At 34.8% G+C, this 72,089-nt stretch overlaps 2 pseudogenes across 1 annotated transcript; both read left to right on the top strand.

Moving 5' to 3' along the window:
* The first annotated feature begins 19,762 nt into the window (after positions 1-19,762).
* LOC143623156 (protein HYPER-SENSITIVITY-RELATED 4 pseudogene) lies at positions 19,763-21,172 on the top strand (annotated as a pseudogene).
* A 33,512-nt stretch (positions 21,173-54,684) lies between these two features.
* On the top strand, positions 54,685-58,137 carry LOC143623194 (F-box/LRR-repeat protein 10-like; annotated as a pseudogene). Its single transcript, XR_013151848.1, has 4 exons — positions 54,685-54,915; positions 54,992-55,186; positions 56,112-56,222; positions 56,295-58,137. The product of XR_013151848.1 is annotated as an F-box/LRR-repeat protein 10-like (transcript).
* Positions 58,138-72,089: the final 13,952 nt, after the last annotated feature.

Here is a 72,089-nt window from a genome sequence, read left to right as displayed (position 1 = left end):
ACAGTCAGCCGTGCACAACTGAAGAAAGGGATTACGATTAACGGTGAACGTAACCGTGTTCAGGTGAGTTTCTAGCCCCAATTATGTGTCATGTTTTCGGGGCTGTGTGCATACTCAATATGTTTGTTAATACGCTTATCCTAAGAGATAAGTGTACCTTATATGAATAATGTGAAATGTATGAATGATGGCTTGACGGTACGTGAACGATCTTCGGATATTGCACGTACTGTCAGGTTGTAACGCTAAGTATAAGGTAAGTATGATATGTATGCTTATGTGTATGAATGTGATAAAGTTAATAAAAGCAGGAAAGGATGGATGTACGGTAACGAAGAGGGAATCGAACCCTACTAATATTCAAGAACTAGGGAACCGAACCATACTAATATTCGAGGAAAGAGGGAACCGAGCCCTAATAATACTCGAGGAAAGAGGGTACCGAGCCCTAATAATACTCGAAGAAGGAGGGTACCGAGCCCTAATAATACTCGAGGAAGGAGGGTACCGAGCCCTAATAATACTCGAGGAATGTAGGGCGTAATGCTCTTTATAACGTAAGATATGAAAGTAAGTTAATACAAAAGAAAGTATGAAAGTATGAAAGTATGAATGAAAGAATATAAGTTTATGTGTATTGCGTAGTGTATGATTAACTAGACTCACTCAGCGTAGCTGACTTTTAGTATGCACGCAGGTGAGTAGGATGAGGCAGCTCGCTTGAGGAGACACGTGGCACTGAATAAGAGGCTGGCATCGAAAGACTCAAGACGTTTAAGTTTAATGTTTCGTTTATTTTGAAAGACAAAATGATGTTTTAAGACAAGACGTGTTTTATTATGAAATGTTTTATGAAAGCTTTTATATTCTGCGAATGTTTTAATTAACTCTGATATTTAGAACCGTGTTTATGAGTAAATCCAACACGAAAGTAGGGCTACCGGTAACGGGGCCTTACATTGAGCCGGCCCTGAGTGTGGTAGTGCATTTATGTTGTTGATCACCTTCACTGCCCTCCTGGTCCGGTAGATTCGTTGCTCGAAAACTTAAATTCGATAAATAACTTTTGTTTATCGAATTTCCTAGGATATAACTCAATGGAATACTCGGCGAAAAGGGGATAAAGGCTATAAACTTATTACGTATTTTGAGAAAAAAATTACCCCAGTCACACGAAAACGTTAGATTGATTTTGTTTTCATCTTTATCATTAATCAAGACAACTTCAAGTTTCTTCTTTCCCGCAAGGATTTCTTTAGCAAATTATCGTTCTTGATAAGTGGTTTCAACGCGTCCTCAACACGTTTAGGCAAACCAAGTTGTCCATTTTCGCGCGTGTCATAGTTAGTGAGTGTTATGACCATCTTATTGCTTGTAGACATTTTCTATACCGAGTAAACTGTGTTTGTGTGTGAACAAATATTCAAACGAATATAAGATTATTTATACTATATTAGGAGGCATGCGATTATATATTTCGGATTTATTGTTGTAAATGACCAAATATTATTTAAATATTACATTATGTTATCGATTTGATGTTTAATGATAAGCATACTAAATATATTTTTTTACTAATGATAGTATTTAAAGCTTTTATTGAATTTCAATGCAGTTAATATGCCATATATAAGTAGAAACACACACATATATATATATATATACTTAAATTTTTTTAATGTATTACCAAAGATTAATTAGCTTGTTTTCCATCCAAAAACAACACTAATAATTATCACAACGTATCAACGTGTCTATCTATAGAAAATGTAAACACCAATTTCATCATTAAAAAAATGTCCGTTTATCAGAACCTTTACTTGAAAACTAATTATATAAATAATTAATTAGACTTTCAAAAGTTTGATTATCTCCATCTAAGATCTTAGCTTTAGATAACAATTATCAAAAGGAATAACATATACCTTACACAAAGCTTAACACTAGCAAAATGATTGGGTTATGGTTTCATATGATCGGGCACAACCTTCGTTCTAAGGAAGCGTTGGGGCTTTAGGTTTCTTGACGACGGAGCAACAACACAATGAAGATTCCAACATCTCAAACTCGTTATTTATAGGTTGAACTAAGAATGTTGATCATTAAAAGATATTTATGCATAGCGGAGCATTTGTAGCGCCACTAGATGTCCATTACGAAGATGAGTCTCCTGACACACGTTAACATCAACGCAACGTCATCTGCCACATGACTAACCCGTATTGATTCCTTCGTCGTTAAGTTAAAGACCGTTAAGCTTACATGTACGCAGCGATCCACCACCATTCCCATATTCTCATAGTCGTTAAGCTAACTAATAGTGGTCCGCTATACACTAATTTAAATTATTTTCATTTTTAACCATGAAATGAATGTATATACTTTGCTGATAATATATACCATTCGGCTTTTCGACTACTATAATTGATTATTTGGGCAAAATATGTTATAGGTGCTACATGAATTGATTGTTTAATTTCTTATTTAGTTGATGTCATTGTGGTAAGATTTTGTTGTGTGGTACGTAGAAAACACATTTGACTTTTGTGGTCAAACAAGGAATTAAAGGAAACGCATGTTCAAAGTGAAATTTGAATATATGGTGATGACAAAATGTATACGGTGGTTCATGGTTGGCGTGACAACTAACTCATAGCACGTGGTTGATGTATAAGTTGGCATAACAACTAAGTAATGGTGCTTGGTTTATTTTCGGTATATTATATATATATATATATATATATATATATATATATATATAGATTAATAATGATTTGTTGGTGCCACTGATTTTTACTCTGAATTTGACTTTGCCTTTAAGTGAATTTATTTCTAATCATTAACAAAGATTTTTTTTGTTGGTGCGATGGCTTGACGTAAGATACTAAGTCTTACGGGCTTTTTGGTTCAGATCTGAATGAGTATCTGTTCTATTCAGCAACAACAATAAGTCTGAATGATTCAGACATAATTTTAACCAATCAGATGTTTTTTCTGTTTGAAACCAAACAGTCTGAAGTCTGAATGAATCAGATATTTACATTTTAATGGTTCAATTCAAATATAAACAACAGCCCATTAGTTTACATCTATACATACATGCAACGCACGTTCGACTTTTGCTAGCTGGGGAGTGATAGATATTTTTTCTGTTTATTCTCAATATATTGGTGGACCCAAGTTTATTGGTGATTTGGTTCTAAATATTCATATGCTTTTAATTCTTTTACGTTATATTTTTTTAAGAATATTATTTAATGTCCTTATCTCTCGAATTCGTTTTGGTTCATCACTGTAACGCACGAGTTAAGTGAATTCTCTTGCTTCGCCACCGTAGCACACAAGTTTTTTCATCGTTAGTACCGACTGAACTCGTATTAGTTCACTGTAATGCGGATTTAATTTGTGCTACTTTTTGGGGTTTTTTTTCCGTTGATTATATGTTGTTTTTGTTCACATTAGGTTTTTTTTACCTTTTGTTTTAAACTTTTAAACATGTTACTTTGTTGTATTTGTGGTGTAGATAAAATTATTTTGTTGCTATACTTTCGGTACCGTAACTCGATACCGATCAAATTCGTGTCGTGTTCGCCACCACAATATTGCGCATTTTTTTGTTATATTATTTTGTTGTATTTAACAATCAACAAAATGTCCTTTTGATTTATTTTCGGTGTCGTAACCCATCAACGATAAATTTCACTTCGACTAGCAACCACTCCACTCAGGTTGATATGCTATACGACTACCAATAACATCAGCCCGGCATATCGCGCCAAATATGACACCTAGTTTGAATTACTTTAGCCATCTTAGACGTCTCGAAACAAAACGTTTCGAGCCCCAGCCAATAAACCAAACATATACCACCCGAGTTTATGGTTGTACTTAGATTTTATATTATGGGTTTTCTCTGCCACTCACTATAGCAGTATAGCATGCACATTCTGAAATTCGGTACGGTGTTTATCGCGCCGCAATGCAGGCGGCATATTACTAGTATGTATTAATGTCGATCGGTAATGTTCCATTTTCATAAATTTAGTACCGTAATATGTATAGATATAATCTTGGTAATATGTATATATTAACGATGATGGTGTTGGGTTTCAACGGTGGTTCAGAACGAAAATGGTCAAACTTTTTAACCTGTTTTAGATAATTATTTCGTTTAAGTAATTATTAATCAATATTAATAATTTATATGTATAAACGAATTATAAAACACAGCGGATAAAAAAACGATTAACACGAACCAAAAACCGAAACCCAAAACCCGGATCCGATTACAACGTTAGACGAGTACGATTAAACAAATAATAAACAACCATAGTTAAGTTTATCGATATACCTCGGTTATCGAAACCGGGAAGACACCGAGGGCTTAACGAAACAAGCTAGAAAAAGACACAATCAATCAAGATTCAGTCCAAACGGCGGCATTATGGCAGTGGACAACAGCTGCACGGCGGGGTGCGGCGGCAGACGGCGTCGGATGGCTGCGGACGGCGTCGGACGAGGATTAATGGTGTCGGACAGCAGGATATGGTGTCGGACAACAGCTACACTCAGTGCACAGCAGCGGCAGGAATGACTGTGGCCGGAAAACAGGCTCGCCGAAAAACCGGGCTCACCGGAAAACACACCAGGTCGCCGGAAAACGACCTGGAGTTAACGGCAGAAGATTCCTATAGCACCGGGAGCTTCTATGGAGCAGCGGTGGTGGTTGCGGTGACCAAAGGGACTGCCAGTGGTGGTTAATGGCTGGCGGCGGTATTCCGGTGGCCGGAAAACGGCCGGCAACAGCTGAGATGTAGAGAGGCTAGGGTTTTAGTTTTATTTAAAGTTAGGTTTTTAATAAACAATAATATGTTTGTATATTATAAGATTAGGGTTAAACTCAATCTTAAACCCATTGAACTTTTAGCCCAATCACCAACTAAAAGCCTAGTCCACTAAAGGTACTCGACTAATCATGTCTAGCCCAGTTAACGATTAAGTGGGTTTTAAATTCGTTACCCCCGGTGTAACTCATACCGAGTCATATTCGGGTCGGTCCGCGTTGACTTGACCCGAACCGACCATAAAATCCAACAGTCTCCCACTTGGACGGATTTGGGTCAAGTATCACAACGCTAACAGTTAGAGGCGTTCTAGCTACACATAGCTGTCCCCAACCAAATATGACATTTTTAAATCCATACCCAAAGTATCTTGGAATACCTTATTGCAAGATAATGAATTTATAGTAATCGTTGTCATCTATCCTTTCTGTATAAGACATTAATTGAACAATGAGGCATGGATCAAATCAATCTCATATAGTGTTCAGTTATTGTAGTTCTCGATATAGAGTCAAAGTGGTCCAATCAAACACACAGTAGGTTTGGGTGAGACCTCACACTTTACCAGTTTGAATCAACGAGGGTGCCAATATGTCTAACTGTTACATTTTAATGTAAGAGTACAGAATTCCATCTTGACTACATACAACTCACACTGAACTTTAGAACATTCCCAATCAATGCCTTTATGGCTGGCAGTTACGCAACAGCGGTTAACATGATCAAAGAATATTCCTTGGTAAACGAAAGTTCTAATATGTATCTCAGGTTTAAGGATACTAAATGAGCATACTATTATCCAAACATCTTATGATCGAGATCCATGAAGATTATTTGATGCGAGTTACATCCAACATCATTCATAATGAGGTCTGTGAGTTTGGAAGTCAACTGCTTGAGTCCAAAGTCAGAATAGTCTTAATTCAGAATCGTTCCCACGAGTCTGATCGACTACGGATAATTTAGAATACAATATTCACGGATTAAACGTATTAAAATGAACACAGTTGTATTGTTCAACATTTGCATTTAACCATTAAATCAAAAGTTAACAGAGAAGTACAACTGATTAAACGTTCATACATCCAAATATTAAATCAAAATAAGTCACTAGCAAGTCTAAGCCCGATAGCATCTCTATGCTGATCATGCTTGTCCTATGTCATCGGCTTAGCGAACGAGTCAGCTAGTTTTTGATTTGTGTCTACTTTGCTTATTATGATGTCACCTCGTTCCAGTATTTCTCGTACATAGTGGAACTAAAAATGTGCTTGGCCATGTGATGATAACTGTGCTCTTTGGCTTGAGCAATTGCACCTGTGTTATCACATATTACGTCGATCATTTTCCTAAACTTGGAACCAGATCGAGGTTGGCTATGAATTTCTTCATCCAAACAGATTATGAGCGAGAAACATCTCGGTCATTCTGGAAGTTAGTGTCAGTGTAAAACCTTACAGTGAGCTCCTCTTCCACTCCTCCAAGCGCGCATACGAGACGTCAGGTCTAGTGCATAATACAGCCTACATGACAGAGCTAATCGTTGAAGCATATGGAATTGCTTGCATGTGCTTTGTCTCAATGTCCGTTGCCGGAGATTGCGATTTGCTAAAACGGTTCCTTTAGCAATGGAGCAGCTCCTATTGGAGTTGTCCATTGAGAAGCGTGTCATGAGTTTGCTTATGTATGTACTATGACTTAGCCCTAGAAGCCGCTTAGATCTATCTCGGTAGATCTTGATTCCCAGAATAGAAGTAGCTTCTCCAAGATCCTTCATTGCAAAACAAGATTCCAACCAGTGCTTAACTCCCTTAAGCATATGAACGTTGTTTCCAATTATCAGTATATCATCTACATACAGGATGAGAATTGATATAGTGCTCCCACTAGCCTTTATGTAAACACAAGGCTCACCTTCATTTTTGATAAAATCAAACTCTTTAATTTTCTCATCAAAATGTAGATTCCAGCTATTGCCCGACCTTAGGGGGGTAGCTCAATCAAGTTCTAGACTTGATTGTCATGAATAGATTGCATCCCGGCGTTCATGGCATCTCGCCATTTCTCAGATTTCGGATCCAAGATTGCAGATATGTAGTTAGTAGCTTCGTCGCCAGACTCGGCTACTAATAAGACTTATGGACCATCCAGATGCCATATGTATCTAGGATTGGGTGCGGGAGTCCTACTACTTCTGCGAACGCTCGTGTTCATGTCTGATGTATCAGCAACAACAACTTGTTGATCAGACACTCCAGCTTCCTCAGCGGTTGTTTGTGTTTCTTGAATTTCTTCAAGATCGACAAAAATTAATCTCCAGTTCCACGATCGAGAAATTCTTTCTCGAGGAAGTGGTCTTTCCTCTTGATGGAAATCATATTTGTATCAGATGAAAGAAGCAATAACCGCTTTGGTTGTAGTATTTTATGAATGCGGGAGGCGGTTATAAGGGCGAAACTCCAAAAGGAGTGAGGAAAGTTGGTTCTACACATCATCGATCGAACCATGTTTAGCAAAGTTCGATTCCTCATCTCACTCACGCCATTATGTTGGGGTGTGCCAGGTGGAGTGAGCTGTGAAATAATTCTACACTCTTTTAGATGATTGATGAACTCTGAGCTGAGATACTTTCCACCTCGATCTGATCGAAGTATCTTAATGGTTTTACCAAGTTGGTTTTCCGCTTCGTTTTGAAACTCTTTGAACATTTCAAAAGTTTCATGCTTGTGTTTCATAAGATACACATAAGCATATCGACTATAATCGTCGATAAACGAAACGAAGTATCTTTCATGGTTTCTAGACATGGTTCTGAAAGGTCCACATACATCAGTATGTATGAGTCGTAACAGATCTCTTGCTCGTTCACTTTTATGAGTGAAGGAGTCTTTGGTGAGTTTGCCAACTAAGCAAGATTCACAATCGTCAAAAGAGTCTGGTCCTGTGGATTCAAGAATCCCTTCGGATTGGAGTCTTTTAACTCTTGCATTGATTATGTGGCCAAGTCGGCAATGCCATAGAAAAGTATCATTGATGCCAGATTTAATACGTTTTGAAAGATTATATATGTTATTATTAGTTTGAATCAACGATTTCATATATATCATTTCCAGGTTTAGCCTCAAAATAAAAGATATCATTTAAGTAAGTAGAAATAGCCATGCCATTGAAAACGTACTTAAAATCTTGTTCAAACAACATCGAAACTGAAACGATGTTTCTGGTCAAACCAGTAGCATACAAACAATTATTCAAATGAAAAACTAGGTCAGATGGACAAGTAAAAATGAAAAACTCTAGTTGCCAGAACTGGTACTCTCTTCTCATCTCCAACGATGAGTTCCATGCTGCCTTTATTCAGTTTCCTCCACTTCTTAGGCTCCTGCAAGACATTAACGATGTGGAAACCACATCCGGTATCAAATACCCATGTGTTGCTAGAGACATTGAAAAGTTTAATAACGTATATGGAAATACCTCAAGAAGAACCTTCACCATTGGCTCTCTTCATCTTGATCTCAGCAAGGTATTCGGGACAGTTTCGCATCCAGTGTCCCATTTGGTTGCATCGGTAGCACTGGCGCTCCTCAGAGGGGCGGCGATGGTATCTTTGGAACCCCTTTGTTAGCATTGGTGGTACGAGGGGCAGCAATGGTAACATTCTTCTTGCCTTTACCCTTATAACCCCGGTTCTTGGGATTAGGCTTCTTGACACCAGCAGATCGAATGGTCAGAACTTGATTGGTCCTTGAAGGAATGTTCATCTCAGCCGTCTTGAGCATGTTATGAAGCTCCGGCATTATCTTCACCCAGCCGTTCATGTTGAAATTCATTACGAATTGGTCGTAAGAGCTGGGGAGAGAGTTGAGAATGAAATCATGTACCATCTCATCAGGCAGGGGATAATCAAGTTTCTTGAGATGATCGATGTGCCCCTTCATCTTAAGAACATGCGCACTGACGGGAGACCCTTTTGCCATCTTGCAACTAATGATTTTTTTCATGGTGTCGAAACGTTCTTGACGGGCTTGTTTCTGGAACATGCCCTTGAGTTGCTCAAGCATCTCATAGGCACCAAAGTCTTCCGAGCCTTTAGCAAGCTCAGAAGTCATGGTAGCTAGCATAATACAGGAAACCTCAGCCGAGTCATCCTTATGCTTGTCAAGAACTTTTCGAGCAGCGGCTGTGTTGTTTTCAGGCTCGGTTGGAACAGGTCCATCGAGAACATACAAGCGCTTTGCCATGGTAAGAACAAGTCTCAAGTTGCGGTGCCATTCGATGAAGTTGGTACCGTTCAGTTTATCCTTCTCAAGGATAGTCTTAAGGGCATAGGGTGAGTTTTCGTTTGACGACATCTGATTAATTAAGCAAAAGTAAATTTAATTAGTATTTTCGACGTTGTAGTCCCATTATTAATGACCCAATAACTTTATTCAAATAGGAGCATGAGAATCCGGCTTCCAGTTATTAAAGGCAGTTGTAGCACATAACATTAATAAGTGGTTAGGCAGACTGACAACGATTGCCAATTGTGAATAGAGCACAACTCTCGGTTATGAGGCATATAGAGACAACGATTGTCTGTATAGATACGTTTAGCCTCATCTTTGCCCACTTTAAGTTTCCAGACAGCTGTAGCACGTAACAGGATAGTAAAGTAATAGTGGTCCTAGTACAGTGACGTGTGAAAGGGTCGGATGTGTCAACGAAACGCTTTCACCTTGATGGGATAGGCTAGAAAACAAGTGCGGTGCTGTAGCTCCAAACACTCGAATTTTCGCAGTATGCCTCAAGTGTGACTTGTAGTAGGATTGACATAAACTATTGGTTTTAAATTGGGATTAATTTTAAAATTACCAAATAGAGTAAAAGTCAAATTTTATTGTATTTATTATCGGGACGATTTGATGAACCCTTTCATCTCTCAGGACACTTAGTTTTAAATAATCTATTAAAACTAAGTTTGTCGAGATATGACTAACCAATTTTAAGTTAATAGAAATCTATTAAGTTATTAGTTTTGCAAATCAAAACGCTTTTAATTTGCAAAACATAATTGGTTAATAAAATGTTTATTTTTTTCAAATTTATTTGGTATTAGGTCGGTGATATTATAATCCTATTATAAACAATCCAAGCAACCACAATAGCAAATAATAATATGTAAATCCTTATAGCCAAAAGGTGATCGGTCTCGCCAGAGCCAATTAGGGAGACCGATCGGGTCAAGGGGTTCACAACACAAAACAACCACAAGGATGAACTTCTTCGTGCATCCCGTCATTTTGTCCGAACTCCCACTAACTCCAAGAAATCCTTGAGCTCGTCCTCGGTTATCTTCGCGTCTTCTTTATTACAAATTTATAAACTAACAATAATTTGCCCTATTACAAATTTAAACCATCTTTATGGCCAAAAGAAAACCGAAAAATAAATAATAACCGCTTACAACTTTTGAACCATCTATGGCAAAAACCAAGCTCAACAACCAAACACAACCAAACAAACATAGGTCGGGGCCGGATTTACATATTCAAAATAAATAAATAAATAAATTTCTGGTCGTTTTGACTTGGTCAAATAAAATAAACAAAAATTTGACCAAATCTAAAATCACCCGAAAACTAATCTAGATCTACAAACTTTAAACGATTTTAAAGTTCGAGATGTAGATCCGGTTTAAACGAACCGGGATCGACTCGTACGTTGTAACTGCAGTGGGTTTCAACGGTGGTTCGGAACGAAAACGGTCAAACTTTTTAACCCGTTTTAGATAATTATTTCGTTTAAGTAATTATTAATCAATATTAATAATTTATATGTATAAACGAATTATAAAATGCAGCGGATAAATAAACGATTAACACGAACCAAAAACCGAAACCCAAAACCCGGATCCGATTACAGCGTTACACGAGTACGATTAAACAAATAATAAACAACCATAGTTAAGTTTATCAATATACCTCGGTTATCGAAACCGGAAAGACACCGAGGGCTTAACGAAACAAGCTAGAAAAAGACAAAATCAATCAGGATTCAGTCCAAACGGCGGCATTACCGCAGTGGACAACAGCTGCACGGCGGGGTGTGACGGTAGACGGCGTCGGATGGCTGCGGACGAGGGTTAATGGTGTCGGACAGTAGGATATGGTGTCGGACAACAGCTACACTCAGTGCACAGCAGTGGCAGGAATGACTGTGGCCGGAAAACAGTCTCGCCGGAAAACCGGGCTCACCGGAAAACACACCAGGTCGCCGGAAAACGACCTGGAGTTGACGGCAGAAGATTCCTACAGCACTGGGAGCTTCTATGGAGCGACGGTGGTGGTTGCGGTGACCAAAGGGACTGCCGGCGGTGGTTAATGGCTGGCAGCGGTATTCCGGTGGCCGGAAAACGGCCGGCGGCAGCTGAGATGTAGAGAGGCTAGGGTTTTAGTTATATTTAAAGTTAGGTTTTTAATAAACAATAATATGTTTATATATTATAAGATTAGGGTTAAACTCAATCTTAAACCCATTGGGGTTTTAGCCCAATCACCAACTAAAAGCCTAGTCCACTAAAGGTACTCGACTAATCATGTCTAGCCCAGTTAACGATTAAGTGGGTTTTAAATTCGTTACCCCCGGTGTAACTCATACCGAGTCATATTCGGGTCGGTCCGCGTTGACTTGACCCGAACCGACCATAAAATCCAACAAATGGGTTATTGTTATATTGAAAAAACTAGGGTATAGACCCGCGTGACACGCGGGTGAAAGAATATGTCACTACAAATAATAAATTTAAACATAAGGTCAATTTAAGATAATAGTGGTTGATGGTTTGTTACAAAACTATTATCAAAGTACAATGTCTAAACATTCAAACTTAAAATTTACAATAGCTTAAAATAAACAGTACCAACAAAAGACATTAACAAAACCGCTAAACAGGTTCTTGATATTAAAACATCAGCCAGATCTTCAAAAGTTAAACCAACACAAACTTCAAATTCCTAAACACCTGAAAATTTGTAAAAACAAACAAAAAATCATTAAAAATAATTTAACATAATAACATGTTTAATAATTAATAACATCTAAGCGTGGTTACTAAGTCTAAAAAATGTTGTCAATATAATTCTTGTATTAAATCTATGAACAATATGTAATGTAAAGTATTAATATATTACCTTCTACTTCCTAATCGGACAACAAACTTTCGGAATAACAATCATAATAACTTTGACAGTGTAAAAAGGTCTTTAACATCTACTACTTGTATTAAATATAAAAACAATACGAAAAGAGTTATATTTTACCTTAATGTTCGTCATCAGACTCAAAATTGTCAGGAAAATCTTCATAATCACTCTCATAGTTAGAACATTCTTCTAACCATTTGACCTTCGAACTAACCTCAGCTTACAACTCAAGATGCGCAAGTTCTTTTCTTGCATTTGCTAACTTTAACACGTCAAGCTCTCTCAACATCACCAAATCATCACACGACAATAGTTGTTTCGGCTTAAAATTCTTATACTCTCCATTCTCGAACCAGACAACAACCTTGTTTTGATAAGGATAAAAGAACCACCCCCTTACATGTTCATAAGGTAAACCCTCTTGATAAAGATCATGAAAGAAATTATGTAAAACATTTATCAAATTTGTTTCTTGTTGACATTGCAAATTCTTCCTAAGACCGATCTGATGTATCTGATGTTTCAACTGATTATCAAACAACATGACTGATTCAATATTATCTTTTTCTAACGTTGCTAAATTGCTAAATACAAATTGATACTTATGGAATAGTTTACAATACCTCCAGTTCATAATCGTAGCCATTAAAGGAGTTTAGTTATCTTGAGAAACTTAGTATTGTTGAAGAAGAAGAAGAAGAATAGGATTAAAATGGAAAATTAAAAAATAGCTATAAGAAGTGACGGTTTTATTGTTCCAAGAAAATTAATGATGAAATCTATCTAGTTATTATAATGTGTAGTTACCCTATAGTTAATAATATTTAATTAGATAGTATAATAAATATCTTAAATAATTTAAATTAAAAAGTATATATTGAAAAGGTATGTTATAAAACAAATTTAAACAAACATGTTTATATCCATAAAATTTATGTATAATATTAAAAATAACAAATTATTTATAATTAAATAAAAAAATTAAATATGGGATACCAAAAAAATATTAAATACAAAAAGTTAAGTACAAATGTTGTAAAGTATAGAACAAAATAAATTACATTATAACCATTACATTTATTATGAGATTCCAAATCGAATTACATAGGAAATTTAAACAATTAACATTCTATGTTTTCAAAAATCTCCTTGTAAACAACATTTGTTGTTTTATTTATAAGCTTTCATTCTTTGTCGAGTATCACTAACTTAATACCATCTCTAGTCTTCACTCGTGACAAAGCAACATAAAGCTGACCGTGAGAAAATACTGGATCTTTAAGATACAATCCAACTCTTGCCGATGATTGACCTTGACTCTTGTTGATTGTCATGGCAAAACATACGGATATAGGAAACTGTATTCTTTTTAATTTGAACGGAAGTTTCTTATCAGTTGGTGTAAGACTTACTCGACTGATTAGAGTGCGATATCCGATATTCGTACCAGAGACAACTTTTGCTTCAATTACACGCCTACCAAGACTAACAACTTGAATCCAGCATTTTCCACCTTATTCTGTAATAAAATTAGACGACAAAGAAACAAATATAATATTAATCATTGTTCAACTTACCATATCTTATATGGATGACTGTTACAATTACAAAATTATTTTAGTTGTAAACAAACCTCGTTTTGAGAATCAATCAATTCTTTAATTGTTTTCTTAGTTAACATTTTAGCATCTCTATCAAAAAGAGTCAACGACACAACTCCAGTGGAATCCTGCACCCTTATTTTGATCTTGAACTTATAAAAGTGTATAAATAGGTAAATTGAAAGAAAAAGATATAATTTTACAATGCACTATTTAGACATTTGAATTTGAATTGAATAAATACCTAGGTGTAGGGATAACACCTAAAACATTGCATCTTACTGTCTTACATTCATACTCCTTTCCACATTCACCATTATTTTCCATCAGCTTACGGCTACAAATATTACACCCAATGTAATACCATTCCGTATCTGGGCAGATTGCCTTAATTGTACCAAGGATAATGATACTTTTAGGATGCATTATAGTACATGTAGACTTAATAAATATACAATTAATTTTGAAAGATAATTAGAATAAAATAAATATTGTAATAATTAACATACAGATATAATGGTACAAATATCAGCGATGTTAAAAAAATCTGTTGCTCTCAAAAACTCATCATCAATAGACGACAACATCTTCACCGGAATCGGTTTACGAACAGAAACATCATTGGCATTTAGCAAATCCACCAAACTAAAAAATTAAATATTTAAAGATTTAGGAATAAGTAATATAATAATAAATGTACAAATTTAATACATAAATGAAAAGAATATTCGTTTAATAATATACCTGTTTTTGTATTCTTCAATCTCAAATAAATAGTTGTTTATAAAGAAATGGCTAACATTAGATCCAAAAGAATTCGACACATAAACTTTCTCTAAAAAAAGGAAAATTTAAAACCGACACATTAGTTCAAGTTAGTGACATGTTAAAACACAAGAAAGTTAAAAAATGTAGACATAGTTACCTTTACCATAAGAACCGGTGTAATACTTAACCCTACCAAACTGAAGTATAACTATCGCATGGCCTTCATCAAAATGTTCAATTACATATATGGAGAGCTCAGACACATAATGATCCCACAGTGTGAGATACACACAGTTTCCACTGAAATTACAGAAGCATTACAAACAGTCATAAGTATAAAGTTTATTAACCTAAATATGTAATGAAATGATAGGTGTAATAGTAATACCGTAAATCACATATCTCCATCGTACGCTTGTTTTTGTCATTCACGTTTGAAGCAATGCTCTTGAACACATGAACCACGTGACCAATAATATCTAACACAAAGAAAAATAAATAAATAATTTATTAATAGATTTAATGGAAATATATGACTAAAATTATAAATCTATTTATTTGAATGCCAAAAATTATTTTATACCAAATGTCGATTTCAAAGAAATATCTTTATTGATTAGTGATTCAAAAGCAATCATCTTAAAACCAAACAGACGACCATCAAACTCCTGACATGAATTCACATGTGTGTTTGGTCCCAACACCAATTTGTTGGGACAATCAATCACACGGTAGTTCGATCCATTTAAACTAACGCTCGGATTAACTATAGTTAGAGTTGAGCTTTCCTTGAGGAATCTTTTGAATCTAAAGATATCCTGTTTATAAACTGTTGCTTAGATTCGATTCTCCTGTCATTAAAGCAAAAAATATATATGAGAATTAAAATCTTTAAGTAAAAAAAATATATTAAATAAGTACATTTTCATCCATGAGCACCATCTCGATCAGAAAATCCTCATTCACATTTTTGTTGTCTTTTATGCTCCACATTCTTAAAACTCTAACCTTCAGAGTTGATGGTGATGTTTTTAGAACATCAATCTCATTAAGCATGGTAAATTTTTGATCTTCCTCTGACCTATGAATAAAATAAAAATATAAAAGATTAGAAAAAATTATTTGAAACATAAACAAAACCAATAAAAAGGGATGAACTTACATTTTTGGAGAATTTTTAGTTATGAACAATATGATAATGGCTTATGTGATTACCTAGATATTTATATGGCAGAATGTATAAACTACAAATTATGGTAAACGTATTATCTTTAGAAAGTTTCTAAATAAAAAATGAAACGAATTTTAGCGGTTTATTGTAGGTATACTTATTCCAAAAATAAATTAAAAGACATATTATATTTATAAAATTTAAGATTATTTATGGTTAACGGAAAAAGTTAATGAAATCATATATATTGTTTACTTAATTAATAATTTTGTCAATTATTAATTCAAAACTTTCTAAATTGATAATCTTAACAAAATTAAATTGAGATTTCAAAATGAAACGTGTTTTTGACAAAATTAAAAAATCACATTCAGTATTTATGGTTTATCAATAAAATCAGTTATGAAATTAGTAAATTAGCCAAATTTAAAATGATTTGTTTGTTTTACAAAATCACAATTATGATTTAGAAAACTTACTAAACTTATAATCTTAACAAAATTAAAAGTTTCTGTTATTTGATAAAACTAAAAATAAAGTTGCCGGAAAATTAAATTACACTGAAATTAGCCGGAAATCATAAATTATAAATTATAAATTTAACACAAACAAATCAGAAGATTGGTAAGATAAAAATTAATTAATTAAAATAATATTTAAATAACAATAAAAAAAACAAACAGGAAAATAAATTGAACGGAAATTAGCCGGAATTTCAAATATAAATATTTGAATAACAAAACTATAAGAACAGGTTAGCCGGAAAAATTATTTAGTGAGATAAAGAAAAAAAATATAAATTCTACAGAAATATATAAACAAATCGGAAGTTTATTATGGATTCAAGGAAAGTTTTGCAGGAAGAATCAGTGGAAATCATTAAACAAAAAAATTATTTACTAACCGGAACAATCAGTAAAAATCAGTAAACATAAAATAGGCGTATGACAGATTTGCCTTAACGATTGACAATAAAACAAATGTATTTGAAAAATTGGATTGAGAGTTACCTTCAATATAATCATCTGATAATCAAATCCAAATATTTTGATGTCTCGAATCGGTTCGAATCCAAACGTCAAAAATAGGGCTCGTATTGTTGATAAATAATGTAGAGGTTCCATGGTGGATATGAACGACGGACGTAGGATTCATGGTGGATATCAAAGGTAGAATAGATTGTAGATCTGGCCGCCGGAATTAGGGTTGGTAAAATCATCGGGAGATTAGATAGATTAGAGAGAGAATCGGTGGTGGAGATAAATTTTGTTGTGAAAATAAAACCGGGTTTTGTTTAATTGTAAATATGGAGACCCGGACACGTGGCGCAATATTAGACAACATGAAATAGGAAATTGCTAACTGGATTTCCAATGTGGACAGCCCAATTGAAGGCGATGTATCTACATTGTATTGATTTAATAGTATTTAAAGATGGTCATATGAACAAGTAAATAACACAAAGAATCTTTTATGCGACGTCTATTCCTTATTTTTGAAAATGGAAGACGTACACTATTTTAGCAAGAAACAAACAACATCGTCAGCAATTATATATGGTAATACGTGTGGGTTTTGTGGTTACTAAAAGTGACATTTAAAGTACTGTCTGAATATTAATTCGTTAAAAATTATTATTTATTTGTAATTATAGTGAACAAAGATTAAAAAAAAACTTGTCTAGCGTACATACTAGCAGTTTACAATAGGTTGAATACTTTTTTTAACGGTCGATTTTTGTTCTCCATCGTTTGCGTTTATGAGCTTGAATACTAGTATTTACTATGTAATATCAACACCTTTGTCATCACACCACAAGAAGTAAAATTATTAATAAGTTGAATACTTTATCTACCAATTAATTAATCAAAACTTGCATTGCGAGCTAATTATTTATATACTTTTCAATCAAAGGCAATTGGTCTAACCCTAGCCTTATAATTTTTCTTATGAGAGGTAATAGTAATAGTAGTAGGTTGGAGTCTCGTCAGGAGTGGGTTTCCTCCCACGTACGTTCTGTTCTTCGAGGGGGATGTTGATCCATTTGCCGGTCTATTGCCACATCCTTGCCCCAATGGCATGGGAGGCTCAATCTAGCTCTCGTTCTAAGCGAATTTATGATTTTTTTTACCCCACAAATGAAGAACTTTATAACGTAGCCCCTCAAGAATTGCTTTTTCATTTTGGTGACGACATTTCTCAAGAACGAATTGATATAATATAACTCATCAAAACGTAAACAATGAATTTGGATTAAATAACTCTCAGTTTGTTATAACTAAAAAGGTAAATATACCTCTAAATTGGTTATCATAATCACAACTTTGATTAGGTTATATAGACCATGACTCGGTATAATTAGAGATGAACTCAAACATTAAATAATAAATAATAAACCCCACATGATTATCTACTTATCTAATTAACTATCATAAATTAAACACAACTCATTGTTTTTAATGAACTCAATTAAATAACTCAAAACCGGCCTAACATGCACCGCTCCATTACTTGAGATTGACACAACCCATCTCATTGACTCGAGGATGGAAATAATTAAGTCCACCAATCCCCCCTAGCTACAGTGACGAAGGTGACAAACCCTTTGGCTACGACATGTATTCGTCGGCATAGGCATCCGGACGACATATGCGCCCTATAAGTGGGGACATGCATAGTCTTATTATTATTGTTGTTATTGTTATTATTATTATTATTAATTTGGTTTCATTTTATAGAGACGTTCCGTATGTTTATTATAAACTTCCGTTGTACATCTTTAGGAACAAAACAAAATTTATCCTTAGTTATAAGTATAAGTCATAATATGAAAGTTGGCACATTTTCACCCTATCTGTTTTTTTTTTTAATTCTAGATCAATAATGTCATATAGTTACATATTATGCATATTTTTAACTTCCATGTCATCATTATTGTAAACAACATCCTATCTAAATTTTTTATAAGGTTCTAAATATTGGTTAATTTTCATAAGGTCAATAATAATATGTATGTAAGTAATCTTAGAGATTATATCTCCAGAACCAGCAAATTTATATTAAATCTATCTGTAAAGAATTAAAATGTAAGATATTTAAGCAACAATCGATTACACGCAGTGAATCTTTGACTTGCCAACAGACTAGATTATTTAAGAAAAAAACAATAGGCAGAAGAATTTATAACAGGTACATAAATATAGTAATTATTATAAGGACATAAAGGTGGTAGTTCTATGAGTCATGAGAGGACTAGCATATATATTCCTGCAATCAGTGTTTGCCACGTGGCAGTGTGCTGGTGACTCCTTTTCATGTGTGTAATTTGGACTCACAGACAATATATAAGTGCTTATGAGTTATAACATTAAGTTGACTCTTTGGTTAAAACGTAACTCTTTGGTCTTACAATCTATCCGCAGCTTATAACTCTAAGTGATCAGGTGATATCATATGAAACTCGAACGTTTATGTACGCTTAATTATGATCATGTCGTCTCTAAAACTACTCGGTCTGTTAGTATTATTTGAATCAAATAATTTATATATACTTTAAATTTTTCATAAGATCATCCTCTATTGCATTCCAAAAGGTGAAAATGCTTTGACAGAATAATATTTGGGCATGTTGGGATCAAACTTGCTAATATGTTAATATAACTAGTTTTGTGTTAAAGATGCTGTTAGTTGTTTTATTGATACTAATTAATTAGGCTTGTTTAGTGCTAGCTAGTTAATTTTCTACTTTTCTGTTTTGTAATGATGTTATAGTGTTCATGTTACTTGTTTATTTTATATTTAGTTTTCTGTTTAGTTGTTAATTATATATAACCATATATTCATGAGTATTTCCAACAATAACTACTAGGTCGTACTTTACATTTTTCATATATATGATCATTCTCTATATATAATACATTTGGATCAGGCTTGGCTTATAAGATGAGGTGTTATGATCAATATTTGTGATGATGTTATAGTGTTCATGTGTTGTTTATTAATTATCTTTAGTCTTCTGTTTAGCTGTTAATTATGTATGTATGTGTGTGTGTGTGTGTGTGTGTGTGTGTGTGTATTCATGAGTTTATTTATTATTAATGGTTAGTTATTTACTTTTTATTGTGTGTTTGGTTTCTAACATCAGTACAATATTGTTCATTTCAGATCTCCATTAACTGCTTCTTCACACCAATGGCTTTCTCAAGTGATCAGCCTAAGAACCAACAAGGGGTCATGAAAGGCCCCATCAAATTGGCCATAGCCGCCACCGCAATGGTGGTCGGTCGCTACTGTCTACAAGAAGTACAAAATTATGTTCTACTGGCCATAAAAAATGTTGTTACCAACCTTCCCACAAAATTTACGACGAGAATTATAATCAACGAGTATGATGGGGTTCACGGGAACCTACTTTACACTGCTACGGAAGCTTACATCGCTGCCCGGGTGTCACTAAATATTCAGTGTGTTACTGCTACGCAAAACCCGAGTGACAGGAACATAAAACTTACAATGGAAACAAATGAATGTTATATGGATACTTTCAAAGGAGTTAAGTTTAGGTGGTGTTTGGCTTCCAAAAAGATGGCCCCTCGGGTGGTGTACAGCGACGATGGTGATAGATGTGCAACCAGAACTGATCAGCGATCATTCGAGTTCACATTTAATCGCAATCACTATAATCTTGCGGTGAATGAGTATCTACCGTTCATACGTGAAATGGCCAAGACAATGAGAAGAGAGGACAGAATGCTGAAACTATATGGCATGGAGTACACGTCGTGGAAGTCAGTGAATATGGATCACCCGTCGACATTTGCCATGCTGGCAATGGATGCGGGTGTAAAAGAGAGGGTGATCAAGGACCTGGATCGGTTTGTGGAGAGGCGGGAGTATTATAGGAGACTTGGAAAGGCGTGGAAGAGAGGGTACCTGTTGTACGGTCCGCCTGGGACCGGGAAGTCTAGTTTGATTGCTGCAATGCCCAACTATTTGAAGTTTGACATCTATGATTTGGAGTTGACTGCTGTTAAGTCAAACGAGATGTTGCGGAGTTTGTTGATGGCTACTGCCAACCGCTCCATACTCGTTGTGGAGGACATTGACTGTTCCATTCAGTTGCGAGATTGAGCTGATCATGACGCACATTCAGATCAAGAACAGAAGGTAGCTAGTATATCCATTTAACGCGTTTGGGATAAATAAAATATTTCACTAACAACTTTTTTTTATCAGGTTACACTTTCGGGATTCTTGAACTTTGTAGACGGTTTGTGGTCGAGTTGTGGTGACGAAAGAATCATCGTGTTCACTACAAACCACAAAGAAAGATTAGATCTTGCGCTCCTTCGGCCTGGGCGAATTGACGTCCATATTGAGATGGGGTATTGCACCCCAAGCGGGTTCCATGTGATGGCATCCACTTACTTGGGTATCACGGAACACAACTCGTTTGAGCGGATTGATTATCTATTGTCCAAGCTAGAGGTAACCCCTGCTGAGATTGGGGAGCAGCTAATGCGGGAAGGCGAACCTGACACCGCACTTGATGGCCTCGTCCAGTTTTTGGATGAGAAGAGGGAGAAGCAATTAAGTGTTTGATATAAACTTATGCTAGTAGTTATTAAATCTTTGCAACTGATTACTAATGCAGGGTTAATCTTGACAGACTTAAAGCCGGGTACAGTTTAAGTTACTAGTCTGTTTGTTAGATCACCATCGTCATCGTACTCAGTATATATATCCCACTAGTCTGTTTATTAGATAATGGGTATTTATGTATATTGAATTAATGTAAAGCTTTGACTTTGACTCATATATGAAGATATGAAATTAAAAAGGATATCTAGATTTATTCAGTATGATTGATTATACAAGTGTTGAGTGAAATTTGAAATTCTGTACTAGTTAGTGAAGTGGAGGTTACAGTTGACAGGCAATGTCATTTGGTGCAAATAACTAAATAAGATGTTGAAGACATATAACATTTGACCAACAATGTCAAGCAGATGGACAAAGTATCCGATGCTGCAGGTCTGCAGTGTTTTATTTGACAGGGGCAAAATGGGTATAATCAGAAATAAATGGGAGCATGACGGATTATGCGCAAATGTACTTACAAGCGTGTTTAAGCTTGCATACAAGAGAAGTCGAGTTTAGAGGTTTGTTGTATCTTAAATATGTTAACAACGAAACTCTTTTTGAGAAAACATGTTATTTTCATGAGATCAAATTTTCAACTATAAACATGTTTTTTTTTCAAGGTGATATTCTCGATCCCCACGGGGATTAAAAAAGGAAATTTGAAAATGTGTAAGAGATATTTAACCAAAAACCTAGAAAGATTTTTTGTGTTTTTTATGTAATTACAAAACAATTTCGTTAAATTGTCATTGAAAGCAAGTTAGTTGTCATTTTCCAATTCAATTTCCATGTTAGAGAAGTAAATATGGCGAAGAACGGAGAAGAAACACATTTTTGTTGTCACAATCATGTAAGTTTGTGATTATTATTTTTTATATAAAAAAAGAGAGAAAATTTAAGTTCCATTTTTATTCATATTTAGAGTATAGAGTTAAGATTGAAAAATCTCAATATTCTAATATTCTAATAAAGTAAAATAATTATAGACACGTGCATGTCAGCTTATAGTTTAATCCTTACAATTTTTCCCTCCAAAACTAATAATGGATATCAATAATTATTCACTTTTTATTTACACTCCATTTATATTATATCTATTATATGATTAAATTATTCAGTTTTCTTTAAACTTTATTTATATTATATCTATACACTTTATGGAAATAAGTATTTACATATTATACTATTATGCATTGATATAATATATTTCATAACATACTTTGTGAAATTCAAAAGTTAACAACAAATTGTTTTTGTGTGAAATTCAAAAGTTAACAACAAATTGTTTTTGTTAAATATTGAAAATAATATAATTTTAAATTTTATCATCAACATATTATACTATGTATATTGTTGAAGATTGTAAATAAAAAACAAAAAATAACTCTAATATGCTTTCAATTTACGAATAATTTTTTTAATCATTAAATTATAAATATATGCTTAAAAGTTGATTCATTTTTATAAAATAAATCTATTTATCTATTGATTTGTTTGTACATTGTCATATAAATTTATAAATTATAAATATATGATTTAAATCTATACATTTATGTGTTAAATTGTAAGGATACTATATACCAATCACTTTCAAGTATAATAAAGTTTATCATATTTAGTTTTTTATCAGGGATTGCTTCGGGTTTTTTGTAGAATTAAATTTGATTTTTACGGGTTAAAAGTTGGTAAATATATCGTTTGGTACAAAATAACTACATTTGACTCAAATTTGTTACAGGTATGTTACATCCCGAAATTTCTGGAATAATATTTAATGTATTTTTTATGTCGGGTAAATTAATTGAGTTAGTGAAATAATAATGATATAATAATAAAAGTAGGTTATGGACTTGGATTAGTAAGAAAGACTATGGGCTTAGACCCATGACCCATGATCCATAGTATATACACCATAATTATCCTTTAATTCCTCATTTTCATCCATTCCATACACCATCCAAAACACACACTTAATATAACATTCCAAAAAAAAATATTAAATTAATAATAATAACAACAATAATAATAAATTCGTATCAAATTTGCCAACGTTTAAAAGTTGAAGAACAAAAGTAGATAGCCAACATAAGAATTGGGTGTAAAATACTCAACGAGATACACATAAATTATTTTGTTTGTACCCAAAAATATTATTACTCAAATGTTTAGCATAAGAACGATTGTTTGAGATATGAGACGTTAAACGAATGTTAAAATTTATCAAATTATTACTTAAATCTATATTTATAGTAGTTACATATGATATATATGTTACTATATAATATGCATGTTGAGTTAGGCAATTTAGATGAATCTCTATACATATATATTTAATTTTAAATACAAATGTATGTATATAGATATGAATAAAGGAACAAGTTAATTGTTAGATCATTGAATCAATTAAGTGATGTTATGAATAGTTCCTGCCAGTACTCTCTTGTAAATTAATGTGTTTCTACAACTCAAAATTTGTTAACATGTATAATTCTCATGTTGTAGTACCGTCCATATTTATATATATAATTAATATTAATATACGATGTATAAATTTAATTAGCCGCCATTTGAAAAAAACATATAATATTAAATTAGAGATAAGTATGAGATTTGTTTGTTAGACATTAGATGCCACGTTTTAGTATTGAGCCACTAATACTTATCTATTGCATCACACCATGCCCCTTTCAGAATATTAATTAAACACTTGCATTTACTATATATATATATATATTACATATAGGATTTGATGTAAAATCCTTTATACAAACCAAAATAAGTTCATACAACTCAGTCCCTTATACGACAAGAGAAACAAATTCAAAAGTAAAGATACAAAGGTGACTATAACGATTGTTGGTGAGCACGGGTCTTGATTAGTCAAGTAAGTCGAGATATCGTCAATAAAAGGTTTGAATTAAACAAGAAATCAAGTCTATTCACCAACTATAAGGTGAATACGTTCTACCTTTTTATATAACGTGAATACGCTATTTTTTTAGTCATACTCTTATGGGACAAATGGGTGTTTGCCTCTAAAGACCAAAGAGTCAAAACATGTTTATAAATATAAAAACCTTTTAACAGATTCACCAACTGAGCTGAAAGGTGAATATGTTTAATTGTTTGTCAAACTGATTTTTACTCTGGAAGGATGGGCATATTATTTGTCTTAGAACCGAAAAGACTAATGTACTGTTTATCTTGAAGAATCTGAAAACGTTTATAAAAAGAAACGTTATAACACAAGATAGAAAATAAAGTCACTCAGACTGAGTACACATGTGTCTGGATCCAAACATAATTGACAAGTAGCAGGCATGCTATGCGTCAGTCTCAAACCATATTTTCAATGGGCACAGTTCCCGGAAATACTGTTGACTTGTGTGTGTATATTAGTGGTACGTCCCAGGGTACAGAGCAGAAGCCCCGCTGAGCTGTACAGAAAACTATATTTGTGTTGTAACAATACTTCATAAAATGTTTTAGAGTCAACGATTCACCAGCATACCGCTGATGTATTTTCCAACCCATTTTACAGGAAATCAAAAAGGTTAGACCAGACAAGCAAGATATGATAGAAGATTGGAGATATAGTCATTAGACGCTATCTGATGGCTCAGATATTTGAAATTATAATTAATGTAAATTATATTTTTCTCGAATACATTTTGTATTATAAAACAGGTATTTAAATCCCGACATTTTATAAAAGAATATTTTAAAAAGACTTCCGCTAAAAAAATGAAACTCTGATATAATTACAAAACAGGTATCAACTTATGGTCACACGCCTAGACCCTAAGTCGGGGTGTGACAGGTTGGTATCAGAGCCACGGTTTTAGCGAATTAGGTATTTGACAAAAGTACATAGGCTTTAACCTATCTAGAATTTGATATGTACGGATAAGATAAGAGAGTACAAATTCTCGTATTGAACCATGTCCAAATAATCGGAAATAAATAAATAAATATTCTCACAGAATCAACCGTTAAATAATTAGTCGTGTAAGCCATGTAATGTGTTTGCCTGGATCTCAGGATAACACAATTCAATGTTGCTTTAGAAAAATGAAACATAACGAAGAAATGAAAATAATAAGAACAATAATAACATTAAATAATAAACAAAAATAATAGTTAATAATACATGAACTTTTGATCAATGATGTAGATGAAGTTTTAAAGAGTAAAAGGACAGCCATAAACGACTTGCAATCAGCAAAAAGTTTACAATATTAAGAGAAAGAAGCTATAACACTTTATGAATAAAACAATTTATTATCATCACGGAAGATGGAAGTTCAGTTTTGAAAAATAATTAATAATAATAATAATAATAGATAATAAAAACCTTAGTGGTTATAAAGTGTAGTTGTAATAAATAAGTGAACACTCTTGTAACTATAATAAGATGAATAAAACATATGTTTTGAATTATTCTAATATTGAACTTATCTTTTAAAATTTTATTGAAGTATGTCAAGAGAAGAAAGTGCAAACTCTCACAACAGTCCTCCCAAGAAATCGGGAAATGAAGAAAACATTAATAATAAAGATAATGAAATTCCCGTCCAATACATAAATGGAATTCAAAATATGGTTAAGGAAGTTATGAAACCTGTTCTTGACGCAATCAAGGACATATCTACAAGTCAAAGTCAACCAAAATCTAACAAGAGAAGTCGAAGTAAGTCCGTTCATTCAAGAAAGGAAGAACCTCATGATAGTTCAACATCTGTTAATAATTCAAGGAACAAGAAACGAAAGAAACGAAAGATCCAAAAAGGATGCAACTTTAAGAACTTTAAAGTTTACGATCCTAAAGAATTTCATGGAGACTCGGATGGTATAGCCGCTATGAGATGGCTAGAAGAACAAGAATCAATCGTCACCGTAAGCAAATGCACCGGTGAGGAAGCTATCCAGTATTCTTCACAAATGTTCAAAGGAGAAGCTCTTGAATGGTGGAACACCCTTATTTAAACCAAGGGTCGAGAAACAATGTATAATCTAAGCTGGGAGACATTCAAAAATCTCGTATTAAAGAAATTCTGTCCAATCCATGAAATGGATAGAATTCAAACTCAGTTATGGAATCACAAGGTTGTTGGTACAAATCTTAAAGAATATAACACTAAATTCCTAGAATACTGCCGACTGGTTCCAAATCTAGTAACCCCAGAATATAATAAAGTTACACGGTATATTTATGGACTAGCCAATATGATAATAACCGGGATAGGTGTCAAGTGACTTGACCCTAGTGTAGGCATGGACTGATCAACCATGCTTAAACTAGGTTGAGTTGTCCGAAGCCGACCACCGTTATAACTAGTTAGCCCTAGAAAATTCTTGCATAACAAATCTCGAGGACGAGATTTTTCTAAAGGTGGAGAGGATGTAACATTCAAAAAAAATAATAATATTAAATTAATAATAATAACAATAATAATAATAACAATAATAATAATAAATTCGTATCAAATTTGCCAACATTTAAAAGTTGAAGAACGCACTACAACAAAAAGGGCTTTTTAGGACCTTTTGTGTGGAACGCTTGTAAAATAGGGTCCAAAAATCTATTTAATAGGACAAATGAACATTTGTGGTTCTTTTGCAATATACGCTACAGAACTGGTGTCCTAAAAAGTTATTTAATAGGATGGATGATTCTTTGGGGTCGTATTATCATATAAATTAATAAGACACTTAAAATGTAAATCCTAATAAAGTAATATATAAGAAATGTAGTTGGTGTCTCATTATGTGGTAATGTAATAGGACACTTTATCTCTAGAGGTCTTATTATAACATAACTTAATATGACACTTTGTAGTTAAGTCATAAATGTTTGGTGTTATAGGACCCTTTCTAGTCGAAGTCATATAAGAACATAACTAAATATGACATTTTACACTATGGTCATATAACTTTAATCTTTATAAGATGCATAATCATTGTGGTGGTATTATAATACACCGTAATAGGACATTTGATATTTTAGTCATAAAACATCTGGTTTATAGGACGCTTATTCGCTAGAGTTTTATAATAACATAACTTAACAGGACACTTGACAATTGAGTCTTATAACTTTAACCTTTATAGGACACTTAATCATTGTGGTGTTATTATAATACACCGTAGTAGGACACCTGATATTGTAGTCATAAAACATATGTTTTATAGGATGCTTATGCTCTAGAGTCTTATTATAACATAACTTAATATGACACTTGGGTCTTATAATTTTAACCTTTACATGACGTTTAACCATTTTGGTGTTATTGTAATACACCGTAATTCCATTACAAAAAAAGTGACCATCAAAGAGTAAACTATCAATGACTAATATATCAGTCTCGAATACATAGTTTCTGGGACTGGTTTATCAGTCACTAATAATATTGATGCATGTACTTATGTTTCTAGGAAAAGTATTAGGGATTGATACTCAGTCTCTGAAGTGTTTCATATACAAAACACATTTTGTACATTAGAGATACATGAACGGAATTCAGTTTGTGTAACATTCCAATTTTCATAGGATTTAATATATATTTTTAGTGTTGTAACATCCCAAGTTCTTTGAAATTTTCAGGAAATATATATATATATATATATATAACAAAAGTGTTGTTTATAACATTTATAAGTTTTGAAAACTAGAGGGATTGAACTGGACTTACAACAATCCAGATGCGTAAAAGAGGGGTTTTATGATATTTTATTAAAGGAAAAAAAAAAAAGATCAGATCGATGTTAGACGCCCCTGGTATTGTAAAACAGAGAGATCCTTCATCTAGTTTGTGATTTCAGCGGATTAGGTGTTGTCCCGTTTCTCAAATTCAGTTCAGTATTATTGGTAAGTAATCTTCCTTAATTTGATGTTGAAACTGTGTGTTAGGTCTCCATGTTTAAAAATTGAATGCCGGTGTGCGATTTTAAGAGCTGTTCGGGGTTGCTAATGATTATTAATAACCATGTTTAGCATGATAAGAATAATTGTTGTATCAGAAGTTAGACTTTCATGTGTAAGGGTTCTTATTCGTAGTAACCTAATTGGTGAAATTGAGGATTTCTAGGGCTGGAAATCACATGGTAATGTGTTGAGATGCTTGACATCTTTAATATTACAGCGCAATTCTAATTCTGTGTTGTGATTTATTGTAAAACTGGATATGATAATGATGATATGTTACTATAAGAAGCTAAATATTGAGTTCGAGGCTTTTACAAGCCTACTTGATCCCTAAATAACTATTTATTAGTAGGTGTTTAGCATTGTTGATGAATACTCTTTACTTGCTAGTGTACTTTGTATATTGGGCATGTAAGTTGACTTGAAAGAAGTTAATCATGTTAGACAAACTTTACGCTCACCAAGTGTTTGTAGAAATGCTCAACCTAAAAATCTTACAAATGATTGCGCGGTTGGATTTGATCTTTGATATTCATCATTGATGTTAGAATTACCTTTCTTGTTAATAATTTGAAGTGCATGTGCTGAATAAGGTGATTTCACAAACCAGCCTGAATGAGTATGAGACGAGTGGATTTGTTATAAAATTTGATATATGTGATTAACCCATATGAGATGTAATGAATTCATGTCATAGGATTGTTGATTCAATGGTAAATGAGGGAATGGAATTAGTATCAGAAAGACATGATCAACAGAGATGGAATTATGAAGAAACAGGCTATGAGGTAAGTGGCTTGTAATCTCGACTACTTTCATATAAATGCGGTTTATATCTTAAGTCTCTATTTATCTTGATGGAAATCTTATTGTATAAATTATAAGGAAGGGGTTAGATAAAATTTAATGTTAGTTAACACATGGGATGATGATTTCATATTAGCTATGGTGTGGTAGGTTTAATATGCTAATATGTAGCTATAAATGTTGAGTTAATACTCTAATTTTTCTATTGTAGTTTGATGTCCAAACATCATATTTGTTATGCTGTTTTGCAGCTACATATACTAATTCAATGTGTCAAATCGTTGCTGCAGTTTGCAGTCCAAATGACATGTTTAATGTGTTCATTTGAAGCTATAAATACTCGTTTAATACGTTAATTTTGCTGCAATAGTTTGCTATCGAAACTGCATGTTTATTAGGCTGTTTTGCTGCTAAATATATCAATTTAATGTGTTATACTGCTGCTGTAGTTTGCTGTCCAAATGGAAAGTGTAGTGCATTGATTTTAAGCTGTTAATGTTGATTTATTAAGCTAATTCTGCTGCTGTAGTTGCTGTCCGAACTGTGTGTTTATTATGATGTTATACAGCTAAATATACCAATTTAACGTGTTAAATCGCTCCTCAAATCTGTTGTCCAAATGACATGTTTAGTGTGTTAATTTGTAGCTACAAAGGTTTATTTATCACGCTCGTTTTGATTTTGTTTGTTGTTATTCACTAAATATATTTCGACTATTTCTCATGTGAATCCTAGAAGGTGGATACATTATAACCTGTTAAGTGTATATATTCGAGAAGTTGAATGCCCTTTGACCCGTTTGCTGGTAAACTAGTTATCATTTATGCAAATTAGTTGGATTAGTGTTATGGGTAAAAATGTAGATTAAATGACGTGTTTAACAATTTGAGTTGTGTTTATGTTAATTAGAAACAGGTTTGGGATGCTTCGGATCAAAAGAGTAAGTTGTAAAAGTAAATCAAATATGGTATTTGCTAACCCTAACTTTTAAAATGTTTTTATTTCGTATTTGGAGTCCTATTATTTTGTTTATGAGTTTATGCTATTTATTCTTTTCCAAGTAGACATGTATCTAATATTATTTATATACTTTTCAATATTGCGAGTGGTGTTTGTAAGCGAAGATAAATTATGATTTTACATTTATCCTTTTGCTAGTAAATTGCTAATGACTTTTGTACTTGCATAAAATAATAGTTAGAAAGTATTTTGTTATGCATTAAAGTTTATTGTTTTCGTAGACAATATGCACATGAAGACCTCGTATGAGTTTAATTTGGTAAATAAAGTGTAAAAACTTCTATATTCCTTCAAACAGTTCATTGGTGGTACAAGACCCAAATGAGCTAGTTGGTAGTACAGAGATTGGATCAAAATGGTGTGAGGTAAATGTTGGTGTGAGGTAAATGTTCAAGTACTAGTAAAAATAGATGAAAAGTTGGTGAGACCATATGGGTTATTTTCCACAATTCAATACTGTATTGGTGCATCAATCGCATGACCTTGTCCATTCATCTCGGTATGTATTTGTTAAACTTGTGATACGAATAATTTTAATAACATGGAACTTAATGCTTATACATGGATGGCTTATTTGTAGGTAGTCTGTGAGGATTGAGGACGCATGATGACTCGGGATTTGATGGTGCTTATTTCTTTTATTGCTTTTAATTTTTTTGTTGAATGTTACAAGAGTTTATGTTGGATAATGTTATAACTTATTTATGTTTAGTGTTTTCGTTATGAACAAGCTTATTTAATATAATGAAGTTTTATTTCTTTCAATATTTAGATGTCCATAAACGTATCGTAAAATTGTGTGTGTGGACGCTTAAAAAAGGGTTGTATAATATGATTTGTTAGGACTTCGAATTTTTGTCCTATTAAACATTAAAACATTGTAACTGTGTCATAATATGTTTTTTTAGGACGTTTAAGTTGTTCATAGACATATTATGCGATCATAAAATTTAGTTTTATAATCTTGTTTGGGATATTAGGACCATTTTCTTGGTACTATAATATTCCATCATAAGGGTTCTATAAATTAATTTTTAAGGACACTTGTATGTGTATCAAAAGATTAAAGGTAGGTAAGCACATGTTAAAACATTGTAAAAGTGTCATAATATGTTTTTATTGGGATGCTTTTTGGGTTGTTAATGGATATTTTATACGACCATAAAATTGGTCTCATAATCTTATTTGGGATATCAGGACGCTTTTTGAGTTCCGAGACTTATTACGAACCCTTTACATGAAACGTTTTTCTCATTGGTCCTATTATATAAAAGGTCCTATAATATAGCATTTTAGGACACTTTTGTGTGTACTAAAAAGTCATTTTTGTTGTAGTGATAAAAGTAGATAGCCAACGTAAGAATTGGGTGTAAAATACTCAACGAGATATACATAAATTATTTTGTTTGTACCCAAAAATATTATTACTCAAATGTTTAGCATAAGAACGATTGTTTGAAATATGAGACGTTAAACGAATGTTAAAATTTATCAAATTATTACTTAAATCTATATTTATAGTAGTTACATATGATATATATGTTACTATATAATATGCATGTTGAGTTAGGCAATTTAGATGAATCTCTACACATATATATTTAATTTTAAATACAAATGTATGTATATAGATATGAATAAAGGAACAAGTTAATTGTTAGATCATTGAATCAGTTAAGTGATGTTATGAATAGTTCCTGCCACTACTCTCTCGTAAATTAATGTGTTTCTACAACTCAAAATTTGTTAACATGTATAATTCTCATGTTGTACCGTCCATATTTATATATATAATTAATATTAACATATGATATATAAATTTAATTAGCCGCCATTTGAAAAAAACATATAATATTAAATTAGAGATAAGTATGAGATTTGTTTGTTAGACATTAGATGCCACGTTTTAGTATTGAGCCACTAATACTTATCTATTGCATCACACCATGCCCCTTTCAGAATATTAATTAAACACTTGCATTTACTATATATATATATATATATATATATATATTACATATAGGATTTGATGTAAAATCCTTTATCCAAACCAAAATAAGTTCATACAACTCAGTCCCTTATACGACAAGAGAAACAAATTCAAAAGTAAAGATACAAAGGTGACTATAACGATTGTTGGTGAGCACGGGTCTTGATTAGTCAAGTAAGTCGAGATATCTACAATAAAAGGTTTGAATTAAACAAGAAATCAAGTCTATTCACCAACTATAAGGTGAATACGTTCTACCTTTTTATATAACGTGAATACGCTATTTTTTTAGTCATACTCTTATAGAACAAATGGGTGTTTGTCTCTAAAGACCAAAGAGTCAAAACATTTTTATAAATATAAAAACCTTTAAACAGATTCACCAACTGAGCCGAAAGGTGAATATTTTAATTGTTTGTCAAACTGATTTTTACTCTGGAAGGATGGGCATATTATTTGTCTTAGAACCGAAAAGACTAATGTACTGTTTATCTTGAAGAATCTGAAAACGTTTATAAAAAGAAACGTTATAACATAAGATAGAAAATAAAGTCACTTAGACTGAGTACACATGTGTCTGGATCCAAACATAATTGACAAGTAGCAGGCATGCTATGCGTTAGTCTCAAACCATATTTCCAATGGGCACAGTTCCCGGAAATAATGTTGACTTGTGTGTGTATATTAGTGGTACGTCCCAGGGTACAGAGCAGAAGCCCCGCTGAGCTGTACAGAAAACTATATTTGTGTTGTAACAATACTTCATAAAATGTTTTAGAGTCAACGATTCACTAGCATATCGCTGACGTATTTTTCCAACCCATTTTACAGGAAATCAAAAAGGTTAGACCAGACAAGCAAGATATGATAGAAGATTGGAGATATAGTCATTAGACGCTATCTGATGGCTCAGATATTTGAAATTATAATTAATGTAAATTATATTTTTCTCAAATACATTTTGTATTATAAAACATGTATTTAAATCCCGACATTTTATAAAAGAATATTTTAAAAAGACTTCCGCTAAAAAAATGAAACTCTGATATATTTACAAAACAGGTACCAACTTAAGGTCACACGCCTAGGCCTTAAGTTGGGGTGTGACACTTAAGCTCTCTCTCATATTTCTCCCTTCTCTCTAGCCGAAATAACCAAAAAGAACCGATCCCGACCCGAGATATTGTATGAACCCAAACCCGCTAGATCTTGTCGCGAAACGACAAGCCGAAACATTAAACTGTTAAAGTCACGAGATCCGGATGGAATTGGGTATAAACCGATCAAAAGATGAGCTTAGGGGTCATCATAGCTCAGATCTGGATCAAACGGGACGGAAAATGGTGGAAAACAACTGAGATCTCGCTTTTCCGGCGATGAAGGCGCCGGAAAAGGTGTACGAGGTTAAGAGAATGTTCTGACATTCTTTGACCTAACCATAGTTTGTTAACGGAGACATAACGAATTAGCAAGCAGTTCGTTATGCCCATTCGTTAAGAAGATAGAACGAATTTGAAGCAGTTAGTTAAATAAGTTGTTAAGCAATTCCTTAACGGAGAACCGACGAATGAACCCCAGTTCGTTATGAAAAGTTAGTTCGTCATCAAAAGCCAGTTCGTTATAAAAACCCATTCGTAAAGAAATAACGAAAGAGCTAATTCGTTAAAGAACTGTATAACGAACTGGATAATGAACTAAAGTTTAAAAGAATGACAGAAAGGTCTTTGGACTTATAATAAAATGGATTAATTAAAAAGAAGCACTCGAACTTTTTGAGTTAGCAAATACAATAATAAATTAGAATTTTAATGAAAAATGTGTTAAGACGGTTAATGGAAATAAAATTTTTCAAAGCTGACCTGACAGCTCGACCCTAGCCAGGGGCTCTACCCCTTGGACCCTGCTCGGGGCTGCCGCCCCTAGAACCCCGTTGCCCCCGGACCCCCGTTCGTTGAGGGTTATAATTAGACTAGAAACGCGATATGAGTAGTGATAGTTAATTGATACATGTAATTGTTATACAGTTTGTCGGGCACAGCTAAAGAAAGGAATAACCATTAACTCTGAACGTAACCGCATTCATGTGAGTTTCTAGCCCCATTTCCTTGTTATGTTTTCGGGGCTGTGTGCATACTCGATGTGGAGTGTGAATACACATACCTTAAGTGGTAAGTGTATGCTATAAATGATGTACGAGTTAGTTATCATGTAGGGGTTATGAATTAATGTTTGTTGGTGTGTGAACGATCTTCGGATATTGCACGTATCACCAAGGAGAATGATCTTCAAGTGGTTATTAGTGTGTGAATGTTATGATGTAACTTGCTTATTATATGAATGATGAACTGATAGGAAGTCTGTTGTAGACAAGTAGAGATAGAGTGTGATAGAAGTGACAAATGAAAGTTAGAATTTTAAATGTAATTGGGTTTCGTGTATATATTTTTAAGGACCTCATTCTTGGAAATAGTCATAAAATTAAGGATTTTGCACATTGAGCATTTTTCCCATGACTATTAAAATTTAAGAAAAATGACAAACACTTTCGACATGCCACATCCAGGCCTATCAATACTTTTAACTTTTATCAAATTAGAAACATTTGTGTCAACATTGACTTTTACTTGAATAATGATCCGAATATTATATATGAAACATGTCTAACAAAATTATACTCAAGTGAAATAAAACATTCACAAAACTGAACGAGTTAACATGTTATTTTTTTGTTTGTCAATTGGCAAAGTCGAGAAGCCCCTCAAACTTATCATAATATATTTCATGGTGTAGCTCAAAACTATTATTATATGATAAGTATTATCTGAAAATAGTTCATAACCAAATTTCTTTTAATTATACATATATGATACTGAGAATACATTTTTAATAGATGAAGTTTTCTTGGGTATGTTTTTGCACGTGCATTATTATTTTTTTATTAAGTTCATTTTTTTTGGAAAAATCATTTTATGATATAAATAAAATCAATTTATGTATAATGAATTAATGATATAAACATAGATGTAACACATTTTTCCATATGCATTGTTTTATTTGTAACTTAATTATGTAGATCATCTCGTGTGTCACGGGCTCTAAAGCTAGTGTTTGTGTGTGTGTTTGTGTGTGTATATATATATATAACATGAAGCTATAAGTTTAAGACAAAATTACAATTTTTGTCCTTTAAATGTGGTCAGTTAATGGTATGGGTCCTTTAAAAAGTTTAGCTTCATTCTTTGTCATTTAAATGATTAATTGTCTTAGTTTTAGTCTTTGCACTAACTGACGTTAAATGTTTGAGTTAATTCACCTCATATACACTGCACATAAGGGCATTTTAGTCTTTTATCCCTAAAAAGACTACTTGTGTAATTACCCTTAAACTTAAATATAAAAAACATACATTAAACCCCCTACCTGATTTCATCTAGTCCCCCAACCATCCATGGCTTCATATCTTTTCCACACTTTCACTTGCTTAAAATCCACCGCAAATAGCAAAGCATCACCATCTCCGACGACCGATCACCACTATCTCCGGCGACCCAAACCTAATAAAATCTTATGATCTTTATTAAAATTAAAATGAAGAGTAACAACAATATATACAATGAAAGGCTTATTTAGAGTCCTTAAATTATGGCACCAATTAAGCAAGCCAATACGGCAATAGAATACAGTAAAACGTGTAGTTATGAGGAAAATATGCATAATATCTTTTACTCCCCCTCAAGTTGGAGCATGGAGATCCGTAACGCCCAACTTGTCAAGTAAGGCGCAGAAGCGGTTCGTGCCCAACGACTTGGTTAATAGGTCGGCAAGTTGCAACGTTGTATCAATTTTCATGGTTTGTATCTCTCTCGACTCCACACGTTCTCTAACAAAATAACAGTCTATCTCAGCGTGTTTGGTTCGTTCGTGAGACAAGGGGTTAGCAGCTATATGTCGGGCCGCTTGATTATCACAAAACAACTGTGTCGGTCCATCTTGGAAAAAATCTAGTTCCTTCAAAAGCCATCTAATCCATAAAATTTCGTTTACAACAGCTGCCATAGCTCGATATTCGGCTTCGGCTGATGATCGAGAGACGACCGATTGTTTCTTGGATTTTCAGGAGATAGGGGCACCTCCCAAGAGCAATATGTAACAAGTTAGTGATCTCTTAGTAAAAGGACAACCAAGCCAATCCTAGTCTCAATAGGTGATGAGACTCGTTCCGCCTTCCTTTGGTAGTAGTATCCCTTAACCAGGAGTAGCATTAAAATATCTTAGGACTTGGTACGCGGCTTCTAGATGACTCTCCCAGGGGCCGCAAACAAACTGACTTAAAATTTTTACGGCGTAAGCAAAATCGGGCCTCTTAAAATTTTTACGGCGTAAGCAACATCGGGCCTGGTGGCTTGGAGACAAAGGAGTCATCCAATTAACCTCCTGTATTGATTTTCATCGACTTGTGGCTCTTCGTCACATTTATCCAATTTCAAGTATTGTTCCATTGGAAACGGGCTTGAACGACAACCTGTCATCCCCGTGTCTTGAAGAATGTCTAAGATATATTTTCGTTTGCTTAGAACTAGTCCCTTGTTAGTCCGGGCCACTTCGATACCCAAAACAGTTTTGAAGGGACCAAGATCTTTGATGCTAAACTTTTGGTCGAGAAAAATACTTGAATTTTTGGATCATATTTAGATTGCTACCAACCATTATGACGTTGTCGACGTATATTTAGCAGCAATGAGCACCGTAGTCGTCTTGAAAACAAACAATGAGGGGTCGGCTCTAGTTTGTTTAAAGCCGATTTCAAGCAAGGAATTAGCAAATTTTTTATACCAATTTCTCGATGCTTATTTAAGCCCATACAGTGATTTCTTGAGCTTGCAAACTCTATTATCGTCACGTTTTCCAAACCCTTAAGGAATCTTCATGTAAACATCCTCGTGTAGATCTTCGTGTAGAAAAACGTTATTAACATCAAGTTGGTGAATATGCCATTGTTTCTTCATGGCAACGGCCAACAAGCTTCGTAGGGTAACTAATTTCGCCACATGTGCGAAAGTTTCATGGTAATCGATCCCCTCTGTTTGTGTGAAACCTTTTTCCACGAGGCGTGCTTTGAATATTTCAATATCGCCATTCGCTTTATACTTGATCTTGTACACACATTTAGAATCAATAACACGTTTCCCCTTTGGTAATTCCTCAAGTGTCCTGGTTCCATTTTCTTCGAGTGCTTGGATTTCTTTCTTCCTGGCATCTCTCCATTTGGGATTTTATTTGGGATTTTGTATGGCCTGGTGAAAGTGTTTTGGCTTATAATTGGAAGTTATAGCCGTTAAGAAAGCTTTATGAGTATTAGTAAACTTATTATAAGAAAGGAAATGTGCTATAGGATATACCGTTGAGGACTCTTGATTGGAGGTGGATTGCTCGTGGTCTATGGACGGGGTTGCTGGACTTTATAATCAACAGGATGCTTAGGCCGAGACCTGTTTCTCTTTTCTTTTGGTGGTTTCATGTTGTTCATGGAGCTGGGCCTACTGGGTTCGCATACCACTTCTGGGCTGGATGTGGTTTCTTGAGTATTGGGAGCTGGGCTAGAGCTTGTAGATTCTGTATGTATAGTGTCAAAAATATTTGGAGAAACTTGGTTTTTGCTAGGGTGCGTGGCCTCTTCAAGTTCAGGCCCATCAGAACCAAGATCCTCGGTTTCAAGAAATGGGACAAAATCAGTGGAGTGTGCTTCACTTTGAATTTCTTCATTATTATTATTATTATTATTATTATTATTATTATTATTATTATTATTATTATTATTTTGTTTCACATGCTTCCCGTTGAATTTCAACATCCCACCATTTCGAAGGAATAAACATTTCCTTGTCCTCAAAATTTTCATTTTTGAAGGGTTTTTTTTATAAATTTAACATATCTAGATACTATAATTTTGTTGGTTTGACATCATATATTTTATACCCATTTGTGCCACGCGGATAGCCTATAAAAATTCCCGGTTTGTCCCTTTCTTCAAATTTATTGCCTCTCGTTTCGGTGCTCTTTAAATATGCAAGACAACTGAAAACCCGCATGTGTTCGTACTCGGGTTTTTGGTTGTATAAAATTTCATAGGGGGTTTTATTTTCAATGACATCCGATGGTAAACGGTTTATTATATACATTCACCCTAAAACTTTGTGGGTAGATTGGACTCAAAACGTAAGGCCCGAGGCAATTTCCAAATAATATCGATGTTTTCGTTCCACTACACCATTTTATTGTGGTGTATGTGGACACGTGGTTTCCAAAACAATTCCTTCTTTGAAATAAAAGTCAAGCGTGTAATTAGATGTGAACTCCCCCCTCCCACCCTCATTATCACATCGGATCTTCTTTATATTTTTCTCAAATTGGACTTGTATCGTCTTATGAAAATAGCAAGGCAAGTACTAGCCTCGTGCTTGTGTTTTAGGAGAAAAACCCATACGGCTCTACTAAAGTCATCAACAATTGTTAAAAAATAATTTTGTCGAGATAATGAAGGTGGGCGATATTTACCCCACACATCACAATGTATTTAGTCAAAGAAAGCATTTGTTTTAGTAGTGCTAATAGGGAAGGGCAATCAGGCAAACTTGGCTTTAACACAAGAATCACAAAAATCATTTTGGTTTAAACGACTATTTTTAAGAAAATCAGCATAAGAAAATGGTACTTTGGAGATTATAGAAATATATATCTTTGAAGACTCACTGAGTGTGAATCATAAATACGTTGATCATATATATAGAAATATATGTTACTAATATAAATGAATTGAAACAAATCTTTAGAGATCCAGTTAAAAAAAATACTTATAATATTGATGGATATGTAGATTCTTCTACCACCATCCATGTTGTTTGACTATGTAAGAGTGTTGTCTTTCATAAGGGGAGAGTATCTCAATAAATGGCTTTAAAAAACAAATGTGAATTTCAAGAGCTTAAGTGTCAATCTAATTGACTTTGTCAACATTATAGTGACTGTAGACGAGTAACATTCATATTGTCGGTGATGAATGCATTCACCAGAATTATTTGGATTAATACTTGTGTTTAATGCTCACACAAACCAATGGTGGTGAAGTCTTGAAGATCAAAAGAAAAAGAGTTATTTTCCTTAAAATGAATGATGAAGTTATTGATGTGCTACATACTAACTTGCGAGACTTTCCAAAAGACTAACATTTTGGGATTGTGAAAAAGTCTCATAACTTTGTCTAAGCTAAGGGGCGAATGTTTCAAAGTGATATTGTAATAATTTTATGGCTGTGAAGAATCAGAATGATGCATCTTCTGTTCACATGCTAAAGTATTGTGGTCTAAAGAATGTTAAACTAGTACTTGTTAATTATGGTGCTTTGAAAAAACAAATTAACGTGAAACATTTAACAGATACACAAAACATGAATGAATTTCTGTATAGACAAATTTGAACTGGGTTTTCATTCAATATAAGGAAATAATATAACTTATGAGGATTATCTTATAGGGTGATTTAAAATCCTTCTAAGTTGGTAATGTTTGATAACAAACTTATGAAAAGTGTTACTTTATTAGTAAGCAATGATGAGCTCACTTATACAAAGGCGTGGTCTTGTTCAAATCATGAGTTACGAGTTGTCTTTATAAGTAAAGTTAAGCAAACTATATCAAAATGCTAGAAATGTGGGGGAAGCCATTTAAAAAACTACTCTTTAGAAGTATGTAGAAATGGTTATCCAATAGCACTTAAATGTGGAGGTGTCTTGCATTTGAACTTGGGGAAAGTTTAGCAATGAGGATTATTGTAATCCAATCCAACTTTGCAAACACACAACTAAGTGGAGGACAAAAAGGTCGTATTTCATAATGGAGATGTGTTTGCCTCAATGATAAGTGTATCTTACAAAAACAAACATTATAACCAGATTCAGGTGGTCACTAAGGTTATAGTCTTAGAAAGTTAACACTAGGCAAAATTAACTTATAATTTAAGAACACATCATGACAACTAATCTCAACTACGCAAGTTATCTACAGTGACTTGTGATGCGTGTGTGCGTTGCGGTTTTAAATATGAAAGATTGGATATTTAGCTTTGCACAAGATCGTGTTATAAATTTATAAAAGTGATTTCTACTAAAACTAAACACACGCCAAAATAGGCAAGTGTACCTATCGTATATGTAGAATAGTATTGGTAAAAAAAAGTATCGATCCGTGGACACAAATGTTTCTAATAATAAATCTTTGTTTTAGTTTAATCAGAGAGTTTTAATCATTATGAGGCTGATTTTTAAACTTTTATAAAATAGAAATATAATATATATATATATAGGTGACACGAATAGCAATTCTAATTGAGTAATTCAATTATATTAAGGCTTACCATCTATTATCAAGAGTTCACTCCGTTATTCCTTGATGGTTAATAGTTAAGCATGTGATAAACTTGTACTAATAATATGTCACACCCCGACTTAGGGCCTAGGTGTGTGACCACATATTGGTACTTGTTTTGTAAATATATCAGCGTTTATGGGTTAATTTTAGCGGAAGACTTTAGGTTGAATGTAATATTAATTTACATTGAAAATTTACTCGGGAATTAAATACCCGAGTATTAGTTTGCAAAATATATGTTTCTTATTACAAAGATTTTTAGTTATAAAAAACGGAGCCAACTTGTACGCGCTTCTATCTTCACTAAGACTCCAATCCTTGTTAATGCTACTTGTGCTTAACTACCTGCAAAGGGTTGGAAAAATACGTCAGCTATATGCTGGTGAAAACGTATGACTCAATAAAACATTTTGAATGACGATTACAATACAAATATAGTTTTCTTGACAAGCTCAGCGGATGCATTACTACTTCCGGTATGTGTACCACTGCCCTACACACATAACGGTATTCTCTGAGCCAAACGGCCCTGAACAGAGAACTGGCCATGACCGTTGCAGCCCGCGGTTTCTTTGCCTTTTGATTGTTTGATTGGGCTTTAATAGTTATGTTTGGATCCAGACACATGCGTATTCGGTCTGAGTTGATTTTATTCTCTACTTTGTATTATAACGTTTTAGAGATCGCATGATCTCATGTAGACATTGATTGACTCGTTAAGACAAACACCCGTTCGTCTCATTGAGTATAAATATGTTTTGACTGATAAAAAGGTTAACGTATTCACCTGTACCGTCGGGGTTGAAAACCTTGACTGATTGATTGATTGTGAATGATACTTAACCTATACATAAATAGGTTCGTATGAATATTTTGAATGATGTTAAGCTATGATTGTAAGCTTAACCTTGAAATCGTTTATCTTTGATTGTGAATGAAAACACTTGTTTTATGTGACGTTTGATATAGCATGCTTTGGCCTAATAGGTTCAACACGTTGGTAAGTTTCTCCAGGTAAGTAAACGGGTCCCTCGGTTGATTGGGATTTATACGATTACTTTTCCTTAGGCAAGAAACTTACTACTAGTGATATCCCCCTTCCAGTTACTACATGCCCGTCAAAATTAATCTTTTGTTTAACATTACTTCATCATGAAGTAACGTTTATGAAAACTTGATTGTGAATGAATGTTTGTAAAATACGATCAAGGTTAAAGGCCATAGCCTCGATTGATAGTCTAAGCTATAATTCAAATAACTTAAACGTAATCCCTACCTTAACACAGATACTTAGATTGTTAATAAGAAAAAGGCAGGATCTTGATCTACACGCTTATGTGATTGTTACTTGATTATACCTTCGTTTCTTGTACGAACTTCGAGAAAATGGCACGTCGGCTTGTTACGGCAATGGGGCACGCCTTTCGAGGTTATGTGTGTTTAATTGGAGATGTGTTTGGGATGAATGGAGCTCATGCCCGTCACCCACTTTTATAGGCGAATTCAGGACCCCATCGCGGTACGCGATGGGTTCCTTGGGACCCGTCGCGTACCGCGGCGCCGCACTTTTACGCCGCCTTATGCGGTGGTGACACGTGGCCTGTCACAACGTGCCACGTGTTGACATGTGGTTGGATACGTGTCCGGTGACTCATCAAGTCCATCGCGCTACGCGATGGGTGGAGTGTTACCCCGTCGCGTACCGTGATGGGATAAGATTTTCAGAATTTTCAATTTGGTCCCTATACTTATAAAAGTTAGTATTTTAAAGCTAAAACTTATAGGGTTTGAGACGTGGTGTTACATAATTAATTTAAACATCAAGTACACAAATTTGTAACAGGAAATACAAGGATAATACAAGAACAATTAACAACTTGTCCATTTATTAATATAATATAAGTCCTAATGTCTTCTTCGTTTCATCTTCTAATAATTGTACCCGTAACACATTTATAATATAAAGTCAACTAAATGAATAGTTGGTGATTTCACACAACTTTTGATATAAGTACATAAAAATCTACAATTCCATGAGTAGGTGTAAATGAGCAAGTAAAGTCCTTTCCAGTTGGGATTGTGCACCAACATACTCAGATAAGCGCAAGTAAGGTCCTTTCCAGTTGGGATTGTGCACTAACATACTCGGATAATGAGGCCTTTTTCCACTCATAACAATAAATGTCTTGAGCGCAAAGGGGGGCGTATGATCATACTTAATGAGGAAACCATGCACGTAATCTTTGAGCAAGTAAGCAAATAAACACACAAGTCCATGTCACGAATTGTAGTTTGTAAATAATAATTAAACGAAATTGTAATCATGTTAATATGATATATATGCTACCCCCAAAATGTGTAAAATCGTTAAAAAGGGGGTGTGATAAACTCACATGTTGGGAGGCAAAAACGAGCAAATAAGCGAGAAAGACTTAAGCGATTGAATCGACCAAGTCCGGTTCAATGAGCGACCCTAGATATATAAATAACTAGGTTCAAAAAAAGAGGTTTAGAAAAAAATAAGAAAAAAAGGTGGCCGACATGTTCGGTTTATAAATATTAATCAAAAAGTTTGTTAAAAATATATTTTATTATACTTTTTATAAGTTACGAGAAAAAGGCTAATTACTTGATTTATAGTCAAATTATTTTATTTTTAGGAAAAAATATATGTTATAATATTTATTAGTTAATTTTTATAAGTTCGGTTCGTTTCCGAACCAAAATTTATTTAAGAAAACTAGTTAAACCATTGGTTCGTATTTGGTCGGACATGAACCCGGTTTTGAGTCGGGTTTATGTCTAACATATTTGAAATTATAAGATGAATTGACATGTTGGAAATGTTTTATTTGGTTTTATTAGTTTCGTAAAAGTTAGTTTCTTTTTTTTTTATTATTAACATAAAACTTTTATAATCGAACGTTAGACGAGCCGAAAAAGTGGTAGTGAAACACAACCATGACTATCGACATAAAGTGACAATATGGTGATGAACACATGATGTGTTGTAGGGAAAATAATAACTTACTCGATGATGGAAAAAAATAAATTAAAATAAGAACTTGAACGTTTTGACTTTCTTGGTCAAACTTGCTCTTTAGCACAAATTGGGAAGCAAGAACACAATTGACAGAGAGAGACTTTGAGTGAGAAATGAGTTGTGGTGCAAGATTTGTAGAAGTAGAGGCTAGTATATTGTTAGGCCACGATTTTTATACTAAATATCCTTTATTATAGACTGTCTTATAGATAGTTTATCCTTGAAATATACTTCGGATATAAAGGATTGACGATAATTAGGAGACTTCCGTATAATTAGGAGATACGCTATTGAAAAAGTATACGCATGTGGTCAAAGTCATGGAGCGGCTAGTGGAAGACTTCCGTATAATTAGGAGATATTGTTATTATTATGTTATTATTTAAACGAGTAATGATCGACTAGAAAAGGACACTTGTATTCTCACACACACTAGAGCAGACTCAATAACTCTCTCTACACACTAGCTTACATTGTAATCTCGATCATATACTCCAAAAACATTTGTAACCACTTTTCGATTATTAATAAATTCGACGGTGATAGTTTTCATCGTCCGGGGGTTTTTTGTGCCGGAGACCACGATAACCATATAGTAACCGACCAAAGATTATCCTGTTGATCATTGATTAAGATACTTCGACCAAAGATTATCCAATTAATCCTTGACCGGAGCTATTTTGCCAACGATTGCCTTGATAAGTTTTGACCGAAGTAAGACTATCTTGGTTAAGGGCTATTTCCCTCGTAATCACATCTTTGTGTTCACTAATATTAAGCTTACACACTTGTCATTATCGAGCTAGCACCTTACCTCACATAACAGATTTGGATACTTGTCAAAATCCTTCGAAATATTTAGTATAACACAGGTACCAAGAGAAGAAAACGCTGGGGCAGATGCCTTAGCAAACTTAGCCTCATCTCTGAAGATTCCTGAAAATTTGAAAATCCCAATAATCCACATTCTCTCACTAGCAATAGAAGAACAGGAAGTGGGAGAGATAACAAATGACAAAGAAATCGTACTATGGGATCCTTTATCCTCAAACAATAAAGGAGCATGGATCCATCCAATCAAGAACTACATTCAGACTGGAGAAATTCCAGTCATAGAGAACCCCAAGTCCTTCAAACTCAAGGTATCCCAATATATTTTGTTAAATGATATGGTATATTGAAAATCTCTTGCAGGTCCATATTTGAGATGCATCGAGGATCCTGAAATCCAAGAAGTACTCAAGGACTTCCATGAAGGAGATTGTGGCAATCATACAGGCGGAAGAGCACTATTCTCCAGAATACTTAGAACTGAATACTTCTGGCCAACAATGAAGAAGGACGCGGTAGAATATTCAAAGAAATGTGACGCTTGTCAAAGACATGCGAATATCCTTCATCAACCGGCAGAGCCTCTATATTCTATATCCTCCTCATGGCCTTTCATGAAATGGGGTATGGATATTGTAGGCAAGCTACCAAAAGCACCAGGTGGAAGAGTCTTTATGCTTTCTATGACCGACTACTTATCCAAATGGATTGAGGCAGAAGCGTTTGTACAAGTCCGAGAAAAGGAAGTAATATCTTTTATTAAACGAAATATTATAACTAGATTTGGTATTCCTGCTGAAATTGTATGTGACAATGGTTTCTAGTTTGTCGGGAAAAGAACCACTAACTTTTGTGACAGTTGAGGCATCAAAATGATTACTTCCACTCCGGATCACCCTCAAGCCAATGGCCAAGCAGAATCTAGCAACAAGATCATCATCAACAACCTAAAGAAGAAACTAGGATCCAAAAAGGGAAAATGGGCTGAAGAACTTCCTTATGTTCTTTGGGCAGACAGAACTACGCCTAAAAATGCTACAGGCCAAACACCCTTCTCTTTGGTGTTTGGATCAGAAGCAGTGATTCCCACAGAAATGGTGGTCTCTACTGCGAGAACCAACATCCGTGATCCTGGAGCCAATGAAGGAATCCTCCTTGAAGACTTGGATACTATAGAAGAACTCAGAGACCTGGCAAAGATTAGAGTGGCATCTTATCAACAAGGGGTAGCTGGGGCATACAACAAAAATATTAGAATCAGAAGATTTCAAGAAGGAGATTTAGTATTGAGGAAAGCCTTCCAAAACACAACAAATCCGGCTGATGGGAAACTAGCACCCAAATGGGAAGGACCTTATCAGATTGAGTCAGAAGCAGGAAAGGGGGCATATCATTTGCTCACAATGGAAGGCAATAGACTACCAAGAGCTTGGAATGCTATCCACCTCAAGAAGTACTTTTTCTAATCAGGATCCCATATCCTAAGAGGATGTATTATCCTTAGAGAATCAAGGATCCTAAAATCGGTAATATCTATCTGATTACTTATTCATTTTTTATTCTTGATATTCTAAGGATAGTGTATTTTTAACATTTATTTTTTCCAAGTTTTTAAGTAACAATGCAGATTCCCATAAGAAGTTCAATGTCTAAGAGGTTGGCCACCTCTCCCTTACATTCGAGGTACTATCCTATTTCTCTCGGCTTAGCCCACGTTTGGATATGACCCCCGATGGTCATGTCCTCTAAGGTTTAAAGGTTTTCACCTTTCTTATAAATAGAGTTTCTACAATCTCGCATGGAGCGCATGTTATCCAACGTATAGTCCGGGGCAGCGGGACCAGTACACGCTTAGTGGCTAACAATTTCGTTGCTTTTGGCTATATGGAGGATCCTACGATATATGGTAGACGTACAATTTCCTAAGGTTTTAGGGGTTTTCGCCTCTTCCTAAGGGCCTTGTCGCCAATATTAATTCTAAGGTTTTAGAGTTTTTCACCTCTTCTCAAGGGCCATGTCGCCAGTTTAACCCCATAATTATTTGTTGGGCTCGTCCCTCGTTTATTGGGCTTGTCCCCAGAATATTTGTTGGGCTCGTCCCCAGTTTAATGGGCTCGTCCCCAGAATATTTGTTGGGCTTGTCCCCAGTTTATTATTTGGGCTTGTCCCCAGCTTAATGGGTTTGATCCCAGTTAACATTATGAATTATTTGCAACAGAGTTATTAAGTTTTCTGCGAAGATCAAATACATAAGGATCCTGGATCCTAAAACTATCCCTTCAAGGATCATTGAGAATTCAACATTTCTGGTAACTTAGGTCTATCTAGACCTTCTGGTATGATCCCTATCAATTAACCTTTGTGTTATGTTTATTTTAATATTTTTAAACATTTCGGTTTAGAAAGTTATTCCTTTAAAACTGTTTTAAGGATATTTTATCCTAAAATTTACCTTTTGCTAGAACACTCTTATAAAATTCTCATTAATTCTTATAGATATGATTTCCTATTATTTGTTCTTTGAAGATATTCTATCCTAAATGATTTTCTTAAGAATCTTTAATCCTATAAGTCTTTTACTTAAAATTATTTTCCTAGCTATCAATAATGCTAAACTTATATGCAACAAATTTTTGAAAACAAATAAATAAGTAGATAGTCAAAAGATTTATATATATTAACTAGAATAAGCCCCAAGGACTTATCCAAAATTACCTAACCCGGACTTCACCATACGAAAATATGGACCATCCATTCGGGTTAGGTAGAAGTTACTAATTGTTCATAAAGTGCAGGAAATTAAAAACAGGGGCAACAAAGGCTTCATCCCCACAAACAGAGGATCCCTCCACCTTTGTCACCCCCGTCAATTGTCTTAAGGATTATAGATCCTTTACCCTAATTACTATTGTTCAAATACAGACCATGGAAATTGTTTATAAAAACATCAACACCAAATAAAAAAGTGGGCTCGGGCCTTGTCTTTAATATCCTTCATCTCCCACTTAGGCTGCATCATCAACCGCATCATCATCTCCCCCTTTGCCAGCTTCAGCCACCTCCTTAACGCCACTGGTCCCAGCCTCGGTGTTCTCAAGCATCTCCTCGTCGTCCTCACCACCAAGGTCATCAAGAGCGGCTTTCCATTTCTCCACATCCCAAGCCGACTTGTCGAAGGCGGGATCACCGGCCTCCGTCGCCATCTTGATCCGCGCCTGGAAGATCGACCTGGCAGCCCACACCTTGGCTTCATCAGTTGCCTGCTCCACTGCCTCTTGACGCTGGGTTTCGGCTAAGGATAGATGATCCTCCAACTGCTTCTTCTCCTTAGAGAGCTGGGTCATAGCCTTGTCCTTAGCAACCGCAGTCTTCCCTAAACCTGCCATCTTCTCACTCATCTGGAGGATAGTCTTCTCATAATAATCCCTCATCGCGACCACAGCCTATCAACAATTTTTATGTCAAGATTGGGACGATACTGGATCCAAAATTATTAAAGATAAAAATACAATGCACTTACGGAGCAGACAATGTCGTAATGAGTTTCAGGGTCGGAGGATCTCTTCCTCTTTGAAGCTGCAGATTTAGCCCTGGTTGTGGCGGTCTTTGGCTCACAGCTGGTTCCGGCCTTCGAAGCTTCCTTTTTGGCAGTAGGAGAGGTCACCATGCAGTCGATATCGTCTAGGGAAAACTTGAGGGCAGACTTTCCAGATTTCTTGGTGCCTGTGGGAGAAAAATCAACAGATAAGTGTTCTATTTTTATTTTAATTACTTTAAAATTATTAACTTACTTGACATGCTTGAACTCGAGGGTGTCTCACAAAATCCTTCAACAAATCGAGCTTGAAAGGTTCTAACTACGGTATCCAGCTCCAGGAACCGTTTTGCTTTTTCTTCTGCTCCAGATAATTTGCTCAGCGAAGCGAAGTTCTCAATTACAGACAACAAAAATAGTTTAAGGTTAGAGATTGAAAAATAAAGGATCCTGCTACTCCTTAAGGATCCGGGATCCTACCCTTTGTAACCCAAGTTGAAGGGAGATCAATCCCCCCTGGTATCGAGTCGCGCTTAAAAAAGAAAAATTGATTCTTCCACACATAATCATTTAGAGTGGCTTTGGAAATCGGATGGGGCTGTCGGGGCTTGGATTTGAAGATAAAACGGGCAGAACCGAAGGTGGTAAGGGTGTACAGATAAGACAACTCCGGAAGGCCAAAATCGATTTTTTCCTCCTTGATAATTCTTTCGATGGTGCTAAGAACTCTCCAAATCATCGGCATGGCTTGTATATAAGATATGCCGGTTGAATCGAAAAAACTTTGGGTAAAAGGAGGAAAGGGGTATTTGTAGCCGACAAGAAAGGGAGTTGCCGGAAAGCAGACCCAGACCTTGGAATAAGTGTCGCATCTGATGCTGGATTCATAGGGTCGGAACAGGGTATCTGGAGGAAACGATGTGTGAAAACTATCGACCTCGGGATCCGTGAGCTTACAGATTTCAGAAGATGGGTTGGAAAGCAAGCCTTGTGGTTCCATTTCGACCAGTTCAGAACCACCGGAGGAGTGTTCGGAAGGTTTAGAAGGGGTCGGAGAAGAAGAAGAAGCGACAGACATGATTAAAGAAAATAAGAAACAAGGGTTAGGAGAATACCTGATTCGTCGGATGAAGGTGTTTATAATCAAAGTTATAGGGCGGCATATATAGACAGTTATAATTAACCTTGAGGGCTAAATGGTAAATTTTCTGGCAAAACCGTCCCATCGTGCAGGTTACTCAATGATTTTGAATTTCAAAATGACAGCTGTGCTCCACTGTCACCCGCCATTTTGGGGGCAATTGTCAGGCCACGATTTTTATACTGAGGATCCTTTATTCTAGACTGTCTTATAGATAGTTTATCCTTGAAATATACTTCGGGATATAAAGGATCGACGATCATCGGTATTATTTATTTACTAACGATCGTGTTTAGTATGGTGATGTGTTAGACAGGTGTATCAACTTCGAGACGCATTCGCATCAATTATCCTCGTGGAACATCCTATAACTAGAATATGGATATAGGATCCTAATTCAACATAGCTGATTATGGACGAACTCTCTAGAAGATCGAAGTTTAAATATCACCAACGGCTGAATGACTGATTCTTCCGCTTTCCTCGCTATTGAACGAGTATACGCGTGTGGTCAAAGTCATGGAGCGGCTAGTGGAAGACTTCCGTATAATTAGGAGATATTGTTATTATTATGTTATTATTTAAACGAGTAATGATCGACTAGAAAAGGACACTTGTATTCTCACACACACTAGAGCAGACTCAATAACTCTCTCTACACACTATCTTACATTGTAATCTCTATCATATACTCCAAAAGCATTTGTAACCACTTTTCGATTATTAATAAACTCGACGGTGATAGTTTTCATCGTCCGGGGGTTTTTTGTGCCGGAGACCACGATAACCATATACTAACCGACCAAAGGTAATCCTGTTGATCATTGATTAAGATACTTCGACCAAAGATTATCCAATTAATCCTTGACCGGAGCTATTTTGCCAACGTTTCCTTGATAAGTTTTGACCGAAGTAAGACTATATTGGTTAAGGGATTTTTCCCTCGTAATCACATCTTTGTGTTCACCAATATTAAGCTTATACACTTGTCATTATCGAGCTAGCACCTTACCTCACATAACAGATTTGGATACTTGATCCTTACCCGATTTTTGTCCAAAACATATATATAGGCCAAGAATCGTTAAAAACAAGGTTAAAATGAATTAAATTGATGGATAGTCAAGTGGCAAGTCTTAAGCAAGAGTTAATAATGAAATTAAATGGTTTGACCAATAATTAATGAAAGATAAAGATGCTATACATTTGAATATAGTCTAGGTGAATTAATGATCTTCAAAACCAAGTCAAAAGGTGAAACTTATGGGGAAAAGTAATGAAATTGGTCAAAATAAATAAATATAATTGAATGTCATCAAAAAAAATATGAAATTAATCATATTTAGTGAAAGAATAACAAATGAAACGTAATCAAAACATAAATGAACCAAATTGATCTTGACTAAAATTTAATGCTTGAGATAACAATATTAATAAAACATTATGATAATCATAAGAAACATAATGATCATAAATATTCAACAAATTAACCGTTTTTAATAATAACTGAATGTCCGGTATCGAACATTTTAAAAGGGTCAGGTTTTTGGGTTTGAAAATTAACGAATGTTACACCTAAGCAGTCGTGTTAATAATGTTATTTTAGAATGATCAAAACTAGATAAATAGATCATAGCTTATATCTCATCATTTCTAAGTACAACATAAGGATCCATGTTTTATCTTGAGTAAAGTATCAAAGTATTCTTTTTACCATTTCTAGTTTCCAAGAACATGTATTACCATGAATGATTATAAATCATCAACCTTGATGTATTGGATTAAAGTGATAAAACATTTCTTCATCAATGGATAATTGTAAAATAACCATGTACTATACCACACTAAACCACATGTTTCATGTAATCATCAAGTAAAATAAAGTTTCTTCATAGATTATAGATGGTAATTGGAGTTTTAGCTCATAATGAGCATTGTTATGAACATAAGAGATGCTGATAACAAACACATAATTAAACTTAGAACAATCTAACCAAATGTGGATGAATCTCCTCTCTCAATGATGGTGTTGATGATGATGGATGATGATGATGACCTCCAAGCCTTCAAACTCCTCACAAGATCTTCAATATGAGTGTAATGTAAGTGTTTTATAAATGAAAATCGTTTAGAATTCTTATTCAAGCACACCTCTCAAATGACACAAGAGCCACTATTTATAGGCTGTCTGGAGGAAAAAGCACGGCCCCGTGTCTACGTGTCCCAGTTGCATGTTGTCAGATCGTACATGATGACTCACCACGGGGGTGTGCTTATGGAGGCACGCCCCCGTGCTTTTAATGACATGTGCTTCAATTCCTTTTGTCTTTATCTGAAGGTGACCACGGCCCCATGCTTTTATTAACATGTGCTTAAAATCTAGTTATTTTTTTTGTCTTTTCTTGTACCCAGAAGCATGGGGGAGTTTTTCTTGAGGCATGGGGGCGTGTTTCTTGTTTTTCTTGTGCTTTCTTTCGTTTTTCTTCCGTTTCTCTTCGTCTTTTCGCTTGTTTCTTCGTTTGAGGCTTGGGTTTACCTGAAATTACATTTTATTAAGATAAGTAGCCATTTGTGCTATATTAATTGATAGAAGTTGCAGTTTTTAGAGATTATTTGATGCTTAAAAGATGTATAATTTTATATACATCACTTGACAAAGTCAAAGATAATGTTATGGATCCAACAACCTGAGGGTTTAGTAGAGATCAAGTTGTGGAATGAGACTAAAGCCCATGAAAAATGGTATATGAAGGAAACCTAACTTAGTTGACTGGAGATCCCAAGATTTAAGTTCAATAGCACAACCTAATTATATATCTAAGAGTGGTCACTATGGGGGCGTATCTTATGTATAAGTTGACACATAAGCTTATATATATATCCTCCTAAATTATAAAGGGAGTCTAATTACTTCTTAGTCCATTCCTATAACAACAGTGACATGTTGTGAGGCTAAGCATAATATATGGTAAATGATTTGTGTAAATTATTATTACCTTGATGCTTTTAATGATTCATGGATAATCACCTACATGAAAGAGAAGTGGGGTCACTTCAAATCAAATTGTGTGGCGCACAACTCCTAGAGCTTTCACGGAACCAGGCTAGTGTTCCAGGACCATAATGGACACGACAATGAGGGGATGTGCCTGGATAGGGAGAGTATTGTGTGAAGTATATTGTCGTCTATACAAATGGGGGTTTGTTCAAGGACATCATGTCTACTAAACGCTATGAGACTAGGTATGCTTCACAAAGGAAGGATCAAAGCTAACACCTACCTATCTTTCAATACTCAACTATCGAGGTTATATTGGATATTTTGTATGTTACGATAAATCTCCATTCATGTGGGGGATTGCTGGAAAATTAGAATATGGTGAATAGAGATTAATTAGAATAATTAATATTAACTTTTCATTTGGTCATGAAACTATTGAGTAGAGCCTTTTGATGACAACTGATTAATTTTTAATAGATTATTAAATTTTTAATTAAGTGAGACTTTACTCACTCATAACTCTAGTATAGATAATAGGCTATGTGCCCCATTTGAAAGGAGTTAGAAAATATACAAGCTAGAAAATTCAAGAAAAAATTTCATGCATGCATGAAGAGTTATTGGTGAAGAAGAACGCTTGGAAGACTCATATGTCGGGAACATATAGAGATGAGTTTCTCTACTTGATTCCTCTACCTTTTTATTCTATTTTTTCCACAAGTTCTAACACTACAATTTAACCGACGTAGCCTCGGGCTGTGGACATCTCTGGCATTACCAACTGCTTCGGTTGTTGCACCCCGGGAGACAGACACATTGTCTTATGTAGAGGAGTGAAATCTATTTTAAAGGAAGCATGTTAAACATGTGCCTCAGCGTCATCCGTCAAATTTAGTTTATTCATTGTTGCAGCCAAGAGACTACTAGAAGACTTTGTTGTGGTAAAAGTTGAAATTAAGTTCTTGTCAAGAAGATTACAAGAAGATGTTGCTGAAGAATAATTTGAAGACTTTATCATTTGAAGAGCTTGGCTGAAATCATTTAACATAATTGTTATATTTTTCCATTATTTATTTTAGTTTGTATTACGGTACGTGTACTGCTTATTTTCATGTTAATAACGAGAGTATCGTTATATTAAACAACATATATTTAATATATTGAGAGTATCGTTATTATATTATTAATGGAGAGATATTCCATTTTTGTCACCATAATTAAAAATTTCCATAAATGTCCCCAATAAACACGTCTTTGACAACATGTCTGGTCTCAGCGCGTATTTCACGACCTTTTTGGCCACCAAACGCGTCTTTCGGGACATGTTTAGGCTCTAACAGGTCGTGAAAGGCGCGTTTGGTGGCCAAACAAGTCGTGAAAGACGCATTGAGGTCAAACATGTCGTGAAAGACGCTTTGAGACCAAACATGTTGTCAAAGACATGTTTATATGGGGGCAATTCTGTAAACTTTTATTTGGGGAAATTTCCCAAAATAGCCATATTTGACCAATCAATTTATTCCAAAATATTCATATTTGAATAATTTATTTCAAAAATAGCTTAGGTTTACAAAAAATCCCCAAAATAGCCAAAACAATTTACGTCGGATCCGACTGAATTTAAAGCCACCCGATGGAATTTTTTATCCTTTAAAATCGCGTCACGTGTCAATGTTTTAATGGTTCCGACGGAATTTCGTTGGATCCGACTGGATTATAGTGAACCCGATTGAATTCTTCATCTTCCACCTCTCAAACCCTAAACCTCTATAACCAACCCCCATCTCCATCTTTCTTATTTCTTCACAAATCAAGCAATTCAATAGTGCAATCGCTTAGTTTTTCGAGGAGAACACATCCATAGTGTTAAATATCGCTATAGAATTCAAAATCAACCCCCCCTCGAATTGAAAAATCTAGGGCCCGTCGGACAAATCAAACAGTTGGATCCGGCAGAAATATGAACTGAACCGTCAGATCCAAAGTCTTTTCCTCCGACGGTTCGTCTGGCTAATCAGTCGGCCAAAACCTTAAAACGTTGGTTCTGACGGAAAATCATGCTACGCGGCGCGTCAGGAGAAGCTAAATATTCCGTCGGAATAATAATATGGCTATTTTAGAAATTAGTTTTTGTTTTTAGAGTTAAGTGCTATTTTAGTACCTGTGGTCTGGCCAAGTACGCAACTTTAGTACCTATTCTTTATTTTGTGCAAATGCCTACCTTAGTTTCAAAAAATTTGCATTTTTAATACTTTTTTTCTAACCCCGTCTATTTTTTCCGTTAAGTCAGGGACAATTTAGTAACTTCGTTATTTTCTTTTAAACACTTATATCTAATTGTAAACCCTAAATCCCCAAATCATAACATCAAAATCCAAATCCTAAATCCCCAAACCCTTTCTCCATATCATCACAGGATTTGAATTTTTATGATATTTGGGGATTTAGGATTTAGATTTTGATGTTCTGATTTTGGGATTTAGGGTTTACAAGATATAAGCGTTTAAAAAAAAAAGAAAAAAACAATAAAAATAACGAATTTACCAAGTTATTCTTGACTTAACGAAAAAAATAGACGAGGTTAGAAAAAAAGTACTAAAAATGTAAGTTTTTTGCAACTGAAGTAGTCATTCCAACAAAATAAAAAATATGTAGTAAAGTTGGGTAGTTGACAAAACCTAAGAGACAAAACTAAACTTAACTGTTTTAGATATAAACTTCTTCGTTCCCTATTTTTCTCTCTGAGAGTCAGTTAATCAATTCCAAACCCTAAAAATGGCGGAATCCTCCAATCGGAGGCGCAAATTCAACCACCAATCTCCGACCGCCGGAGATATGACTCTCCGTCGACTTCCGTCGGAAGTCCTGACCACAATTCTCACCAAACTCGACGTTCCGTCCATCTGCGCCGTAACCATAACTTGCACAACCTTCCGCCTTTGCGCTCAAGACATCTTTAAATTCATCCCTAATTTTAACCTCATTGTAATTAATTTATATTAATTTGTAAAATAACTGCTACAGGAGTTTCATTTCTATTTTAATTAATGTGTTTTTACAGGATATTGGTGCTCCGATTGATCCGTTACGACGAGTGTTGTTACCGAACTCTTCGCTTCGGAGTTTAAAGCTAGACTGCAGGAGGCTGGATGAAGAAGCGATTGATCACATTATTCAGCCTGGATTGACTCAGCTGTCGCTCCGGAACCTAAGGTTGTCTATAAATTTTATATAAAGTAGATTAAATAGTTTTTGTGTTTTCAGTTAAACCGTCACCGTGTCACGCGTTTTTGAGTGACAAGTTAGTGAGAGCCAGAGCCCCCATTTATGTGTTTAGTATTTTTAGTTAAATGGTTAAACCACTACGGGGTGTTTGGCCTAACTTTTTTAGCTTTTTTTTTCACAAAATAAGCTTAATTTGGTGTTTGGTTTAGCTTTTTTAGCTTATGCTTATAAGCTTATATAAGCTAATTTGAAGAAGCTTATTTGTTTAAGGGTGTAAGTTACTCATTTGCCCTCAAACGATGGTGGATTAATAATACTGAAGCAACTTATTACGGTAACAAATCAAAGAATGGTGGATTTAACAATTTATTAAGACGTATAAGTATAATCAACTTGTAGAATATAAGCTAATCCAAACACTTTAATAGAAAATAAGCTATAAGCTAAATATAAGCATAAGCTAGAAAATAAAAGCTAGGCCAAACACCCCCCACAGTCTTATAGCTTTTAATTTATTTCTGGATAAATTGAAACAAAGAGTTTATTTCATGGCTGAAAGAGAAAGTTTTGACTTTCGAGGATCAGCAGACAACAAACTTGTTTTCATTTTAAGTATTGGGATAAAAACTTTGATTGTCACATAAATTGTTGACAAATGAACTTTGTAGAGTTTTTCTCAATATTACAGTTTGTAACAAAGTCCAAAACAATTCAGAACTTGAAAGCTAATTTTATTGGCCATTTTAAAGTAATTCGAACCTCTAATTTGTTTTGACTTTATTGTGGAACCTTTTAATGAAATAATTGAGTATACTCGTGCACATGGAAGACAGCCATAATTCCTGAGTTTCTTATGCTTTGGTTTTAGTCTCCAAGCTTTTAATTTTATACCATATGCTAGATCTTCCAGTTTCTGATCATGTGTGATGATGAATCGTTTTAAGTATAACAGTTAGTTACATTTCTTCAGGTCACTGTATGTGAGTTCTATAGCTGATAACGGAGACCTAGAGTTACATGATGGCTGTGACCTTGAGGAATTACTTGAGGGCTGCACTCAATTGGAAGTAAGATTTTATTACTTGTGAGAATGCTTATATTTAATTTATTGTGATTTTTAAAGCCATTTTGTTCCTCAGGAACTTGTCTTAATGTTTGATGCTACATTATTTCCCGATACCGAGTTTACTTCTGCGTTGAGTTTGGCTTCTGATAAACTCACTTGTCTTCAAATCGGGTACATACCCGAACACATGGTCATAGATCTACTTAGCCCAACTTTGCCACCAAATCAATCACCCAATCATATCCTCCACCTGTATTTTCAAATATTCACAAACTCTGCCTTACAGTAGACCGCATTTCCAACGCCATGCTCAACATAATCTCAAACACTCTCGTTCGTTTAACCCATTTGGACCTTCGAGACCATCCCATTCTTGAAAGTCATCGTGGTGACGACCTTACAGACGAAGGTCTTCAGTTAATAAACAAACACGGAAGATTAAAACACCTTTCCCTTATTCGCAGCCAAGAGTATAATCCAACATTCTTCAGATATGTTACTGATGAGGGCTTTCTGTCATTGGCTGCCAACTGTACAATCATGGAAAGCATATCTCTTGCAGGATTCTGTCACGTCACAGATACTGGTTTCAAAACTCTTCTTCATGCCTGCACAAACTTACATGAGTTTAAGGTTACTAACGGGACCCGCATGACCGACCTCGTGTTTCATGACATGCATGCTACTTCACTTGGGCTGGCTTTTGTAAGCTTAAGAAAATGTAAGCTGCTTACAAACGCCGCTGTCCTGCAATTAGCATTAAATAGGGATCTCATTGTGCTTGATTTTAGACATTTTAGTAATATTGGTGATGAAGCACTTCAAGTCATTAGCCAACTTCACAAACTTAAGACTTTGCTGTTAGATTATACTCGTGTAACCGATTTGGGTTTGTCATATTTTCAAAAGGGTGCAAAAAACAGTCTTGTTAAGTTATCCGTTAGTGGGTGTCACGGGTTAACAAGCAAGTGTGTTTCTTCTATTTTTGGTGGCGGTTCAAACCGAGAGTTAAAAGAATTGGATTTGTCTGGTCTGCATAATCTCACAAACGGCGCTGTGCTTTTTCTTGCAAAGAATCGAATCCCGCTTGTTGATCTTCGAATGAGAAGGTGTCCGCTTATCGGTGACATGTCGGTGATGGTATTAGCGTCAATGACAATGGCGGATGGTGACACGCGGCATGGTAGTAGTTTAAGATCATTGGATTTGTACAACTGTGATGGGATTACTAAACTTGCCTTTCAGTGGTTGAAGAAACCTTATTTTCCTGGATTGAGGTGGCTGGGATTAAGTGGTTCCGAAAATCCTGAGTTGGTTGACTTGTTGGCATTAAATAGACCGTTTTTGAACTTGATGACTCGTGGGGAACTTTTCCAGACGGATAGGTGGGCTGACTTTGATGATATTCTCTTGATTGATTATGATGGTGTTTTTGACCCTGATAAGATCTATGATGATAGTGATGATGAAGATGATGATAAAATTGATAATGATGATGATAAAGCTGATAATGCTGATGCTGATGCTGATGCTGATGATGATGCTGCTGCTGATGATGATGATGATGAAATTATAGATGATGGCAATGATATTGGTAAGGCAAGTAAAGCTCGTATTGTTGGTGTTGATGATGTGGTCGGCTGGGAAAAATGTCTGCTGGTGAGATTGAAGTTGTTGGGGCTGAAATATATAAGATATTACTAATTACTGATAAGTAGGCAAAATAAATTGAAACGGAATAGTTGTATAACTCTGATGCTATACTGGCTCCATTGCTAAAGCGTTTACTGAAAATATTACTAAGAAAAAAATCTGCAGCTGCAGAAAGAGAATGAAGTCATCTGTCATGGAGCTCAAATGCGGTCACACCATCAAAGAAGCAGCACCTACTCTCTCTAAAAGTGAGGCAAGTTATTTTATTTATGTAGATGTAGATTTATTTTATTTATGTAGATGTAGATTTAGATATGGAACTTTTAAAAGACCATGTTGAAACTCGAAAATGTTTGGATGTTTAAGGTTTTAACGATATCTTGTTATGTTACAAGAACATTTTTTTTTATTATTGTTGATAGTTAACCCGGGATTTTGATTATGGGTCAAATGTTTTTCTAGTATTAGAAAACCAAACTAATATTATTTATCTTGTGATTAATGTTGATGAAACTTATTAATTTGTTGTATTTATTTTTATTTTTTTAAACAAAAGACGAATAACTGTCTAGTTCCAAAAGTGATGCGACCCATTAGGTTAAATAGTGATTTCTTCGGATTCAGGGAATTTTCAATATGATGCTTTTGGCCGTTGATGTGAATTTGTTTTAGAGAATTGGTCGGTGTTAAAGTGACGGGTGTTTTAATATTCATGTTTATTTTTGCTCGTTTTCACACTTGCACCGTGTTCCCGAGTTCACTCAACGAGTTAATGAGAGACATGAAAGCCTTCTCTTCCCTTCCTTGCCCTTGTCTTCCTTTCCTTGCCTTAAGGTTCCAATTTGGAAGGAAACATATCCCTTCCAATTCACCCTTTAAAATATCTCACTTTCCCTCTCTTGCTTTTCTTTTCTTCTCGTTAATGAAACTCGAGAACACAACATTTCTATCTTTCTTTTCTATTTTCTCTATAAAAAAGATCTCTGGAAAACACTCACTCCTTTCTTTCCCTTCGTTTCCTTTCCTTTTCTTTATTTCCTTAAAGTGGAACCCAGGGACATAGATGGTGTTTTAGGGGTTTCAAATCCCGCATTGATGGCCAACTTAACTAGATTATAGGTTTGTGAATGTGGTCGACATAAACCCAGACTCCCAAACCCCAACCATATCTTGTAACATGTTTTGGGTCTCAATCTAGAACTGGCACGACACGATAAGACATAAACACATGTGGTGCTATACACGAACACAACACCGAATACAAATCGTGTCATTTTTTTTCCAAACATGAACAGAAACCTGTCTAGAAACATGTTAACACGTTAAAATCTATTTAGAGGCACGATAAATATACATGTGTAATGAAACAAAAATTGCCATAACAAACATAAAAGTCTTAAATGATACATAATTCGTAACATATTTGAAACAAAAATCCACAAAATTACAAAACAATTCATAGCATCAATTAAAATCAATTCCACGTTCCGAATGGACTTTCTTCTCGTATCTTCAATTTCCATCCTTAAATTGCCCAAAGTTTTCAACTTGCACACAAAATTTTCCAACTACTTTTAGTGCATCAAAAGTTGTACCACATTTGTTAATGTGTATACAAAACTAAAGATCCAGACATTTAAAAACAATGGATTTAGTAGCTTAGAATCATTGACTAGTTTAAAGCATTTGGTTCACGACTAATATCAAGCATACTTTAAGTTTCAGTGAGTTCATTTACATGAATAAGATATTTTGGATAAAAGAACGGTGATGTTACAAACAATAATCACATAATTATATAGATTTATAGTCATTATGTGTTATTACTTTGAGATCAATCAATCATATCTAGTGAAAATCCCACCAATAGCAAAGCTATTAATAGGATCTTGAGAGGGTGTGATGCAGGCAAACTGTACCTCTATACAAAGAATAGAGAGGTTGATTCTAGAGAGACCCCTAACTCTAAAAGTATATGTATGGGACCATATAAAAGAAAAACAAAAGTGTAGCACTAGACCCCTAAATAGCAAAATAACAATAATGATAATAATAAATAAAATAAAAAATAAATATATTATAAAAATGCTAATAATAGCAGTCTAGTATTAAATAGATTCATGGAAATATTGATAATAGTGTTGAATTCTGAAATACTAGAAAATTAAGTAAAAATAAAATAATATAATAGTATATCATTTATACCTTGCAAATAAATAGATGAATACTTAAGCATATTACATTCGGTTGGATTAAAAGCAGGAAAAAAATATGATCAAAAAATAAACAAAGCGACACCAAACAAAAAGGGAAGAAAAACCCCTAAAATACGTTTCTAACTAGAAACTATGTGTTGCCCTAGATGTCTTTAACCTTAATCCTACGTCTATAAGAATTTCTATCATCAACCATGTCCTCTCAGAGGTGCATATCTATTAAATTATGTCTAATCCTTTCATCCCAAGTCAATTTTGGGTCTAACTCTACTCCTCATTCCTTTTATAGTAATATTTTCTACCAATCTAACATGGGCGTCATTTGTCTTCTCTTCACATGTCCAAACCATCTTAGTATCCCCTCTCTTATCTTATTTGATATACAAGTCACCTCTAATCTCTCTCGAACTATGTAATTTCTTATTCGGTCCAACCTTGTGTGCCCACACATCCACCTTAGCATTCTATGAGAGAAACGCATATAAAAGAACTTTTTATATGTCATTTCTTATTCGGTCCAACTATGTGTTATTACTATGAGAGAAACACATATAAAAGAATCACATGCAAAAAGAACTTTTTCCCGTGGTTTGGGATTCCTTATTTTATTTCCTTATAACTTATGATAACTTCTCCTTATCTATATTCAATGGGATATTGGTTTTTAATACTCTCAACTTTCACCAATTAGATGATATCACTCTCAACTTTCATTTGTTACTCACCACTCCTAACTTTCAACTTATTTTCTTCCACCACTCCCGAACTTAACGGACACTAACCCACTAGTTTTTTTTTTGCTGAGGTGGCATTGTTGATGGCATGGCATGCAATAGTGGCATCTTTATATAAAAATCTGGTCCAACACCACCACTTTATTATTAAAAATAAAAAAAACCTAAAATAAGCACAAAATATAATATCTCTAACTCTCCCTCAACCTTAAATCCACCAGCCCCTTACCACCACTGACCATCACCCAGCTCCACTACCACTACCCATCCCCCCTCCATGAATTTCGAATCACAAACTTTTACCTCTCTTCCAGCACGTTAGGTTAACCACCACCAACATTGAATCGCCGCCTCCGCTCCATGAACCACCGCCAATATGTAGTTACGACGATCACTATGCACCCCAATATGAACCTTGATGTCACCTCCAACAGCCCCACCTCACTGCAACTCCTCTTTCTATTGTTTTCTATTATAAGTGTCTCGACAAGATCTACGTTTTTAACACCAAAAAAATGATATATACGTCATACGAAGAACTGCAACCAGTTGAAAGAATAGTCTGAGAGAGATACAATGCATGAAGTCAACTTCTCTATATCCAAAAAAACGAGATCTACGACCACCTACAAGCAAATCTTCTCTGTTTCTAGTTGTTGATTGAAGCCCATCAGTTGATTGAAGCCCTAATCGGAAAGTCGAGGGTGATGCAAAGTTATTTTTGGTGTCCATATTTTGGGGGAAAGAAATTATGATTTTAGTTTCATATTGACCAGAGATGGTGGTTGTGAGTGTCACACCCCACTTTAGGGCCTAGGCGTGTGACCACAAGTTGGTACATGTTTTTGTAAATTCATCAGAGTTGCGGTTAAAATTCAGCGGAAGTCTTTAATAAAATATTATTACTTTGAAAACTTATTAAACTCTCGGGTTTGAATACCCGTTTAATATTTCAAATATATTTCTTTATAAAACATAGCTCTTTTGTCATATTTTGAAATAAAATATCTGAGCCATCAGATAGCATCTAATGACTATAACTCCAATCCTCTATTCCTTCTTGCTTGTATTTTCAAACCCCTTCTTTGTTTTTCTGTAACATGGGGGAAAATACATCAGCACAAAGCTGGTGGTGAATAAAGCTGACTCTAAAATCTCTCTTCAATACCTTTGTGAAATCAACAATAATACATTTGTGACTACTCATTAGGCACCCAACTCAATTGGGATCAAATTACCCTAAGTACCTTGTACAATTAATTATATACAAAATATCATTTCTCTGAACAGTCCTGTAGACCTTCAGAGGCATGTTTGATTATTTTGCATGGCCTCAGGGAAATGCCGAGTCACCATGTATGTTTGGCTCCAGACACATGTATACTCTTAATCAGAGTGTCCGTTTCTTATTATTGTACACAAAATTTTTAAACATTCAGACTCATTATAAAAGGTTTGGGGCGTATTCACCTTGTCGCTTTTGGGATCGGCTTCAACACCGTCCGAGGGTCATTCCCTTGCTATCTCACACCTATAGTACGAGTATAGCCTTCTCTTTTGGATCAGCTTCAATACACTGACCGAGGGTCTTTCCCTCTTCTTTGTTATCTCGCACCTATAGTACGAGTATAACTTTTGTATAAATAACTAGATCAACGATCTAACTTCAAACCTTTAGTACGTTTTGTATAGCTTTAATCTTGACATAACCATTTGTTTATTCAAAACATTTGGACCTTTAGTCCCTTTGTTTGTTTATCATTTACACATGATGTTTCTTCTTCAAGAAGAAACATTACTTTATTATATTTCTTAACAATAAAGAAATACTATTTAATTATACCCTTTGAATAAACTTGCTTACGTTTCTTAATCAAGAAGAAACTATATTTTAACTATAACCTTTGCATAAGAAAAGTTATTTTATTCTTAATTGTCATCAAGGTTTGGCTATAATTTCGACTATGGTCTAAGCCAATTTATAATATAATAATAACTTATGCAGAACCCCTTACCTCGCACGGGTATTCGGAGTTAGATATTCCTAAGTTTATACGGGCAGCATTTCTACTCTATATGCACGTTTATTGAGGCATTCTTGATCAACTCTTCTTGGCACGCAAATCGAGGCAATGTTCGGTCGCCGGGTCGTGCACGTATTTCGAGACAGAATGTCGGGTTTCTTGAGTGGCACGCACTTCGAGGAAACGCCGGGTATTTGGTACGGATTACGAGGTTATGATTGTCGGTCGTTGGCACGCAAAACGATGTTCGGCACGCAAACCGAGGTAGAGAGAGTAAAAATCTAGAGAGAGAGTGGAGAGGTGTGCTACAAATGAGCAGATCCCCTCCCTATTTATAGCAAATTTTGGATCCCATCACGATACGCGATAGGTCATATTTCTCTCGCCATCGCGTAGCGCGATGGCTCCTCTCCTGAGATCACGCCACGTGTCTCCACATGGCCTGACACGTCTGCCACGTGTCATGCCGGGCTGCCACGTGTCACCAGAGTGTGACACGTGTTGATGCGTCATCACGGCCCATCGCGATACGCGATGGCCGTCTCCTTGGACTCATCGGGTAGCGCGATGGGTCCATATATATTATTTTTCATTTTTAGTCCCTCATCTTTTATAGCTTGTCACTTCTGGTTTATTTCTTTTTGTCCAAAAATACTAAGGCGGATCTTAAAGCGGCTCGTGGCGATGCGAGCGTGCAAAGTGCGCCATCAAAGCGCCACATTGCGCCCAACGCCCTTCGCCGTCGCCTTCGCCAATGCCCTCGCCCGAGCCTGAGCGCGTGCGCGTCGGGTTCTACGCACCCTCCGCTAGGACTACTTGGTGCATGATATTCATAAAAGAATATAACTATGGAAATTCTCTCTCTTATAAAGAGCTTCCATTTCTTTACCACTTTCCATGTGGGACGGATTTCATTTCCCTTATTTATACCCAAGTGTAAGGCTTCCACTTTCTTACACCTTTCCATGTGGGATGGAGTTTCCTTCATGTAAGAAGACTTAACTTTAGGAATATTTTTATTTCCTTATTTTTCTTATATTTCCTTATTTAATATTTTCTTATTACTTGTCTTGATATCATTTTTGATCACTCAACTTACCTAAGTTGTCAAATTTGGATCGAAATTTTAAAGATGTTACAGTGAGGTAGCTATGGTGGTGTTGGTTAAGACATTATGATGGTGATGGGTGGTAGGGGATGATGAGGTCTGGATATTAAGGTTGATGAGACATGGGATAAGTGATTTGGGTCTAATGGATTAAGAACATAATAAAAAAAATGCCACATATGCATGCAACATTATTAAAAAATGTCACGTCAGCAAGAAAACTAACGGAGTTAAGGTTCGTTAAGTTTAGGAGTGCCAGAAACAAATATGGTGAAAGTTAGGAGTGGTGAGTAACAAATCGAAAGATGGGAGTGATATCATCTAACAGGTGAAAGTTGAGAGTATTAAAATCCAATATCCCATATTCTATATTATATATAAAGAAAAAGTGATGGGCACTAAAGTAATTTCATAATTCCATGACAAAGACAAAAGATTCGTTGCATAATTGGGCAAGAAAAATAATTTACCAATGTTTCCAACCATTTTTAAAGCTTTTGGTATAACTTAATGAAGCTTCATATTTTATTAAATTACTCAACTATCATTTAACCATTCAAAAGGTTGTCAACTACATTGTATATGTGTGTGTGTGTGTGTGTGTGTGTGTGTGTGTGATGAGTATCATTACAGAACTGTTAATTATTTAAGAACTTGAAGGAACCCTTAAAAACTAACGTTTTTTATAAAAATTTTTGTATGTTAATGTTATTTGAGAGTAATTTTATCATTTTATATATATATATATATATATACGATTACAATTTTGAAAAATTGTTCTTATACATATCTATGTTTTGTTTAACACCTATGTAAATTTGTTAGTACATAAATTTTACATATATGTAAACTTGTGATTAATATATGCAATAATTTTTTTTATATAAAATATGATAAAACTACTCTTAAATAATGTTAATATATAAAAAAAGTTAAAAAACTGTTTGGTTGTTAAGGGTTCCTAAGAGTTCTTAAATTTTTTAGAGTTCTTAAATGATACCAACCGTGTATATATATATATATATATATATATATATATATATATATAGGGGAGGAATATTTTAAGAACTTAATGAGTTGTTAGAATTTTAAGAACTCAATATTAGACCACACATTTAATTAAATGATATGAATTATGTGGTTGAGATTAAATGTAATTAAAAAATGAATCAGGAGAGATAATAAGTATTTTTGATGATTACACAAGTTTAAATGTTAGTTACACATGTGTAATAAGTCGATTCGGTGTGTAAAAAAATACTGTAATTTTTTGTACATTACTTACACTTACGTATTACACACGTGTAAAAAAAATTGTTACATTGAGTTCTTTCGAGTTCTTAAAACTCAAAGCGGTTCTCAAAAGAAATCAATTATATATATATATACCTATATTACAAACATACGTACCTACACACATATATATGCACCTACACAACGCATCTACAAATAAGAAATAGAGTGAAATTAGAGATTAATGGAGTCACACATTCACTTCTCGCACTTCTCGCTGTAAAAAAACTTCTGAAATGATCCAACATACATATATATATATATATATGATGTAATATGCATATGATCCGAGCCAACGGGTTGAGTCAATGACTTGTGAAGAAGATTTTGGAGATTGATATTAAAAAAAGGTAGTTATATGGTAAATAATAAGTTTGGAAAGGTAGGTAATGTGATGTTAGTGTAAGTTGGAGGACTGAAAGTGAAACCTCTTGGGTAGTTTGGCAGCTAGGGGTGTGCAGATTTAGGTCCGGACCAAAAAAACCCGATATAACCGACCCTAAAATAACCGAACCCGAACCAACCCTACACTTCACTGTTCTGTTTCGGTCTTGATTTATGCAGATGCTCGGTCTCGAGTCAGGTTCGGGTCCAAACCCGGCAAAAACCCGACTGACCGAGACAGACAGATAGTAGACATGATCGGATCCAGTTATGTGCCTCTCGTAGAAGGCGTTGGTGAGGTTTTGCTCTTCTAGATTCATACTTACATCTTATAAGGATGACCTGAGAAGCAATATCATAAGTTGTTCCATGGTCGTCGCCTCATGGAGAAGAATATAATGAATACCAGAGAATCATGGTTTTTTATATTGAAAGAGATGAAGCATTAAAGGAAAAAATATATATTAATGTTAATAAAGAAACAAAATGGGATGTCTTTATCGTAAAACAAGGTTGAAAGTCAAAAGTAAAAAGAATATGGGGCAATGAAATTGTGTGTTACTGTACATTCCATGTTACGTAAGGAGTAAGCTTATATATTTAAAGTATTTTTATATCATTCTAGAGCTTTGGAAAGCACAAAATATGCATGCCCATAACTTTTGAAAGATGGTAGGTGAAAAGGAGTGGCTTAAATAGGTTTCTGAAAACTCTAAACAAATTATAAATTATGTTTTCAAGATGGTTCTTCTTTCTTCACTCTGTTTCACTTAGCAGTTTTCATCCCATTTTTCTATTACCTTGAATATTACCTTGAAGAAGACGATGATGCCGTCTAATATATAGTCCCACAGCCTCCCCGTCCTCTATGTCACCTCCACAATCAGTTTGCTTGAAGAATATGGTCACTCTATACTCGGTTTCGGTCCTCTTCTATCTACCTAAAGCACCAAAACCGATAATACCTGATACCCGAAATGAGAAAGCGGGTCGGTATTCGGTTCTCAAATTTAAGATTTTCGGGTTTCGGTCCGGGTCGGGATATTTCGTGGTTCGGGTCGGTTCGACCCGGATGCACACCCTTATTGGAAGCTGTCAACAACTTATTAGTTAAAACGGTTAAACCATATAACTCCCGCCCAAGAGAGTTTGTTACGCACGCACTAAGAGCATCTACAACAATAAACTAACACAAACTGCCAGATCACATTCCAAACTTTTCTTAGAAACCCAACTTTCTTCCACAACAACAAACCTCCACAAACCTAATAAATAATATTAGACGTGTGTATATATAATATGTATGTATGTGTGTATGTGAGAGAGGTTGCCACATCATCGTTTGTTGCAAGTTTGCAGCAACAAACTTCTTAAGGCAAACTTGGCTCCACAACGGTGCAGTTTGTGATGTTGTTGTTTGCTATAGTGCCACATCATCCAAACCTCGGGAAATGGTGCCTGTTGTGGATGCTCACACAAACACACACAAACACCTGCAACTCAACATAACTCTTCTCTCTCAACTGAACTCAAGATGAAGTTTCCTTTTCGGCTGATCCTCAGGTCTTCAATCCGGTGATTAACAACGATGACTCTGTTCCTCCAGTCGTCGATCCGGCAGTGGATGACGTCATACCAGCTCACGGTACGTAATGCGTATCAGTTTATTATACGTCCGTCTTTACGTGTTTACTTATGCTCTGTTGTTTATTTCGGTGCACGTCGTCGACGATGATGCGGTTGCCGGTGACGTCTTCGTCGGTAACGGCGTCGATATCGCCAGTGCACATTCCGACGTCATATAACTTTGGCGTCGGTTTCGTTATGCGTCGTGCTAGTTATGACATCCGATGACATCATCTCACTCCGTCGATGCTATGTTAACTCCGGTCATAGATGCTGACGCTGACGTGCAGCTTCCTTGACGTCGGTCAACGCGCCACGTCATCGTCGACGTCATCTAACTCCGGTGACACGTGTGTTTATGTTTACGCCTAACTGACTAACTCACTCCTCCGTTATTATTGACTGTGCAGTGGATCCCCCGGCGAACAACACCGTCGTGCCTTTCACAATGAGCACTTCAAGTTTCTTCGAACTCTTCAACATCATGGCCTCACTTCATGGAGGAAACAGTAGTATTGACACTGAATTTGTGGAAGATGACGCCGCCGTTACTCTTGCTCGCGTTAACCATGGTCGTCGGGTGATCTTTGAAAATGAGTGACGCTTTCTGCAACGGGCCTCATCCTCTCTCTGAAGGCCCTGGAATTGATCCGATGCCTCTCTTTCCTATTGCGGAATCGGTCACCGAATTCTACGAGATCATTAAATCTATTGACAGCCAATTCAAGAGCCTTGGTTACGGTTCAGGGTCCTCCTCTGATTATGATGTGGTCAAGGTGGAGACGGAACAGGAGGATCCATTTACTCGTATCCGAGAAGTGTTGAGAGCTAAGTTTGCGGACCTGGAGTTTGTAAAATAGATGATAGTTGCACTTAGTCATACTGGGAGTAATGCCGGCGAGGCGGAGAGCTCTTCATCGTCTGCTAAGAAGAAGAAGCCCTTGGTGACTGCTAATCCGGCGGGGGTCGCCATAGGATCTGCTTCTTAAGTTGTTGTTGGTGCTTCTGGTGGAGGTCTAGAGGTTTCAGTTGGTGCTGATCAGATAGCTAAAGATAACGAACGGCTGGAAGAAGCAATGGCCACCGGAAAAGCCCTAGGGCAAGATTTCTTTGGACGCTTATTCCAAGATGATCCAGCTGCTATTCCCGGAGCTGCTGCTACTGCTTCGGTTGCTGATGCCGGCGAGCAGAGTGCTCAAGATCAGGAAGAATCCCAGAAAGCAATGGATACCGCCGCGAAGAGTCACACCCTGAAAATCTTAACATTAAACAACGGAAGACTTTGACCAAGTCTTTCGGGTGGTGACAGACGCCGTTTCAGCCAATCACATTTAATTATACATTTCAAACGAATGTTGAACTTTATTTAACCATAAGAGTTATTACACGTGTCATATTACACGATTTTTATTCAAATTATAAGTTCAACATAAAGTCAACATTTTTCATTCAAACCCACACCACTATTTACCCGAGCTCTTCGCGAAGCTTCCATACTTCATTTAATTACCTGAAAGCATATTAAAATAACGGTCAATACGATGTGTTGGTGAGTTTCCCTTTATATATAAAATAGTCCATATATATATACATATATATGAATCAAAAACAACATCCATATAATGATCTTCTGTCATTATATCCGATATCAATTCGTGTGTAATCGTCACTACATCCCGAATTATATACAAAAACATCCTGTGTATAATGAATTACCACCATTATAACACCAATCCGTGTGTAATGATCTACCGTCATTACATCACCAAAACCATAGGCGTTTTATTTCTTAAACAAATCGTGTTGTTGTAGACGAGCAAAGAATACAACATTACGTATGCCTATCATAGTTGATAAAACGATACATACCATACTCAAATATACCCACTTTTAACCCAACGCGATTGAAAAGGGGGGGCGTCACCCTGATAGATCTACCCATATTTCTATGCCCTTTTCTAGGGTTAACCGTTATTTAGCCAACTAGACTTATCCCGGGTTTGACACGGTTTGTAAAATAAAATGCCCTTACAATATCAAATGAATTCCATATGAAATGAATAATATGCTTTTCCCCCAAAACACAATTAAATATCGATTAAAACAATTCCAGTTAAAAACGAGGGGGTCCGATAGAGAAACTCACGTTTTTGTAGCTTTTTGTTTCCAAAAATCCTATGTCCTATATTAGTACACGTTTTGTTAATAAAAGCTTGATTTTTAGTTTTTATATATAAAACTCTTTTTAGTTTATTAGTCCTACTCTAGTATTCACATAAGCACATAAGCAAATAAACGAGCACACATTGTTCGGTTTTCTGTTAACTATTATTTAATTAAATAAATTAATTAATAAATAATTAAAATATAATGAAATATTTTAAGTTTCAGTTTCTGGAAATTTTTAAGAAAATATTAATCTTCTATTTTTCATGAAACTTGTCGGTTTCGTCGGTTTTGTCGGTTTTATGTTTAAAATGGATTGTTTCGGTTTTTCATTTAAAATGTAACTTATAATTTATGTAATTTACTTGTTACATATATATTAATAAAGTTTTACAAATTAACTTGTGAAAATATATTATTTTCTTTTTTGTTAATATTTTCTTAAAATAACAACTTTTAACGTTTTTGTGTCGGGTTTTTGCGACACAAACCGTTTAGGACTAAGTTTTATTATCTTTTCCTTTTCCCATATATTAACTTATGTTATATATGAGTATTTTATAACTTTAGGGCTGTTCTAAAACAGTCCCTAAGAGTTGTGTCGGTTTCGTTTAAAAAACCGATTTTTCGACTGTTCACATTACCGACAAGTCAAATAAGTTGAACAAGTCTACACCAATCATTTTATTAACTAATCACACATATAATGACACATAATTCACCATAAATTGCATTTTTGATCAAATCATTTCACAAGACACGTTTAACCCAATTTTCAAGTTTCTAGTTCATATTCTAAGTTTATTAATAATGTTACTAATCAAGTTTTGTTATTTTTATATGAACAAATATCATATTAATACCTAAATTTCCAGGTTCAAATCATCATATCATTTATGTATAAGTTCATTAACCAATCAAATTATGAATTTCCTAAGTGTTTAACTAACAAAGTGTCCTATTATAGTAACTTTTAATTTTTGATAATTCTATCTAATTCAATCTTCCCACTTTGATTAAGTAAAATTCTAAGTTTAATTCATTCAATTAGTTTGATAGGGTCTCATGCATCCTAAGTGTTCTATCCAATTTTGTTCTTTCAATTTATCATTCAACAAAGTTTTCTTATTTAGTAAGTTGTTTGCTAGTTCCATCAACATGTTAACTAGTCCATCTTTTTAATCATGCATCTTATATTAATTTAAATATGCAATTCATTACATATCAAACACATTCATGCCAAGTATCCATATCAAAATCAAAAATTCAACTTTTCTTAAATTAAAGTTTCCCTATTTAGCACCTTTAACAATATTTGTTAATCTTCAAGTTCCAACTATTGACTCTAGCATATATCCTATTAGATCAACAATCCATCCAAAATCCCTAATTAATCCAATATCCAAATATCCCCAAATTTCAATTATTAACAACAATTTCTCCATAATCCATGTTCTTGTTAACAAACTAATGATTAATAATTGTCCTAAATTCATTTTAACACCAAACCCTAACATCAAGTTTATTCAAAAAATCAAAAGCTCAACAACACTTAATATCCAACTTAGCAATCAATGTATGATCCTTGTGATGAACATATGCATGTGTAAGTGGGTTTAATCATTCCACCAACACATACATACATACCTACCTACGGTTCATACATACACACATACCACATCCATAATTTCAAACTTTCAAGCTCAATCTCAACTTAAAAACACCTAATTTAACATAGTTAACCCCAGAAATTAACTCATAAACAAAACTTACTTGTGTTCTTGAAGATCTAAAGATAAGATTGAGAGTGTAGTGGGTGTGAATGTGATGATCTTCCTCCTAATCTTTCTCCTAGTTGATCATTTTCATGACTCTTGATTTTGATTTGATTGTAAGTGTGTTGTGTGTTTTATAGAGAGAAAGAAAGAGATGAGTAGGGTGATGAGTAATTATTAGGGGTGAAAGGTGTGTGTATGAGAATGTTACAACACACCATGTTTCTAGAAGATGTAATGATTAGAAGGGTGGGGTAGGTTGAAAGATGAGTGGTGGTGGTGGTGGTTACAACACATGAGATTCTAGAAACTACAATGATTGAAAGAGGTGAGTTGGTGGAGGCTTAATGATTGCATATGGTTTTGAAAGAAACAATGGGTGGGATGGTTTTGGGTTGGGTTGGTTAACGAGTATTTAAACAATAATCTTAAGTTTCCGTTTTAACGTCTAACGAATTTTAGCTAATCAAACGATGCCCGTTTCTAATAATTTTTGTCAGAATTTGAACGGAATTGGATTCTTGATAATACAAGCCTAAGAAACTAATTTTTGGAAATTGTTAATGTTGAGTCCTTACCGGGTCGTCCTTGGTCACTTATTTTGTAATTTTTGTGATTCGAGTCTTCTAAAATTAAGTTTATACATTGCTCGACTACTTTAATATGTATTTTAATTTTTCGAGATCATTTAGCCTCTTTAAGGATTTATTTACTTTTTGACTCGTTACCCGAGGTTATTCCATGTCAGGCTCGTTACAGCCCCTAACCCTCGGCCTCGAGCCTCATTAAAAGACTACCCTCTAAGCGTGTCTACATTTAACAGTTTAGCCTTAAAGTTTACTCAAAATCATTAAGTACAAAACAATATCTTTCTTATAAACAGCTCTTT

Source organism: Bidens hawaiensis, unplaced genomic scaffold (genome assembly GCF_021521415.1).
Source record: "Bidens hawaiensis isolate Kalapana, Puna unplaced genomic scaffold, B.hawaiensis_p1.1 tig00003356_1, whole genome shotgun sequence".
NCBI classification, from domain to species: Eukaryota; Viridiplantae; Streptophyta; class Magnoliopsida; order Asterales; family Asteraceae; genus Bidens; species Bidens hawaiensis.
Note: the sequence above shows the minus strand (reverse complement) of the source record. Positions and strands in the feature narration are given on the sequence as shown.